Source organism: Mytilus californianus, unplaced genomic scaffold, assembly GCF_021869535.1.
Source record: "Mytilus californianus isolate M0D057914Y unplaced genomic scaffold, xbMytCali1.0.p SCAF_10, whole genome shotgun sequence".
NCBI lineage: Eukaryota > Metazoa > Mollusca > Bivalvia > Mytilida > Mytilidae > Mytilus > Mytilus californianus.
In genome coordinates, this window is record NW_026262582.1 from 8,336,440 (window position 1) to 8,408,528 (window position 72,089).

Here is a 72,089-nt window from a genome sequence, read left to right on the forward strand (position 1 = left end):
ACATTTTGCTTTGTGAATTATCGATTTTACAGTAACGCAGACGGATCGTGGGCAATCTTTAACTCAATAATGGAGCTCTCGACATGTATCAGGGTGTCTCAAAGGGAACTATAGACAAACAGTTGTGGGGTACATGTGACAAAGTCATCCACACAAGAAGTGTTCCTCGTAGATTGTTTAATACTTAGAGCTTCTTTTAAATCATCGCAAAATTCGCCATTATGTGCAAGACGGAGGGTCTACATTTACTAATGGTTCGCCTTTCCTCGTATTTGGTTGCATACGTTTTTTATAAATTGCGGATGAAAACGGAAAGTCCGACCTTTGCTATGCTTTGACAAAATATTGCAATCGTAGTTGTTCTCATTGTCGCAAAATTGAACCGAGTAACAAAAAAGTCTTTGGGTAGGCCATAACATTGATCTTCAATACTCTGTAAGACGAAGTTCGTTGGATCAGGGTCTTGGTAAGTCATTTCGGTAGAGTACAATTAAACGGGTTTGCCATATGGTTGCTTTGAGAAACAAGAAATTGTCTCTTGATGTCTTGTATGCTATTTGATGTAACATACGTATCAAAGTTATTTTGTATATAAGTATTTTGACTGCATTGTAGAAAACAGTGTTGTAATTCAGAATATATCAAGTCTGATTCATTGTTTACACTTTTGTAAAAGTTCTTTTTGAAAAGTCTAAAAACAAATATTAATATTTTACATTTTAATTTCATTATCGCTTTTTTGTTACAGATGTAGTAGTACTTAATCCAGTTTGAAGTGTCACTTTCCGAAACATGAATTAAACTACACCTGGCCCGATACTTCTGCTGATGGAATGTAAGTCCCCAAAGGTTTCACCAGCTCAGTAGCAAGTACCGGTATATTGGTACTGTATAAAAATACGCATATTATTTTCAATTATCGATATTTGCTGTTGGCAATAAATTCAAATTCTTTATTTTCCTAATCACAGGTCTTTTTCGGGCATTACAACATTTTACACGATCATTCACACTTTCATACCAACCTTTCTCACTCCGCTCTCTCTGATTATAAAGCATATAAGGCCAATTCGTTAATAAAGAGAGATAACTCTGATTGATATAAACAACTTTTTTGTTTTAACAAGTAGGTAATCATTATAATTTATTACAAATATGCTGTTATTTTTTAAGCAAAATTAAGCTTTAAAAAGTCACACGATGAAGATAAAAATTTGTTGTCTTCATTTATCATTATCCATATAAGCACGTTATTTGTATCTTCTCTCACGTCTTCCAGTTTCTACCCTTAGATGATGATTACGTATTCTGAATTTAGACTGCATTGACTAATTAGCAATAGTTGTTAGTCATTTTATTTTTTATATTCTCTTCAACGTTTATACTTGATTTTAGATTTTAAAACATTTTGGCTTTGAACATTACAGAAGAGACTTTAATTAATAAAATGAACAGTTATTGCAGTAAAATTGGTATAGTTAATATTACTTCTACTACTTCGTCGATACCTCTGATTTTGGGCTGATGACGGTTTTACCTGCCAAGTAGCAATTACCACGGTACTTGCACGATTAAATTGATATTATTTTTCATCTTACCTCCTATACATTTCTAGGAATATGATTGGTTAAAAGCAATTGTATGGTGTAATGGTGTATGGCATATGGTGCAATGGTAGAAGGTGTATGGTGCTATGGTGTATGGTGTAAGGGGAATGGTGTGATGGTGTAACGTGCAATGCTGCAATATCAACCATTAGATGGTGTATGATTTTCAAAAGCCCAACTTGAAATAGATAAGCTAGTAATTAAAAAAAAAAGTTTTTTTTCGATATTTACAGACTGTAACAAAAATTAAAGCAACGTGTATTTTAATTTTAAAACTTTGATATAAAATTTACAAATTGAGTTTATAAACATTTTATTTCGTGTAGGTCTTATGTTTTTTTTTTTTCTTTTTTTTTTTTTTTTCAACAATAATTTTTTTATTGTTATTATAAGAAGTATACTTGATATTTGAAATATAATACTAAAAATCCGTGGTGCTAAAAACTTTTTACTCAGTATAGTTTAAGACTATTTAATGGAATACATGATGAAAACTGATACTAAAATAAATGCATATATTAATTTCAGATCCAAAGTCTGGATTATCAATATAAACAAGGGGCCTCGGTGGCCGAGTGGTCTAGTAGTTACTACTGTAATCACTAGCCAGTCAACACTGAGGTTGTGAGTTCGAACCCCGCTCGTGCGGGTGCACTCGACTCCAATCTTAATTGACTAGGATTGTCAGTTTTCCTATCGAAGGTCGGTGGTTTTCTCCGGGCGCTCCGGCTTCCTCCACCAATAAAAACTGGCCGCCACGAAATAGCCCAAAAGCGGTGCTTAAAAGTGGCGTTAAAACACCAAAAATCAAATCAAATCAAATCAATATAAACATTATAGTTACATGAACAAATTTTATAATCATTTCAATGATACATGTTAAAAATAAAAACATTAACATAAACTGTCAGTATTGATATTATATATTCTCAGTAGCAAACGATTTATGAAAAACGCATCGTCATCACAATAATAATCATCATCATCATCATTATTCAATTTAGGATTTATGGCTGACAATCCTGTTTAATTCCGACACAGTCTGTCCATGCCTTACCCAAGTCAAGGGCCTGGAATTCAGTGGTTATCCTTGGTTGCATAATAAAACTGAAGCCGGGCTCGCTGATGGAAACAATAAATAAAAGATGGAAAATTACAAATTCATTACAAAAAAAAAATCGATCTACGATTCCGAATAAAAAATTATATAAAACAAATCACAGACGTAAACAAATATTCTGTAATTTGTTTAATATGAATTTTTATTCGAAATTGTAGCTAGATTGTTTAGTAAAGAATTTGTTAGTGAAGAATAATATCATCTATATTTCATGTATGTATTTAAGCGTTATGTTTCACGCTATAAAAATGCTTTAAATATTCTGGTTTCTGTTGAAAGTTCTCCTCATTACTCAAAAACTTTCATTTTCTTTTTCTTTTTAAAAAGTTACGACATGAAGATCGATCAATTATCAACTGCTTAACAGAGCCAATTAGGTAACAAATCAAAATGTAAATTAGAAACAAAATAATATAATGTATGTGGTCGTTGTACTCCATGAGATGACTCATTCTCTAAAAAGTTACCTGTCGTCCTAGTCATAGGTGTAAGCGTCGGTGTCGATTAGTTTTCGAAAATGTATATTAGACGTGTAACAAAACGGTATACTCAACGCTTAGGTTGACATAGTATACTTAAAATGTGGGGACTGTGTCAAACATTGATTATTGATAAACATAATATTTGCAATAACATTCGTATGTATATATACAATATCGTTGTCTGAGCCCAGGTAAAATTTGTTGTCTATAAATTGCTTGAGAGGTACCATTGATTGCCACTAACGCTGAAGGCATTTATTATGCCAGCCACCGCGTCGTTGGCGATTATTTCCTCCGTCGGCTAATAATATTTGGTGCATAGATTTCTTAAATCAAATCTTTTACATGTGTACTCACTACATGGACAGTCACGTCAAGGAGAAATTTGCAGGTCTATGTAGATGATGTCAAACCGGTAAAAATACACAATACAAGGTAACCTTCGAGTAAACATTAAGATTTGAGTTGAAACTTTTTTTTACACAAAAATGTAAGAAAATATACAAACAAATAAATGCCAAAGAAGGTATACCACTTGCTGACAAATTGTTTAAAGGCTTGTCAAACGGATAAAATCATCACTAAAATTACAATGCGAAAAAATGTTCTGAAACTTTTCAGGAATATGTTTAAAATGTCTTTTCCATATATTTTGTATTGCTCAAACCGGCGAAAAAAAATTAAATTGAAATTTTGATTTGCCTTAAAGCTTTTCCTTTCAGAAGAGATAGATTTATAAGCAAACAAAAAGTGTAAATGTCAGGTAATAGCTTATTGGCCTTTAGAACGTTCACTTAAGGATGCTGGATAACATAATTGGGTCAAACGAGTCAGCGGAAAAGGCAGAAAAGCGTATTGTCAGTCAAAAAGAAGAAAATTAAAAGACGAAGACAAACCCGAGACAAAAGAAAAAAACCAAAAGGCATCCCAACACTGAAACAAGAGAAAAATGAGAATTACTGACCCATGAAAACTGCTGCAGACATTCGCAGATCATCTCTGAAACTAAAATATAACATGTTTCAAGTTGAAACAGGATAAAAATATGAATAGTAGCCTTCAAAACCCGGTTTGAAGAAATATATGGATGCTAGCAGAGATATAATTTAAATGTATTTAATTCCTACTTGTTTACCATAACCAACGAAGGAAAAGACAACAACATCGCAGAACTATTCCCGAGTAAGCTTCAAATAGATCAGTATACTTATGGTCCCTTAGAGGCGTCATATTGGATATATGTTCTATTTCTTATATAAAATATGTAAACAATAATCAAAATGAATCTTTAAAGGAGTGCACAATTTCAATGTTAATAAATAGCTTGGAAGCTCTTTGGTAAACAAAAATGTCGGTGGAGTTTATTACTCAAGCATAAATTTCATCATATTGTATAAGTCAATTTTGCATCGTGTGCAACCCATCCACATTTTCAGACTTCGAGTAAACCGCCATTAAAGTAAAATAGAATCCGTCGCTTTTGTTTTTTGAAATCTCAAAAATAATAAAAAAAAAGTATATATATAGCTTGGATTTTAGAAGCTTGTCAGGGTATTTTTTTTTTCTCATCCCCGACTTCTTTTTTTCAGTTTTCCTACTCTCCTTTCTTCTGGGATCACTTCCGTCCTGCAATCTTCTTGCCGCCGGTAGTGTTTCAAATTAAAGAAGTTTTTTTGAATTTATTATATATTACCAACGAAATAAACGTAAATATTCGACCCATAAGAAATATTTATAAAGAAGTTGTTTAAATAATATTTCAAAAAGACATCTGTTAAAGGAAACGAATATACGTTGAAATCAGTAATATGTTTTAACATGATTCAATGAATTTAAAATCACTCTTCTGTTTTAATACGATGCCCCAATTTCAAGTCTTATTTGTCAACCTTAGCATGGAGTATACATTTCGTAACACATCTATTGAAAAAACTAAAATAAGAACAGGTATTTCCATTAGAAATTTTTTAAAATTTGCAGTCACATGACATTTACCTATTAAAGACTTACGTGTATGCCTAGGTACAATGATAATCCTAACAGGTAAGATTATATAATTTATATAGTATTTCAATGTAAATGCTTTGTTGCTACAACAACAAAACATGTAATGATTTATCGCTTTTATACAAATGCTCCATATTTTCAAATTGGTAGCATAATATAATATGACTGATAAGATATACCTGCTACTATGTTAATTGTTGTTTTCATGTTTACATGCTTAGTCTAAAAAAGTCATCACTTGTACATTTCTAGAATGGCCCCCATCAAGTGCACTAGAAAGTAAAAGATGAAGCAGATCGATGAATTATATTAAAGCATAAAACTAAAAGTTTAATCATAGTTCTCAAAGATCAGATTCTCCATGGAGACTTGCAATCAACTTAGTTAATCCAGTATTTTTTGTGAGATGCGTGTCGCTCAATATTTTATTTTAATTGACCTGTTTTTGTAGACTATTGGTAAGTGATAATTTTTTGGAAATAAACATTGAATGGAAAATACATTTTTTTAATGTTCATTACACTTTCTAGAGGAAGTGTTATCGAATCGGAAATGACTGTAAAGAAAATAAGGTTATGGTTATCAAAAGGTTATCTCAAGAAATGTACTTCGATGGCCTAACCTAACGATAATTTTGGATTGATCCTAACAATACACATTTTCAAAAACATCCTTTTACACTACGATTTATCTTTAGCAGATCTTAGGACTAGGTGTAGTCCTAAAACACGCCTGAAAACCGGAGTCCTAATATCTTTGATGAGTTTTTTACTTTTTACAAAAGACAAGATCAAATTAATATCGTATCACAAAATGGTAGCTGGCTTAATGTTCATAATCTGTAGTTTTAACTTATCTCAGTACTCTCAAATTATTTTACACAGCCACCACAAGAAGAGTACAGAAAAGCACTATTGGACAATTTCTTAAACGTTTGAGTCATAATAACATTGACAAAAGATAGATGTAAAGGATTTTTAAAATGACTACCTTTAAATAGTAATGACGTGTTTAATACTTTCTTTAACAACCGTTTAATACGTTCATATAGGCCAAATGGCTTACAAACAATTATGAACAAATAAATTGTAAAAAACATACAAATCAAACAATCATATAAACGCTAGCTTTTTTCAACTAAGTTTTTGATATTACGTTCATTCTGTTGGAAACGGCATTGCGGTTACGTGTATTTTGAACCATCTCAATAGGTGAAGGAAACTTTTTTCAAAATAGAAAAAGAAAAATATTGATTTTGGCATAAAATCAATAATATTTTACATTTAATGGTCTTCACAAGAAATATCACAGTGATCACATTAAAGTTTATACTCTTTTTGTAGAGGTAGAAGTAGTAAAGCCAGTTAGAAGTGTTACCTGGAATAATCTAACACTGGGTCGAAACCTTTGCTGGTGTACCGTTAGTCCCCGAGGTTATCACCGGCCGAGACGCAAGTACTTAGATACTTGCATGAAAATACGTCATGTTACGATTTTCATCATTCGCTGTTAGGGATGATTTTCAAAACAAAAAAAAAACCACTTGAAATAGAAAAATCAACGATATAAAACAATATGTTATTCGATATTTATAGCTCAGGACTATATACTGTTATGCATAATGATGACTGATGATCAGAACATGAATGCATATTTGTATTTTAAAATCCAAAATTTTGATTGTCATTAAAACATAGTGCAAAAACATAAACAAGCTTTATTATTATTTTAATGATACATGTTTTTAATAAAAAAAATAAACAAAATATTTGATATTTATGTCTTTAGGGCATGTTTTTTTTACTGAGTTGTTATTGGCTTTGAACAAGCTCTTAGTAAATGCGATTACTCTCAGATCTGTACTTGGTGTCTTTTTTGTTGTTGTTGGAAAGCCTTTATACCCTGCCACGTCTGTCTGTGTTTTTGTTAGATGTTTTTCTGCTTTGCACCGATCTGATGAGTGGAGACCTTTTCAACTGATTTTTACAGCTTGTTCTTTTATTGCACTGTAACACAACTGTCCCTTGTCTGTGGCTGTCCCAACTCAGGAAACTGACATCAGGCCATTAGTTTTCTCGTTTGAATTGCTTTACATTTGTCATTTCGGGGGCTTTTATAGCTGACTATGCGGCATTGGTTTTGGTCGTTGTTGAAGGCCGTACGGTGACCTAAAGTTGTTAACTTCTATGTCTCTGGTGGATAGTTGTCTTATTAGCAATACTACCATATCTTCTTATTTTAATAAACATTACAAGTCTTCTTTGGATTGAGAAGCTACACCATCCTCATACACTTCAGTGTGAGTTTTTCTCATTGTTGAAGGCCACACAGTGTTATATAGCTACTTAAATAAACGTTATTTTGTCTCTGGTGGGAAGTTGTCTCATAGGCAATAATCATCTCCTATTTTCATATTATATTGTTTTTTTTGTTTTTGCGCAGTCAACACTTATTTTCTCTTTATACCGTTAAATTATTTTATAAGGCTTGTGTATATTTCCTGTTCATTCATATATACAAAATAAGGTATTGTCATCAGACAATACAGCTAGTTCAATTTGTAAGAAGATCTATTAAGGCATGAAATTGGGTCAAATAAGGTTTATCAGATATGTAATTTTGCAAAATGTCTTTTTAGCTAAATATAGTTATAAATGAAACAACTAAAATTAGAACAGGTATTTCCATCCAGAATTTAAAAATCAAATTGCAGGCACATGACTTTTGCCTATTTTAGACTTACTTTTATGCCTAGGTACAAACCAAAATTAAAAAAGGTAAGATTAAAGATATTACATTCTAATAACAATGCATTGTTACTACAACAGCAAAACATGTTATTTTTTATCGTTTGTGTACAAATGTTCCATATTTTCAATTTGGTTGCATAATACAGTATGATTTATAAGATGCATCTGCAATTAAGGTTATTGATGTTTATCATGTTTACATGATCAAACAAAACAAAATGAAATTCTTCAAATACACAAAAAAAATTAAAAGTGGATATATTACATCCAAAAATACGTTTTATTCATTTGCTCGTTTTAACTGAGTGGACGAATTGAATCTTCAACGGCAAGTGAGATGGCAGTTCTACTCGTTTAAAACAGATTGGTATTTTATTATATTTCCAAATAATTTTTTATCGGTGATAATAGATCAAATCTGTTTTGCCATGAATATTCTGAAATTTAACAAGATATATATAATATGTACCATACTTGGTAATTAGCATACAATTGTGAGAATATTTTGCTCTTGAGGCTAACATCTAAACAAGAAAAGTACTGATGACGGTTTTTTTTCTCGTTTTATTTCTATTTCATTTGCCGTCAGGCAGGTTGTAGTTGTATCATTATTTTTTTTATTTCCATGTCTGTAATATATATGGACTCGCATTCTATTCTTGCTGATAAAGTCGCAATCAAAAACAAACATGCCATTATTATATATGTATAGCATACAAGGAAATGCATTGACATAATCGTAGCCAGTACCTATAACATTGTATATCATGTACCTTTCTTGAAAGATTGCTATGAGTATAGATATCTTATTAAAAATCTGCTGATAAAATATCCTATTCCCTGGACGTCGTTGTAGATAACTTAACAAGGCGTCTAGTACTATTTGATCTCTAACAAAATAAAGCGATTTTCAAGATGGAAGCACTTCAAGTCAATTTTAACCATAAATGAAATAAAGCGTACATCACGCTTTCAAATATTTTCTCTAACTGTCTTTAGGTATATTCGGACTTCTAGTATTTTGTTAAGGAATTTTGACATACCTGGATATTGACGTTATTAATACATGCATTATGGACGTTTTTCAATAAGCAAAGTTTTACACCTTAATTATCGAACTATATTTGAATTCAATATGTTTTGGGTTATACTTAATGGAATCCTCTATATGGGTTGCTCAGTATTTTCTTTTTGAATTTATCTTTGTTCATCCCTTTAGTGTGATAAACCTAAATAAGATACAACCAAACGCCGAAAACTGTTTTTTTTTTCAACAAATACAAGACAGAAAACTGTCTTATTAATTAAAACAAATTGTTGGGTAAAGGGGAGATAACCGAAAATTAATTTGTATAAAAAATGAATAAACAATTATCTATTTATTACATAGACAAAATACGTGGTCAAAATTCTTTTTATCTTTATTTTGTAACACATTTCATTTAATTTTCTTATTTTTTCCTTTAAAATAATTTTCAACGTATAATTAAAAACTGATACCTACAAGTTCCGTAAGCAAGCTATGCTTTTTATGATATCTTTGAAAATAACAATATATAAAGAATCAGTTAGACAAATGAAGAAAAAAAAAGCTGCAGTTTTATCTCGCCTGCGAAAATCAGTTTTGTGAAAATACTGAAAGTGGCAACAATCTAATCTAATAACAAAAGAGTATGTCTGATCCACTTTTTTTTTTTTAGTAAGACATGTTTTGAGTCAACTATTTTGTCCTTTTAAACAAATGTGAACACGTAAGAGTGCTATATGACCAAAATGAACTTAACATTAAAACCATATTCTTTTACGTTAAATTTTGCGGCAGTATGTTATAAATCATGTCGGTATCGACGCAATGACTAGAGATTTACGAAAAGTCTTGGAACCGACTGTTGACACCGACTTTGACAGGTACAACGAAATAGGTCGTCTCAAATGTGAAACGTCGCACCTGCTTCATAAGGTATTCTAGTTCAAATAAAAACCATCAACGGAGCATAATACCACTATACCGGCAATAAGCAGCAACATTTAAATCCCGATCTTCATTATTACACCGCACATTTTAATCGGATTTGTCGTCTAACTCATACATATGCAAATGAAGCAAAATAAGTACTTTTGTATGAGTTTTTTTTCCTACAACTACAATGCCATTGGGTACAACTATAAGAAATTTCTTTTTCTGATACTATTCAACAGACACGAAAATAAAGGGATGGTTAGTTAACCTGGTTATCACTTGCTTGGTTCCTTCCTTAAAATATTCAGTATTCCTTCGGAATATACAAATATTAACGGTCGGTATGAGCTAATGATGACTTTGAACTTGTACGTTTTGGTTCCCGGTTTGTCAAACGTCGACTTATGGTTCCAGTTGAAGATGGCGTTCAACGTCTTCAGGTCTTGATGGAAACATGTTTTACACTCATTGATTCTCGATTTAGGAACAGTGGGAAATATGCTTATAAACACGAAGAAAAATATTTGGTGTCGACTGTTTTCCTCATTCCATAATGCAAGAAAAAAACATGTTTTTACAATATCTAATACCAATGCTTTCAAGCTAATATTTCGTTTGATCGTTCATTTGAAGTTATATCCACGTAAAAGGAAATGTACGGGATTATAGGGCGACGGTAATTATAGGATTTGAGGGTAAAACATAAGGTTGTTGTTTCATATAAACGAGGGGATTAGAAAAGGTGTACTCTTTTTCTAAATCGCGGTTCTTTTGAAACGTTTCCCCACTATACTGTTTTTCACCTTTTTTCCCCCAGATGCCTCATTACACTTTTTTCAAACCCTCTCCCCCCTCATCATCCCAAATCCCCCCCACTTTTTATTGACCTCTTTGTCCCACATCCCGAAAGAGTGTTATTGTACCCCACTCTTAAATGGTTGACTGACTTTCAGTGATAAAGGTAAGTATTATTTGAAAATTAACCAAATCTCATTTTGATACTATGCAAGTTTTAATAAAAAAATGTAACTGAAGGTTAGTAAATTTGTAAACATATTTTTTTTTCTAAGTGGCACATTGAGATGATAAAAAATGAGAATGGAAACGGTGAATGTGTCAAAGAGACAACAACCCGACAAAGGGGCTGAAAACAGTCTAAGGCCACCAATGGGTCTTTGTTATTTTATTTTTTTTTTATCTTTATTAAAATCTTCCATCATATTACAAATAAAATCATTAAAATGTATCTAAGATCACAGTTAAGTTACACAATACAACACATTTCTAATAACAAAATACAAATTCCATCTTAATGTTTTCTTAGATAACAAATTATTATTACATATAAATTATGAAGCCTATTCTTGTTTTGAAGCATTTCACCTAGACGCTTATGAAGTAATCTCTCAACTCTCAAATCTTACAATACAGCATATTTTTTTTTTTATTATTCTATTTTATATATGCTTATCAAAAAGTAATCTTGATTCTTTCTCTCTTTTCGTTCACTATCTTAGTTTGAAAAGATATTAAGGTGAAGCTATATCATGATTGTGTTAATGTAGGTTGTTTGTCATTAACTGTTTCTAAATTTGCTCCAATGGCAGAACAATAAATAATTAAGACATTGCTATTTATTTTCTTCTTACTGTTTGACTCACTATGTCCCTAGACTCGCCATGACCAAAAATGGTGGGTCTATTAACTTGACAACAAAGTTCTTAGTGAGAACCGAAAGCTACATGCAATTTTTACTTTTACTACACATTAACCAATATCAATTATTTAATATACATGTTTGGGGACTGGGTTTTAAGCTACTAGATACTTTGGTAGTTGTTACACCCAAATTAAGTCCTGATACTCTTGGCAGTAGAAATACAGCACAAACAAACGCAAGAACACTCAGCTTAAAGTTTTTAAGGCTAAACTACTAAAATGTATAAACAAAGTGCATTTGCTGAAATGTTTTTAATAATATTGAAAAAGATAGATGTAAAAGATTTTTTTAATTGACTACCTAAAAATAGAAATGAAATATTTGATACTTTGTTGAAAAGCCGTTTAATACGTTCATATGGGTCAATGACTTACAAACAATTATGAACAAATACATTTTACAATAAATACAAATCAAACAATTATATAAACGATAGCTTTTTTCAACTATGTTTTTTGTATTGCTTTCATTCAGTTGGAAATGGCATTGCGGTTAGGTGTATGTCAAACCATCTAAATTAGGGAACGTTTTTGTTTCAAAATAGAAAAAGAAAAGTATTGATTTTGGCATAAAATCAACATGATCAATATTATTTTACATTTCAATTCCATGGTCTTCACAAGGAATATCACTGTGATGATATTATTAAATGTTAGAGTTTTATCAAAGAGGCAGAAGTAATAATCCCATCCAGAAGTGTTACCTGGACTAATCCAACACTGGCTCGATACCTTTGCTGGTGTACTGTTAGTCTCTGAGGTTATCACCAGCCCAGTCGCAAGTACTTAGATACTGGCATGAAAATTCGGATATTATTTTATCAATATTTTGCGGTTAGGAAAATGTGTAAATTATTTAAGATTTTTTTTTTTTTATCTTACTCGTGTATAGCTTTGATTCTTTTCTGGGTTTGGCTAAAGAGTAAGAGGAAAATCAGACCACGCCCTGATAAAAAAAAATAGACAAAACCATCATATGCAAATTAATGTTTTGATCTTGAGAACTCAACAGTGTGTCAGCCGTCATGGTACGATTTCCATCATTCGATGTTAGAGATGATTTTCCAAAAAAAAAAAACACTAGAAATTGGAAAACTTATGATATCAGATATATTTATATTCTAAAATCAAAAATTTTGTTTGTCATTAAAGCATAGTGCAAAAACAAGCTTTATTATCATTTCAATGATACACGTTTATAATAAAAAAATTAAGAAAATAATCATATTTTAGTCTAAGGTGCATTTTTTTACTAGTTGTTATGGCTTTGAACTAGCTGTTAGTAACTGCGAGTACTCTCAGATCTGTACTTAGTGTCTTTTTTGTTTATGTTGTTTGGATGCCTAAATACCCTGTCACGTCCAGTCTGTGTTTTTGTTAGATAAGTTTCTGCTTAGCATCGATCTGATGAGTAAAGCCCTATTCAACTGATTTTAACAGTATGTTCTTATGTTGCACTGTAACACAACTGTCCCGGGTCAGTATGTGCCTGTCTTAGGTCAGGGAATTGTAATTCGGTAGTTGTCGTTTTTTGCTGAATATCATTTTTGTTTGTATTCATTGTTTTGTACATACCTCAGGCCGTTAGTTTTCACCTTTGAATTGCTTTACTTTTGTCATTTCGGGCCCTTTTATAGCTGACTATAAGGTATTGGTTTTGCTAATTGTTGAAAGCTGTACGATGACCTAATGCTGTAAACGTCTATGTGTCTAGTTGAGAGTGGTCTCATTGGCATTAATACCACATCTTCTTATTTTTAATAAAAGTATAAAAAATTAAAAGTCATTTATTTTGACTGAGAAGATACACAGTTCATCTCATAAGTTCACAGTAGTAAAGTAAAAGTAAAAATGCATCATCATCATACACTACAGTGTGAGTTTTTCTCATTTTTGAAGGCCACACAGCGTCATTTTACTTCATAAATAAACGTTATTTGGTCTCTGGTGGGGAGTTGTGTCATAGACATTCATTTTCTCCTATTTTGATATGATATTTTTGTTTTGCATCGTCAACACTTGCGAATATTTTTCTCTACATAACGTTATATTGTTTCATAAGGTTTGTATATTTTGCCTGTTCATTTATATATACAAAATAAGGTATTGTCATAAGACAATACAGCTAGTTCATTTTGTGAAAAGATCTACATGAGCATGAAATCGATTCAAATAAAGTTTATCAGATATTTAATTTTGCAAAATTTTTTTTTGCTAAATATAGTTTTTTATGAAACAACTAAAATTAGAACAGGTATTTCCATACAATCTTAAAAAAAACACAAATTGCAGTCACATGACTTTTTCCTATTTAAGACTCACCTTTATGCCTAGGTACAAACCAAAATCTAAACAGGTAAGATTATAGTTATTAAATTTCAATAACAATGCTGTGTTGCTACAATAGCAAAACATGTTATGTGTTATAGCTCGTGTACAAATGTTCTGTATTTTCAATTTGATAGCATAATACAGTAAGATTCATTATATTTATCTGCTACTAAGGTAATTGATGTTTGTCTTGTTTACATGATCAGGCGGAAACAAATGTATCGCATGTAAATTTCTTGAATGCCATTCTTCAAGTGCACTAGAAACTAAAATTGGATATAACACATCCAAAAATAAGTTTTATTCATTTGTTCTTTTTAACTTAGTGGACGAGTTCAATCTTCAACTGCAAGTGAGATGACAATTCAAAAAATTAAAACGGATTGGTATTTTATTATATTTCCAAATAATTTTTTATCGGTGATAATGGATAAAATCTGTTTTGACATTCATGTTCTAAAATTAAAAAAAAGGTATATATAATATGTACCACACTTGGTAATTAACATAATTGTGACAATATTTTGCTTTTAAGGCTAAAATCTAAACAAGAAAAGTACTGGTGAGGGATTATTTTGCATTTTATTCGTAGTTTCATTTGCCGGCTAGCAGGTTTTAGTTGTATCGTTATTTTTTTTGTCCATGTATGTAATATATATGGACTCGCTTGCTATTCTTGCTAATAAAGTCAGAATCAAAAACAAACATGCCATTATTATATTATCATCTTGTTACGCCCGTAACTAATCAGTTTCAACTGGAACTTGAATTCCGGCAATTAAACTAAATGTAGCAATAATGTTTCGTTATTTTTACGTTTTCAACGTAATCGTAGCCAGTACTTATAACATTTTATATCATGTCCCTAACTGGCCATCTTAGCTTGCTGTGACAACTTGTCAGTTTGATGCATTTCAATAAGTTCTGTTACCATAAATTGTTGATTGATGGCCTAACGAGATCAATTAGAAAAATAAAACAACAAATATCTTTCAATGCAATGAATTTATAAAGCACACGGATGTCTGTGAATCCAATTTTTTTTATTTCTTTAGAAATAAAGTACTTAATATATGTTATCAAATAAAACTATATTATATCATTCTTGACTAAAAGTTCTTTGCTTGTAAAGATATTTGAATGTACACGAATATAAAATGGATCCGTATCTTGATCAAACGCACGAAACATCATTTATAACGAGATACTTTTATATTTCATTAAGAATAAATCATAAGCTGATATTTTAAAAAAAATCGCCAACGCTATATTTAATTTTACATGTATGATTTAACGTCAAAAACAGTAGAAAAAAAAAACGTTTACATTATTTGGCAAGATCTAAACGTTATTTAAAAAAATTACACACTATTTAAGTCGGTTAAGGAGCATTTGCGGATACAAAAGTGTATCGTATAAAAGATGTAGGACTCCCAAGTACTATATACCGCCCGCTTTTGTAAAGCGAGTGGAACTATAAATACGGAAAATTAAAATATGATAAGTGTATTTCGTGCATTTAGTTTATGTTTCCCCGTTATGGATGAGGGACAGAGATTAACCATGGCAGCATTACCTGCCCTGATGCAGACTCCACCAGATGTAAGGTACAAATTTAATTCGTCATCTGATTATAACCCTGGTAGTCCTAGCTTGACCACCAACAAACCAATCTTTATACAATCAGGGAAATATTATAGGCCATGATGTATACTTTTGGAATAGGAAAAATGTGTTCACTTGTTTTGGAAGCAAACGGTTTTCCTATTACCGGTGAAACTCCGTCTCTAATGGTCCCTTCATACAGAAAACTGGTCAGGATCATAAGCTTTCCACAGGAAACATATTTCTTCTTTTATATTATGGTTACAATCGTACCCGTCTTATCATATGATTTCTGAAATAGTTGACCTTAGTGTTTCGACTACCAAAGATGAAACACATACATGCATACCTATTTCAAGAAACATATAACTGTCTTATCTATTGGCCTTCTTTAGATTATTGGCAGAACAGTTGGGTGACAACAAATTCCGTTTGCAGAAGAGCTATCGACAGAAAGTTTGTTGCTGATAACGGAACTACAAGAATAGTATTTTCCAGGACACAGACATTGTCACTGCAGTCACACTCAAGTTGTAATATTGAACGAAGACATGATATGTTATGTTGAGTGCGAATTTCTTTGGCATAAGCAATATATGTTGAAATATAGTACAAGACATACCTTTCCCGACTGAGTTGTATTTGCTAGGCGACAAAATATAATCGAACAGCTATCCAGTATTGACACCTTACATGAGACAAACCCCAGAATATGCAGAGGAAGTGTAGAAAATTAAATAGCATATTACATACTTTAGAGTAGAGGTTGGACATGCATTCGGAGAATTAAAAACATGTATGTGTCGTCGAAAAGACTTAATATTTAAATGATAAAAAATATATCATTTCATTTTACTAAGTATCTCAATTGGATTTATTTTTTTTTATTTTTAGAGGACCATTTGTTTTTCGTTAACTGTTATCGTAAGTCTGGATGTAATCCTAGGTAAAGACCTAGTTTCCACAAAACTCTATTAATAGACTTGTTAGATAAATGTTTACAATTGACAATTGAGAGTTGAGAGTCTACAGTTGAGATATTTAAATAAGGGATCATCTCAAAAGTATTAATTTGATTATTGATTAACACGGCACACCAACGGCTTTTCTAACATTGCTTTTAATATCTATAAAAAAAATATGAGTGGACGCCTTTCCACCTTTTATAAAATTATTATTTTAGGTTGGTTAATAAATTTGTTGCATAACATCAAGCGACAAATTCTACGTAAAAATAGGTTTGATGATTTATTGAAATTTTGCATACAATCGATTGATTGGCTTGGTTTGTTTTCTTGATTGAATGATGTATTGCGTGACAGTTTCATTACGTATAGAGACAGATATTTCATATTGATTTATTCACTGATATATTCTTACTGTGACGTCCAACGACAAAAATTTAACGCAAATTCTTTACTCACTGAATGATAGATGCATCGTCCTCCAAATAAAGGGTTTCATAGGAACAAGCGGAACTAAAACGTAGGGCCTAGACCCCCATAAATTACACGTTTTCGTATTCTTGCAACATGTGTTTTTTTGTATTTAAGTCATGTTATTTCTAGCTTGTTGAAAATACATGATTTAACACCTTTCTTCTTCCGTTCCGAAAATATATCCTTACATTTTCCAATATAACTTCAATAGGAACATGCAATGATTATCACCTCCTTAAAACTCTCATTTAATCTTCTTTTATGAATATACTTTTTATTCTAGGGATTATCGGAATGTATGTTTTAAGTATTTGTTGTAAATGCATTTATTACTATAAAATCGGACTTGGATCTCAACTTTTGTTATTTTTTTTTTTTTTTTTTTTTTTTTTTTCACATATCTATGTGAATCTGAAAATTCCCTGGTATGTTTTTTTTTTTTTTGCTTTTAGCCCGTGTATTTAATCGATGAAGTGGTTCCCATCCTGTCTTTTATGTAGCAGGGGTTGGGGAATTTAATACAGAATGAACGTTAAATATTCGGCACTGGACGTCAAACAAACACTCAATCAATGAATTAATAAATATGAAATATGCGTCTCTTTACGTTATGGAAACTTTCAATTGATAAATCATTCTATCAATGAAACATTCAATCAAACAACTAACCAATACACCTACCGCCCAAATAATCCATCGATATGAAAAATTTGTCACCTGAAATTAACAAACAGTTTATCAACCAATAAGCTAAGCTATCAACCAAAAGGAATGTTTAATTTAAAGAAAAGTGAATTACTTTCATTTCCAATTGTTTGCAAAACAGCTATTGGCTAAAACAATAAATACACTTATTAGTAACAATGTTATAAAAGGTATTCATGTACCTAGTAATTCAATAATGAAGTTCATACTTTTGAAATGACCTCCTATTTAAATGTCTCAACTCTATACTCTCGATTGTGAATTGTCAATTGCAATCATTTATCAAACATGTCTCATAGTAATGACATATTTGATACTTTGTTGAAAAGCCGTTTATTATGTTCATAGGGGTTAGTTGGTTACTAACATTTATAAACAATTGTTAAGCAGTTTAGTGCATTATGTATGAAACTGCCCCTTTATTAATAAAAGCAAAACTGGACTATTACAGACTAACAGAGGATTAATACAGAGCCATTATGAAAAAAACAGGGCCATCATGAAAAAAACAGGGTCATTATGAATAAACAGGGCCATTATGAAAAAAACAGGGCCATTCCGAATAAACAGTGATATTATGGATTTTCAGTTGTTATCAATTCAAATACATTTCTGAAGAAAAGAAACATCAAGAAATTGAAAGTTCCCAAGAATCATGACTTATCTTATTTAACCCTGTTGTCAAGTTGATAATTTAATAATATATTCCATGATGTGTATCAATTTATTCAATTCTGAGTTTTAAAATCCAGAATGAAATCTTGTAGTTTTTATGCCATAAATTGCTTTGAATAGGACAACAATTAAACTAAATTTACATTTGCCTGTTATTCCATCACAACAATTTAAAAGTTTCTTTTTAATATTGCATTTAGTATAATTATAAACATTCAATTTCTCCACAAAAAAAATTGATTTGGCTTGGTGAAAGATTACAAATTGACGGTTTGGTTAATACAAGTGTAAAGAAATGGGTGTTTTCAAATTGACCCTGTTATTTGTCCTCGGTCAGTAATAAAGGCCTCGGAGGCTGTAATGTCCCTCGGTGTTGCCCTGTGCCATTCTAGACTATTATAACAGACCTCGGACATATAACAAGGCCATTATGAAAACACCCATTAATTAACACTATAATAAATGATAAAATACATACAAATTAAACAATTATATAAACGATATCTTTTTCAAATATGTTTTCAATATTATGTTCATTCACCCGGAAACAGCACTGCGGGTACGTGTATTTTGAACCATTTCAATAAGTGAAGGAAACAATATTTTTCAAAATAGAAAAAAAAAGTATTGATTTTGGCGTACAATCATTGATATTTTATATTTCAATTCCATGGTCTTCACAAGGAATATCACAGTGATCGTATTAAAGTTTGGACTGTTTTAAAAAGAGGTAGAGGTAGTTAATCTAGTTAGAAGTGTTGCCTGAATTAATCTGACACTGGGATCAACATTTTTCGGTTATAAAATTGTGTAAAAATTTAAAAACGGAAAGTGTCTTACTCGTGCATAGCTGTGATTCTTTTCTGAGTTTGGCTAAGGAAGATCAGACCAAAAAATAGGCAAAACCATATGCAAATTGATGTTTTTACCTTGAGAAATCAACAGTATATCAGTCTTCATGGTGCGATATCCATCATTCGATGTTAGATGGTTTAAAAAAAACACTTAAAATTGGAAAATTCATTATATGAAACAAAATTCTATTCGATATCTATAGCTCAGGACTATTTACTGGTATGCATAACGATGATTGATGATCAGAACATGAATGTTAAATGTTTTAAAATCCAAAGTATATGTAACCTGTTTACCTGTCCAGACAAACATTTACTTTCCCGAAATTTCCCAATAAATATTTAAAGTATTTCAATGTTAGTTTGTATAATTCTTAAAACTGTTTTGTATCACAATATAAATGATGTCTGTGATATTTGTTAATGTGTATAAATAAAAAGAGGTATTGGGTTAACATCAATGAGACAAAAACCGATTGCAATTTTGTATTGTTTTTTAAATGCTAACCAGTTTTACATGTATTAAGTTTTGAAGCCATTGAAGAAATAAAAACAAAATAATTAGATCAATTTTCAAATTGACTTGTAAAACTGTTTCCTTTCAGATGCCAAGCTTTGGGTTTTGCAGAACATTGATGGGCCACCAACGTCTTCCTTTATCTATTAATTTGCAAACAAATAAGCTAGACTTTGATCAGCAAGTTGTGGGTGTTTCTTACAAATTGTGCAAAAATTTAATTTATTTTCAAAAAGCCAGAGGAATTCCGTAAGTCTCGCCTGTCTTTCTCCGCCTGCCTTTTCCATTTTTTTTTACTTGATTCGATATTATTAATTTCATTTTTTTTTGTCTTGATTATTTCGTCTAAGTGTTTTCATCGGGTATTTTTCAATCTCGATAAGACTCAATCATGAAAAATTATAACGACACTTCCGTTAGATTGCGGATTAAACCTAATAGACGATCTCGGGTCAATGGACAAAGATAACATAATGTTTATAAGACCCCGATTCGCATACTGATCTTTATTTAGTTCGGTTGTTTATCTATTCCCGGTTGTACATGATACTTCTCCTCATGAACATTGATGTTTTGACTTAAAATAATACATCTTAATAAGTTTTCAAAATCATTCTATAGTTTTGATATTGCGCAGACTGCTTCGTGGTTGGATTCATTGTTTGTCCAATGATTGTGTTACGTGATTCCTGTGGCATTTCGATGAAGCTGTTTGTATTGCTGAGTTTACCCTCTAAATGCCTGTTGTAAATCTAAAAGTATTGGCTGCAGATGAGTTATCAGCATCACATTTAATATGGTGCCTACTTAACCTTCCAGAGCAACAGAGATCAATATCGAGTACCATCATTTATGTCCTTACAAGAGTGCAATATCATATAAATTCCTTTAACAGAGCGACTTTTTAAAAGGCATGTGCATCCGTGAAACAGTAATGTACCGCGACAAAATATGCAAACAGTATATTTTTGGATTTTCCATGTTTACATCTTACAATCAAATTCGTCTAGACTTCACAATGACAGATTCTATATTTTTTAAATATAATTGATGAAAACGGAACAAATCTAAAAGAAAATGAGCTTCTCAATGCACAGAAACCTTGTCAAAAATCCTGGGAATGAAAAAATAGCAAAACGGGAGACATTCATTATGGTACTTCATCCGTTAAAAAATGGGTTGAAGTGGTTTAAACAGTTGACAATGTAACTATTTTTTAGTATAATTTCAAAGTGAAAGTAATGTTGTTTTTTTTGTGTATTAGATATAAAAAGACAATAAGAAAATGGAAGAAGTACATTCAAATCCTTCAAATGCAGAAACTTCTACAGGTAAGAAATATATCTATATCTACCTACATTCGGGGCATTTAATAGCTTACTACATAGTATGGGTTTCCCAATCCATTACATACCGTATGGTAAACTATATCTATATGTATATTCGATCTGTGTGCTAAAGTGCAACTATTTCTCGACCTCTTACTTTTATATAACTTACATGTATTGTCCTTTTCTGTTTTAATTCTTTCGCCTCTAAGTTTGAAAACGTCATCAAGCAGGACGTTCTTTGCATTTAAACTAACAAAAGTAAAAGATGCAGTTATAGATTTTACAGTTGAAAAAAAATCCTAAACGTCCAAAAGAGAAAAATAGGGATACATGTGATAAATTATAAATATATAAGACTAACAAAGGTCATTTTCGTTTTTTCTTCACAGAAACTGACTTGGACGATGTAAAACAATACTGTGAACCCTGCTCTACGAGAAATATAGAATCTGTTGCGATTCAGTATTGTCAAGATTGCGATGAAAAATTTTGTGACACGTGTACTGCAAGTCACCAAACACAAAAGGCTACAAAAGGGCATACTATTGTTGACATAAAACATGTACAGTTCGATAGTCCAAAGAAGGAATGTGAGCCATGCTCGTACAGTAGTAAATCTACGCCTGCAACCTGTGTATGTCAGAATTGTGAAGAATTTCTTTGTGGGCAATGCAAGACATACCATCTGTCACAGAAACAGAATAAAAACCACAATATGATTTCTATATTAGAAGAGGTGTTGTGCGAGCCTTGCAAAAGTTGTGACAAAAGAGTACAAGCTTCTGGATACTGTCTACATTGTGAATATCCGGAGCCTTTGTGTCATTCCTGTGTAGAACAGCATACAGCAATGAAGTTAACAAGAGATCACGAGTTGTCCTTTGATATAGCCAATTTTATCTTAAGGTAACATTGTAATTATGCATAAAGGCATTGCTTCTACGTATTTACAACAGGGGAATATAATATTTGTTCAGGCGGTTTATTGACTTATTGATATCCCTGTTTGATGATATCAATACCTTCCAATGAATAATGTTAATGAGTAAACTCACTATAGATACAAGGATTACACATTTGTACACCAGACGGGTCTACAGAAGACTTATCAGTGACTCCCGATTCAAAAAGTAAAAAAAAGCAAAATTATATACGGAGTTGAAGAGCACTGAGGACCCCAAATTCCGAAATGTTTTGCCAAATACAGTTAAGGTAATCCATTCCTTGGATAAAACATCCTAAATATGTCGAAAGTTTTGTTAACAGTTAATTTATAAGTATGACAATATAAATGATAACAGTCGACATATTCAACAACTGATAAATATTAACATTATGTTGTTCATCAATTTGGATTTGTTTAAAGATACATTCATTCACTCCGCATTTATAAAATTGTAGATACAAAGGCAAAGAAGAAATGGAAGCAGGTTTGAATTAATGATCTTTTTTACCTGGCCATAACAGCTAGTGACATCATTTGACGTTCGTTGTCGTCGTCAGTCTCTAGATCGTCTCGTTGTCCATCGTCGTCAAAATCTTCTTCATTGTAACCAAAAAACCATGGTCAACTAAAGTTTGACTGCATAAACCTTAGGGTATCTGTATAATGATAGTGATGTTTTGTTCCTACCATTCAACTAATATATCTGTCATGGCTGAAAAATAGAATTTTTTTTAGCAAAATTGACAAAACATGGTATCAATTTTGTGTAATCCACTCTTACTACAGTTTACAACTAAGATCTTTGATACTCCACAAAATGATTGCACATATATTGCAGATGTCTTATTGACATCTTATAGATGTGATATTGTAAATTTGTGAAGTAAATTATTCCTATTTTATTTGGAACAGTAATTTTGCAGCAAAATGTATACTACACTGTTCAAGTTTTGTGTAATCATCTCCTACTACATTTTGTAACACAGATCTTTAAATCTTGACAAAATGATTGCTCATTTATTGCATGTATTCAACTGATATTGAGATTTGTTTTCGAAATTTGTTCTTATTTTCCATACGTAAGAACCTAGTAATTTTAAGCAAATTGTAAAAATGGTACCATGTTTTTGTAATAATAATTTTTTTCTTCTAAAATTTATTCCCAAATCATTGAAATTGCATAGAATCATAGCACACACAATGCAGTTGTGCACCTGCTATTACGACTTCATAAACCATTATCAACTCAGATGATTTTGCGCACCCCGGGCACTTGAGTCCTTGATCAAGAAATAGAAATGTTTCAGTGGTTGCAAACAGAAAAAACTTGAATGAATAACCTCAACAGTAATATAAAGATAATATGATATTATTGCTGACGACGAAACAAGTAGCCAGCAAAGTAAATGCACGTTACTAAAGGTCACCGGATGCCTTTCAACAAACGTACATAGCATAACATAGAACAAACAGAACATTCAGTTGGAAACAACATGAACCAAATTTCTAGAAAAATAACAAAATGTTGTGCTGTTATTCCACTGTTCTAGGTTAGTTTCAAGTTGGGTACGCGCTAACAGTTTTGACCCCGCCACATTCTGTACATACACGTCCCAAGTCAGGAGCCTGTAATTCAGTGCTTATCGTTAAATACATTACTTTTCAAGAAGATGACCGTAATATTGAAATTCCTTGCCAAGAGGAAAGTGCTGTCTACTAGTCTAATGATATCCTATACCCTAAACAGCAGTGGCATGTTTTCCAGAATCATTTACACTCTATAATCAAACATGTAAAAGTTGTAATGTATTTCCTTGCTGATAAAACATTTTATTTAAAGACCAATATCGATTTCAATTTGAATTTAAAATGTCCTTCTATAAACCAACAATTATACAACAGAAAACAGTCGAAATCACACAAAATTGAATGAGGTAGGCTTACGTACATAACCAGCCGGATTATGTCAAGAACAAACGATATAAGTATTAATTTAATGCACCAGAAGCACTTTTGAAAATTAATGTCACTTCAGTGATGCTCGAAGCCAAACTTTTTGAAAATCCAAAACCCAGTTCAGACTTTGAAGAGCTAACCAAAGTTAAAAGAACTTAATTTGTTTTTCGTAAATTGTTCTGTTATAAATTAGACCATTAGTTTTCTCGTTTGACTTTTTTCACACTTTTCATGTCAGAGCCTTTTAAAGCTGACTATACGGTTTGTGTTTTACTCACTGTTGAAGGCCGTGCGATTGCCTATAATTGCTTACATTCACTTCATTTGAACTCTGGTGGATAGTTGTCTCATTAGCAATCATACCACATTTCCTTATTTGTATATGAAGGGGAAGCAAAATCCACAAAAGGATGAAGCATGAAGGATATATAACCGTTTAATTGATGAATGAAACCAACAAAAGTAATGACAACAAAAACATGAATAGCTGTAACATTTGAAGTATTTGTACACAATCTCCTCTATAAGCAATATCTCGTCATTTTCCATTATATATTGATATATATAATTTTAGATCCGGCCTCTTCAAAGAGCCAGCGTACATGTGAGCCTTGCACTTACCGCAATAAAAGCGTTCTTGCAGCACACTACTGCAGAGAATGTGAGGAATTCATGTGTGATTCTTGCATATCCCAACATAGGTCAATGAAGAATTTTTCAAAGCACGATATAATAGACGTTAACAACATTTCAACTTCTGTGGATATGTGCGAGCCATGTAAATATGACAAGAAGGAAACACAGGCGACACATAAATGCGAAGAGTGTGATGAGTATTTATGTGGAGAATGTAAGACGGTTCATCTATCACAGAAAGTGAATAGAAATCATCCTCTTAAACAACTGTCTTCATCCATTTCATGTGACAATTGTTCTGCTAATGGTTGTGATGTCATGGCTATTGTTTACTGCAAGGATTGCGACAGTCCCCTCTGTGATTCCTGTGCTGAATGTCACAGCGCAATGAAAAGAACGAGAGGTCACATGTTATCAAAAGACTTGACTACCGTTATTTTAAGGTAAAACAAAATAACTAGTTTAATCCTTCGCAATATAAATATCCCTATCGCAATTTGGAAATCTCCAAGTAATTTAATTATATCCCAGTGATAATTTCCTCAACAGAATTATCTATTTAATAATATGATATATATATTGTTTATATGTTTACTTGTCAACACTTATAGCATCACCATTTCTAGGCAAATCATTACCTATTCACTTGCTGATTTACAGAAATAACATCACACAATAGAATTAAATTCTTCTGAAAGGAGAGTTTTTAATGAGTCGACCTTTTTCGGTCACCATAATTCGAAAAATCAAAAAATATTATCAATCGGAAAAATAACATGTGATCCAAGAGTCGTAATTTTTTCTAATTGATTTTAAAGTTTTTATGTTATGCTTTTGAACAACTGTCCCAGTTTAGTGGAGGACTGAGAGCTCGCAAACATGTTTAACCCCGCAAAATACTGAATGTTCCTGTACTTCATTGAAAATCGTAGGTTGCTGTGTATCATATTTCGATTTTTGTCTAACATAAATCAGGGCGTAGGCTTCCTCATTTTAATTTTTTTTTCATTCGTTCATATTGGAGTCTTTATAGTTATCTATAAGGTTTTTTGTATTTAAGACCGTACGGTTACATATAGTTGCGAACGTCTACCTCATTTGGTCCTTAGTGTATAGATGCCTCATTACCAATCATACCATATCTTCCTTTTTTATATATTCAGACATAAGACTCTTAATAAACAGTATTGATATTTTTGAATTTTTGAAATTTTGAGTGTCAATTCAGTCGGTCTTCCTCATTCATCTGTTGGATCAGTTTTGTGTAAGTAGTTTACCCCTGTTAACGAAGACCGCATACTCTGTGTGTAAGAAACACACATCCGTGTCAGTAGCACACTTCTGTTAACGAAGTCCGCAAAGTGTGCGATAATTATGTTCAAAGTGGTGCCTGAGGTCGTCTTATGCCTACAATGAGTTGATATTTTTTTGTTAAATGTGAACCTCACTGACTTTTGTTTTAAATTTCTTGAATAAAACTGCTGTTTATTTGTTTTTGTTTTTTAAGCATTATTGCTGTTGTCATACGTTTGGTTTTATTTTAATTTCGTTCGTCCATAGCTCTTTTCTGGGTATAGGTTCCTTAGGAACGCTCAAGCATTTGAAAACGAAAGATGTATAAATACGCTGAAAGGTTGGGACCTCTATGAACTGGATTGACATTTGTTACATATGTAATAGTGGATGAACTATTGTTGCATTCAAAGAATCATAATGGTATAATTTTATGGTAAATACAGATAAATCAACATTTGCCTTTTTTCAATGCTTTTTATACATACAAAAGATTGTAATTCCGGATAACATAAGAAGAACTTTTGTTATTGTCATCAAATATTGTTTTGTAGTTTCAAGCCATGTTTATGATTAGGAGCTATAAAATCAATACAAATATGAAGATTGCTGCTTTTTTAAATAGCTTACAGAACAAAGGAAACAAAGCAAGACCTATCTCTGCGACAAACGAAGCTGACAGTTATACAGGAGCAAGACCAGAGACAGGACCTTATCACTCGGGTAAAGTATTATTTATCAAAAAAAAGACTGAAGTGTCGAACCAGTTACTGTGTGGTACTGAATTGACTGCAAGCGAATTGTCTGAACAATACTGAGTTTATCGCAGAGGAGAAGTCTGAAATTTGACTGATAGTATGCATACATATTTATTGTTCAGACTTTGCAGATGATGCTCAGATCAAAATGACAGTTTCAGAAAAAGATTCATTTGCTTGACCAAGTGTAATATGCTAATGCGATCTTTTTTTTTAAGTCATTTAACTCTCATGTTACTTTCTTCCAATTCATAGGAGGTTTCTATTATATCAGAAAAAAATCAACTTTTTGCCTTTTACCTGCACGAAAATGTTTTAAAGCTTGATGTCAGCGGTCAGTAACTTTCAACATTATAATGTTATATTTTATTCATGTTCTAGAAAATATATTTAACTTAAATGTAAACTTCTGTAATCGCTTAGCTCCCGTTAACTTTTAATAAATTGTTTTCTTCTTAAACTACTTGGCCAATGAGAATTTGAACATGCAACAATTACCTGTGGTTATCTATTTTTAAAAGTGTGTCAGATAATTATGCATGCCAATCAACATAACCATGAAGGTCAAAATAGAAAATATGGATAAAATGAAAGATTTATCTAATATTTTGAAAACCTTTACGGAAAAAGAAAATCTAGCAGATAATAAATGTTCAGAATGTTAAGATATCGTTAATATCTTATTGAAAAAAAATTTCAGACGATTTAATTTTTAGAATTATAGCAATTAAATAAGACTTTTATACATTTTTTTTTCCTGCAATTTCGGCAATTATCTTGAAAACTTTAACAGAGAGAAGCTTAAAACAGCACAGAAAAAAATAATCAAAACAGAACAACAAATAAGAAAAATCGTCAGTCGACTCCATATAGCTATTGCTCCTAAATGATTATTTGTAACCCTCGAGGGTATCTTCCGCTTAGACACCATTTGTTTCTAAACTGGCATGATTTATAACATAAACTTTTCTAAATATATCCATTCATAATGTGAAAAATTACTAAGAAACTAAAAATGGGACTAATCACTCCTTAAAAAATGACCTCACACTAAAAAGTTATTTTGCTGAATTGATTGATTGATAGCGTTTGACTTTGTCTGACTTCCCATTTTTGAATTTGCCTTGGATTTCAGTATTCTTGTTATACTTTTTTGGCTATTCTGTTTATGTCCTTTTTGACATATACATGATATAACTCCTAACATTGCAGCATACTCACGATTCCATGACTTTCATTTTTTAAAAATTGAGTGTTCCGGATGAAAGTAAATTAATAAACGCACGACTTTGTGAAGGGATCTGATCATTTTGGGGTTTTGGACTTAATGTTTAGGTTTGAGCGTTTCTAATGAAGATACATCCAGGAATGTGACTTGCACGAACGAAATTTATTAAGTATTATCTAATTTGCGAGAACTGTGTCGGTTGATTCCACTACTAGTTGACGGTAATTTCAGAGGGTATCATTAGCTCAGTAGCGAGTGATACATTGCTGACATGATATTTTCTAAAATTCTTCATTAATAAGTTAAGAAGGTTTTTAGAAACTACTGCTCCAATACCTTCCGGCAAACTTGACCTGAAATAAATCTAGCTATTTTTTTTATGTCCTTTTAGTCATATATCGTCATCGATTTTACTTATTTATATAAATCCCTGGCTCACAGTACTTGGGTTTGAGGTTTGCTGATGAATGTAAACCCAGAAAAAAACTTTGGACGCACGACATTTATAAGGATATATTTTGTCTAATAAGAGTTATTGTCCTTGTTACTGTTTTTTTTTTATTAATTTGTGTGTTCTTTGCCCCAACTACAAAAATGTATAAAAGATGAGAGAAAAATTCAAACAGCACAAATGAACAACACAACAAAATGTACAAATGAGTTAAATTACCGAAATCGTCAACTTGTCCCTTTTAAGTTCCATTGCCCTTGAATAACGATTTTGTTTGCAGTTTTACAATTATGGCAGAAACCATTATAAAAAGGAAAAGCTTTAAACAGCAGATATATACAGCCATAACAGAAGACAATTAGGTCAGATGGAATAAATCGTCATTATTCTTCTTACATTATATGACGATTTAACCCAAATTGTTCATTATTACAAAACCATTGGTAAAAAATGAGAAACTATTAATGGCAAAATATTGGACAAAATGAGAGCTAGAAATAAGTTACCGTTGAATAAAATTGTCGGTCAACTCTACATATGACTGTTTTCCTTTAAATGATGTTTTATTTTATCAATTTTAGTGTAATTACCTAATATCTCATTGTTGATACAATATACCAGAACTTTGTTATTATAATTTTCCATGATAGAGCGTTGCTGCTTACAAGGCGGCTATTAAACCAAGGCTTCCAATTGGTATCGTTGACGTTATTCCTTGAATCACTTTACAGACGCCGTCACAAGTTGGTTCACCGTTATAAAAATTCTGTTTCACAGATGACGCCGCAGATTTTGCAATTATCTGAACCACTATCCCGTCCTCATTTCCTAGAATATGACATTATGAGAAAGATCACTGCATTTCTACTTACATGATCAACACGAAGAACGACACAAATGAAGCAGGATCTACTTACCCTTTTGGAGACCCTGAGAACATCCCTGATAAATTTTGAGTTTCTGAGTTTTAAGATTTTTATGTTGTGTTTTTTGTAGACTACTGTTTTTCTTTTCTTGATTCTTTTTTTCCAAATGGGGTTGTCTGTTTGACATTTTTTTTCAAAATAGTAACCCATTTTGAACACACTTGAACCAAAGGTTACATGTATGACATACATTGGCGTCCGGAATCAATTTTTCCTATACAAAAATATGTTCCTCTGAGACTACTTAGCCAATTTAAAACCAAACTTGGTCACAGCCATCATGGTGTTTAAAGGTGTGTCTGTTAATTTTGTCTGTCAACCAGCATGGCCAAGATAAAAATAGAAAATAGGTGTTTATTCCTTATTTATAGATAGCACATCTGACAGGAACTGAAATTATTTGATTGCCAAGATCTATTTACTGTCTGTTTTTTTTTTACAAAATTTGACATATAACTCCTTTCAACAATTTATTGCGGCTTACTTGTCTTTTCATTATTGCATATTTTCTTGAAGACTTTAATCGAGAGAAACTTTTAATAGCACAATTGACCAACAAGACAAGAGTTACACGTAAGTCAATATTGCTTAGTCGTCTTTCGACTCCTATTTGTAGTAATAATTGCCCTATTCACCATCTTTGGCGTTTTTGAAAATTATCTTGAAAACCTTATTATATCCATAAAAACTTTAAAAAGCGAAAATGACTAGCAAGGCAAGATTTGCCAATTAGTTACATGACCTAATTCGTCATTCGACTCCTTTATAGACGTTAGTGCACTGTGAAAAGGATTTTTACCATTTTTACGTTTTTGCGTATTATCTTTTAACTTGTTATAGATAGTTAGAAACTTTCAACAGCTAAACCGATCAACAAGACATGATCTACAAATATGTCAACATAGCTAAAATCGTCAGTCAATTCCATTTGGAGTAATTATCCTTTAATGTTTTGCGTTTTGACCTTTCATCTTGAAAAAAAAAATAGTTACGTTATTGTTGACAGATCAAGTGAAACTGTAAATACACATAGGATTAGCTTGACAATTCCTACACATGGGACAATAAAGCCAAAATTTTAAGATCCTTTAAGATGATTTTTACCTACTGTTATGCCCCATCGTGTCGGAGGGGGTCACAAAGTGCTACCCGTGTCTGTCCGTACGTCTGTCCCTCCGTATGTCCGTCCGTCCGTACGTCCCAAACTTATACACAATGCCTATTACCACAAAAAAAACAGATCAAGTTCGAATTTGGGTGGCGTCACTTTTACTATTCTCTAGATATGTCTCTTTATAACAATTTATGCCAGCGGAGGCATCATCTGTGTCCCATGTAGACAATATTCATTTATCAATAATATGTTGGCGACAACGTTGGACGGAAAAAACTGTAACAAGAAAAATGTTCAGCAAGAAAAGATCTACCAATAAGTCAATATAGCCGAAATCGTCAGTCGACGATTTTAACCCTTTTTGCGTTTTCGGTAAAAAAAATTAATGAAGATACTGTTAACAACAAAAACATCGATCAACATGAAAAGACCTACAAATGCGTCAACAAACCGAAAATCTATGTCTTTTTTCTTATAGGAGTTATTGCTCTTCAATAGTGTGTATTTGTTTTATTTGGCAATTTTTTTGGGGGAAATTTTGATTTGCAATGCGCGTCTGGCATGATAAATTAAAATCCTGGTATCTGTGATTAATTTGGGTTTTAATGACAAACACTATAGTAGATACAGAGAAAATGAAAACAAAATGCAACGATAAAATATTTTAGTTATGAATTATCTTCTAGTCTTCAATGTTGGAGTGTGGCCATTGTTGTACATACATCTAAATGAGCGACACAGGCTCTAAAGAGCCTCTAGTTCTCATTTTATATATCCATCCGAAGTCAAAAATATCACTTTGCTGCATATGTGTACTTTCGATTTATTCTATTTTTATTTTTATTTTGCCATGATCTAGACTTGATAGGCTTCTTTTATTTATTTTTTAAATTGCGACTTTCTAACGTGTTCTGAATGAAATTTAAAGTTATTGAGTAACATACTACTTGTACGTTTTCAGTTTCAGTTGTTAATACTCTTTGCATTTGAGATGTAGGCATTCCATATTACTTAAAAAAGTATAAAATTTGTAGAAGGTTAATGTTTTGGTAATTGAGTTCATATATTGAATAAAGAGCCATGCCATGAGCGAATGACACGCCCGTCGCTTTTACTCCTAAAAGTCATATCATAAGTTTATAAAAAAAACTAAGGGGAGGTTATTTTGATAGATATAAACCAGTCTCCAAAGTTTCATGAAAACTGCTTAAAGCACTTTTGAATTATCGTACGAACGGACAGACGGACGGACGGACAGACGGACGGACGGACAGACGGACGGACACTTCATAAGATCGCTCAAAGATTATAGAAAAAGTGTCAATTGTACATATTGAACATTATTTGAATAATTCCTACTCCGAACAATATACTTGTATCAATGACAAACATCGATATTGATTTATTTGATATTCCATTTGCTTACTTTATTTAAGGTGCCCAAAATGCACAAATTAATAAAGACATTCCTGTATGCGAACCCTGTAGCATCGAGGACAGCACAGTAAATGCATTATACTTTTGTGAGGAATGCGATGAAAATTTATGCGAGGAATGTTTCAACTTTCATCAGGCACAAACAGAAAACTATCAACATAAAGTTACTGGCATATCAAGAAACACAGTTTTCTGTAAACCATGCCACTCCCTTAAACGGGAGTCCGAAGCTACATCATTCTGTATTGACTGTCAGGTTCCAGATCCTCTTTGTGAAGCTTGTGCCCAAAAACATACAAAAATGAAGAGAACAAAATCTCACAGGATATCTTCAGATATTTGCCAGCTTCATTCAAGGTCAGTTGATAAAATTTACCTGGAGCAGTATCATTTGTCCTTCTTTCGTAAATAAGTGCATAAGGTTTCGTGAGAAACAATCAATTCCTTATATTGATAACCAGTCTTTTCATCACAATAAGGGGTTATCACTAATAATGTCACCTTGAACAGAATTTACTTAATTTTTATTTTGTAAAAATTAATGATTGCCACTGAACTTTAGATATTGATTGCATCAAAGTGATTCACTTACATAAATAAATCTAATATAATGTCTAAGCTTTAATTTTGTTAATACCGGTAAGAAAATATATAGTTTTCAACATGCCAATACTGATGTCAAATTTAGACATTCCATGCTATTTATAGTAATATACCGGTATCTGCATTCAAAGAAGGTTCAGATGTGTTTTCCATAAACCTGGCGATTGACATTTATATTAATTTTAACCCTATAACTTACATCGATCTATACTTAAAACGTTAGTGACAAATGGTGTTTTATTTCTTCTTCAGATTTCCCAACAATGAATATGCCATGCAGAAGCAAGGCCTTACAGACGAATGTTTGACTCAAGAACTAAAACAACTAAAGGTAGCTATTGAAGTGATGTAGAATATTATCGTATTAGAGTCGTATCAGAAAATCAATAGTTAAGAATGAACACAACCTAAATTTAATATTTTAAATTAAATCTCAGAACATTTCAGTAAAATGTCCACCATCAACATTATAAATTCTAAATAAATATACTATAGTTGGTTTGAGACATAAAACAATCGACAAAAATGTAGGTTAATTTTATCAGAAATATAAATTCAATGTTTTGAAAAGAGAAATACACAACTAATACTGAAACTTTTGATTTTTAAAGGACCCAACAAATGAGGAATTGGGAAAGCCATACTCATCAGAAAGCAAATCAGATAGTACATTGCTACAGTGGCGAGCAGAGCGAGAGCTGACAGAAAACGAGGTTTATCAAATTATTTTTAAGGAGCATCCAAATGGTAAATGGAGGCCATATGTGTCAAAAGAAAGATGTAGCAAGCCAAGATTTCCAATAACTGGGCTCAAGGCAAATACATCGTACATTTTTAAAGTAAAAATAATTGACGATAGTACTGGGAAGGATGGTCAATTCACTGTAGAAAGTGACCCTATTATAACACGGGAGTCGCCAGCACTAGGTGTTTTGCAGAGGGCAGAACAAATTGAAATTGGTCCACCAACAGTTTACCAATTGCCAATAAAAGAAAATATTTCTGCCAGGAACGAGAAGGCAAAGACCAGAAAGTTTTTTCTAGGTAATTGTACAAACAGTAAATATGATTTAACTGTAAGGACGTTACATAAATATATTACACTGTTAAATAAGTGTTTGTACCCAAGGTATAGTCGGCCTTAACCATATTTAAAAAAAAAAATAATTTCAATGTTCTTGCATATTTTAATTGATTTGAAATTTTAACTGTTTTGATTTGAGCGCCGCTGGCCATGGTGAGTCCTGTTTAGGCATAACACACTTCTAGTACACTAAATTATTATTCTCGTTTCTTTGGCGAGTTTTAATGAAAACCAAAAAAAAAAAACAACAAATGTCAGTCAAATTGTTTAATTTTTAATCAATGTGTTATCATTGATATGCATAACTGAAAGAATTTGCATGTTTCTTCATTATTTACATTTCATTATAACTGACCTTTTGTTATGTTCGTAATAGTTATTGGTAATATGCTGAAACTCATCAGTAATCAGGGTGCTTACTTTACATCGTTGATTTTAATCTAAATGTTTACATGGACATCATAAGGTGACATAAAAAATATATTCAAAAATTTATTATATTCAAAAGGTAAAGAAGGTATAGACGCGATAGAACGCACTGTTATGATAGTTGGCGCCACTGGTTCCGGGAAGAGTACCTTAATTAACGGAATGGCTAACTATATAATGGGAGTGACATGGGAAGATCCATTTAGATTCACACTTATTAACTTGGAGGCATGTGAAAAGGCAAGAGAGAATGATCAGGTGAGATGAATGTTTATTTGTTTAGATTAATGTGTATTTGTTTTATTGTACTCATTTTATCAGAATCAGACCAAAATATAATCCACATGTTTAATTGGTTATTGACTTCATTAATCAATAGTTTTATAAAAAGAGAAGAAAATGCACCAAGCAAACACCTAACGTTGGATAAAAGGATAATACCACTTAACATATCCTTGTTCGTACGCACGTTATGTATGTTTGTCCATGAACAGTCTTCGAATGTTTTATTAACGTTATTCGGTTTATATTTTCAGTTTTTAAAAGTCGTCTCAAATTCAGTCTATATACACGTCTACATATGTGATCACTTAAAGACAGACATTTTTCATCAAATAACCTAGGCTTATTCAGGGCTAACACCACAGATAACATGTATTGCATTTGCAGATTTTTTTTTCACTCAATGGGATATGAAGCCATGCTGACTGACATCATTGCAAGACCGATTCCGCCCTTTACCACTCGTCCAACAAGGCCTTATAAAAACATAGCTATCGTTATCATGAATACCGAAGAAATAAAATTTAAGATCAAATCAGTAAATCTTAAAATTAGAATCGATATGAAAACAGCTGTTAAATATGAGCTGAAATTATTTTAAAATAGTAATTGATGAAACCAATTAGAAAGAATGTTGATATCAAAAGAATGCAATGCTAGAAGATACTAGTAAAACCTATTACTATAACGTGTGACATTTCAGGTAATTTGTGACGCTGTAATGTTAACCTAACTTTGATTCGTTTTAGGCACATTCACAGACCGAGTGGGTGACATGTTATACTATTCACAATGATGTATCGGATAGAGTAAACTATACCATCAACTTAATAGACACGCCTGGATTTGGTGACACCAGAGGCTTAGACCAAGATGCAAAAATAGTAGAACAAATTAGAGAATTATTTAATTCCAAAGGAGAACGGGGAGTGGCAACTCTTGATGCTGTTTGTTTTATACTCAAAGCGCCTGATGCACGATTATCAACAACTCAGAAATATATTTTTGAAGCCATCTTGTCGTTATTTGGAAATGATATCAAAGATAATATATGTACCCTTATCACCTTTGCTGATGGCCAACGACCCCCAGTTTTAGCCGGAATACAAGCAATTGAAGGAATTCCCCTTCCATATGATACTTATTTTACTTTTAATAATTCAGCTCTTTTCGTTGATAATACAATGAATACACCAAGCAACCTTTCTCCTTTCTTCTGGGACATGGGAATCAAAAGCTGTCAAACGTTCTTCGGTCATCTAACCACCCTACAAACAAAAAGTCTTTCTCTTACTACTGAGGTATTGAGGAAGAGGCAGAAAGTTGAAAACACGGTAATTCATTTACAACAGGAAATAGAGGTGGGACTATCACAAATCAATGTGCTGGAAAAAGAAGTGGCAATTTTTTCGCAGAACGAGCAAGCAATACTTCAGAATAAAAAATTTGAATACGTAGTTGACGAAGATTTTCAGGAAAAAATTGATTTAACAGGAAAAGGGCAATATACAACCAACTGCCTTACATGTAACTATACATGTCATGAGAAATGTGCGTTCGCAAATGATAGTGAGAAGGTAAAGTGCTGTGCTATGAACAGAGAAGGATCATGCACCCAGTGTCCAAATGGTTGTGACTGGAAGCTGCATCATAACACACCATATATTATCAAATGGTCAAAACGCAAAGTGAAGAAGAGATATGATGATATGAAAAAGAAATATGAAGAGGCCACTCAGAAAACATTAACGCAGGAACAAGTCTTAGAGCAAATGAGCCAAGATATAAGTAGACAAGAGGAAGCAATCCAGGTTATGATGGAAGTCATTTCAAAACTAAACAATAGGCTAAAAGAAATTGCTCTCCGTCCTGATCCTCTCAGCACAGTTCAGTATATAGAATTGATGATTGCCAGTGAAAAAAGAGAAAAGAAGAGTGGATTTGAAGGCAGAATTGATGCTTTGGAGAAATGTAAAAAACGTGCTACTTATGGAAAATCAGTTAAGATATTCCAAGATCGTGTCCGTAATACTAGGCAATCAATGGCAGCCGGTGACGTTGCAGATGAAATACTAAAAGATGAAAAATCGGTTCTTTGTAGAATAAAAGGATTTTTTGGCATTGGTAAAAAATGAATGAAAGCTAACAGAGAACTTTGTTTACCTGATATACTGTAGATTTATTTAAAACACTTTAAATTCCTAGCTGATGAAATCATAAGCTTATCTTTAGCAAGTTTATCTATACAAGATTGAACTTTGATGTTTTACTCTATATGTTTTACAGTGTTTTTCTGTGTTTTATATTGTGAATAATTTATTGTCATATTTTGTCCTAACCATTTAGGAAAAACAGAATATGCGAGTAGGTCTTTAAAGGGTCATATAAAATTTATTGTTATGACGAGGCATTTTTTTTTAATTACAGTTAGGAAATTATAAATAATTCTTGTTGTGTCAGAAAAAAGTATTCAATAGCGGCGCCATGGTTTGTTTTAAATATTTTGTAGTTTTATTTAGAATTGTTTTCTAGTGAGGATAGTTTAGTCTGCTTCAAATATTTTTTAAATTTTTTCCCCAATTTCATTCCCTGTATTTTCAAAAGTTCACTTTGCTTTCCTTCGTATATTTTTAATTTTTCAGATTTACTTTTTTACAAATTTTAAAATTCTACATGGATTTATAATGAAGTGTAAAGATTTAGTTCACGGTAATAAAAAGTTGACGATGTTCAGCTACATTGTTATTTGATCTTCATTCGAAGTATGAATGTCTTTGCTTAAGGCCATTTGCAGAATATCATTTATAAGTTTATTTTATTTTTAGAATTAAAAGACACCGAATGAAGGTCAAATGCGATATAAAAAGTCATTGATAAAATTACATCAAATATTTTTTGTGTAAAATTCTTTACATCTTTTAAAGGTTTCATGGTCAACCAGCTTTGGTTTAATTTGTAGTTGTGTGTACTTGTTTCCAAATTTTATTAATATAAATGAATATTGTGCTTAAAGAGATAGATTTCAAAACGTTTGGTTATTGGACATTAATATGTGTGTTCCTGCTTATGTATTCTTTTTTCATAAAAATAAACCTAAAAATATCTTTGTTTGCTATTTCATCAAAATTTTTTTAGAATAAGGACATTACAGAGACATAATTTAAACAGTCATATTACTTGAATATGAAAATAGGAAGATGTGGTATGATTTCCAACGAACAAACTATCCACCAGAGATAATGACGTAGACGTTCGCACCTATTATTCCTAAAGCCTTCAATAACTATCAAAACCATACCGTATGGTGAGCTATGAAAGGCACTGTCGTGGAAAAATGTTACACGTTCGATGAATAGATGACGAATAAATGCTCGTTTACCATAGTAAAAAGTAAAATAAAATAATTCAAAAACATTCAAAAACAACGCAAAACGTAATCAATTTTGTATGAATGTGAAGTTAGCAGCCTGTTCGTTATTCGATATTCGATATTTAATATCCACTCGGCTCCTAGCAGTCGGTTCGATATTCAAAGGAGTAGGGGCTTTAAGGGTCACTTCAAAAGTAGATGATTTCTCTCTCAAAATATCTTATAGGTGTCTGCTTTCCAAAAATATATATATTTTGTATATATTACTTGAAATCACTTTATATGACGTCGTCAAAGTGTATCCCTTTATTAATACCAAACATGAATGTTTAATCAATTTTGAAACTAGTGCTGTTATTATTGCACGTATTTAAGTTGAAAACTTATAAAAAAGATACCTTCTTATATACAAATATACAAAAGGACGTTCTATGAATCAATGTAAGAGTAATATACTTTCTCTTTTGTGGTCTCTGATCATTTGTATTTACCATAGCAACTGTTACCATGGTTTCAAAAATATATAGATCTTACGTTTTTGTTTTCGAATTTTACGGTGCATGGACATTTTGTTTCAGTCTAAATAATCAAAAGTCTATTTTTGATTGTTATTTCTGAAATAACAAACAATTTGAAACACACTTTTCAAGATGACATTGTTTTATGTTTATTCAACCAAAAATTATCCAATTGCCTAGAAACATTAAGAAACTTTAGATGATGTTTAATATTATTTCATCTACATTTGAAACTTTGTCGGTGTGTATGCATTTGTCATTTTGAACAGGAACAACTGCAAACTGTTTAATCAGAAACTGTTCAACAGAGTTAAAACCACTGGTATTATGTATCTATATAGTAACAGCTACCTAACAACAGCATTGATATGTTGAAATACCTAAAATGCGTATCACAATTACTGATGTCTGGTTTTACGTATGTTTGTTGTAATGAAAAGAATGACTGTACAAAAACACTGTTAAACCAATAAGTACGAATTAATTATCTAATAGAAGTTTTTATTTGAGTGAAATCCTTCAAATGTGATTAAATTCTTTGTTGTGTAAATGAACAGATGGTTTTACAGTAATGCGGACATACTGCATGTATACATTATATTATAAATGTATCTTACAGTAATAAATTTTGTTGAAATATAAATATGTTAATGAAATGCACTAAAATAAAGTCCGATTCAACATTTTTATCGACGATTTCGCCTGTGTAAGATATCATACTCTTGAAATTGTGAAAGGGGTTATACGTGTATAACCTTTTTGTTATTACGACTCTCACCAAAGAAAGATTTAATATGATAGATTGCAAACATCATGAAATAAAATCATATATATTTTTGTGTCATTAATCTTATTAGGTTAAGAACAAAAAGTTGAGATAAGCTATGCAATCATTCCTCAATGCAGTCACTGTCATCACTTTCATCAATAATCTCGGGATCTGGCATGTTACGTGTATCTGTTAGATATTTTGTCCAATCGTCACCAGAACAATAAGGTATGTTCAAACAGCGAGCATACCCTAAATACCAGATAACTGCTGAAACGTGTGCACACATACCAACTATTCTTGCTCCAGCACGACATTTACAGAACCAGCCAAGAACAGTCATTTCATCGTATTGAATACATAACAAATAAGCTCTTGCTGAAACATGTCTACTTTGGATTTTTGCACATATCAAAGTGTTTTCCTGTTTATGTACCAGTACCTCAAAGTCATTGTTTTCATTAACATCTTCAGCAACGTATGACTGACCAATTTTATCTGGTAAACGCCTAAGGTAAGGTTTCTGAGATCTTCTTCAGTAATCGAAGGAAAATCAACAGATGCAGCATCAATCTTGCACCAACTAGAAGATCTAATGCGGTGAAGATTTTCCGACTCAATTTTTTCTTTAAGGAGATCATTTTGCTTAGAAAGATAAATCATTTTACACCCAAGTAATTGGTCTTCTTGAGGATCACCTGAACTATATGGCTTGCAAAACTTGTTGCTTATTAAGCATACAATGCGTAGGTACTCTCCAATATATGGTATCTGGGAGTTTGGCATCACATGGTTGAAAAACACCCATGTCTTAAATCTGCCTTTTGCAGATTCAACTACCCAATGAATCTTTGTTATCAATCTTGAAGTATTACTTTCTTCTGTTGTAAACTGTGACTGGCCTTTTTTTTTTAAGAAAGAAGGCATTTCTGTTTGTATTCCTAATTCCTGCAGAAGATCAATTGAATCACAAAATCCACGGTCAACAATGACAACATCATCTTTCTGCAACCAACTTTTAATCTGCTCATTGTCTGAAGCAATTATATGCTTTAGTATGTTGGCGTCATTATTTTTGCTATCTGCCAGGTATGGACCCATAACGCTGACAAAATAACCTGTAGTGCTTACAAAAACCATGGGTTTAACGAGAGGCCGATGCTTGTGCATGCTGAATGTACGACGTTGAAACTGAAATTGACCGCTTTTCTGTATATATATGTATGTTCCGTCAATTACAAGAATTGCAGGATTGAATTCATTGCCAAATAATGTCTGGGCAAAAGGTCTAGTATGGTTTTCAATCAATTTCTCTCTAGAAATATGATTGAATCATAAGTGCTTTGGTACGAATGTCTGCATAAGATTTTTTCGGACTGTTGCAACTGCTCGACGGATCGAATCCTTTCCTACATTAAAAATAGTAGCCAAAAGTTTGTTGGACATTCCTGACCGCATTTTCGTCAAGAAAATGCCTAAGCATGTTCTGGAACTACGCACCTTTGTATCTCTAATAGAAACAAGATGTGTTGCTAAATCATTGAAAGATGCTATATCAATGCCTGTTAAACTTGTGTACTCTGCATCACTTAATGATGAGTCGTTATCAAAATTTAATCGTTTGTCATCATTTTTTAGCAGTAGCATTCTTATTTTTCGAAGTAGGTCCAAAATGTCACTTCGGTTAAATTCTGTCGAATTTCTTAAGTCTGGTAAACATTAAAGGGCTTGTTCACTGAATGTCTCATCTGAAATATGACAAGGACAGTATCTAGCTCCTCCAGGTATTATAATATTCCTTTGTACAAATGTATTAAGCCTTGTTGAGGCAGAAACAGCAATTAGTTTAGGGCCTCGTTTCCTGCAAACGAAGCAGGTTGAGTGGCTTCCACCTATTGAAGATAAAGACAACGTAATAATTTTAAGGGGACGCAAGTGTCTATTGTGATGTGTTTGCAGTTGGTAGTACTTCAGGTTTAGCATTGGCAATGGATTTTTCATCAGATTGTCTGTAATATTTACGTCTACATGTTCGACGTATTACATCAGAACTAGCAACATTTAGGAAATTTTTTTTGTACAAGTATTTACGTAGTCCTTTGTTATTTTCTCCACCAAGAAACCATTTATCATGATGTTTTGTCCTCTTAGTACAGAGAACACATGTAAATCGTGTAACTTTAGACATATCCTGCAAAATGAAATAGCATATGATTGAATTAACAAAGAAATTCAATTTCAATTACAAGTAAAATATTAGTTTTTTTTTCTATTTTGAAACTGTGCGTGTGGTTTCTTTGTCTATTCAGCTTAGAATTAAACCCGACTAAAATATGAAGAAATCGTCGAGTAGACGGCAACCCAAAAACACACTTCAACTAAACGGGACAATGAATTACGAATTGTTTTCATTTAAGTTATAAAAGAAAATGTGAATGTTTAACTTAGTTTCCGTACTTAATCATTTTTTTCTTTTTATTTTGTGCTGTGATCTATGTACTTTAAATACTCGTAGAGCTCTATTCTGTGTTATTATTTGGTAATCGTTACTTTATGACGGTTTACGTTCTTTCTTCTCAAGCATTTGATAGCCACAAAATTAGAAGAATGCGATTTAAAAAAAAGTTAAAACGAAAAGAGAACCATAAATCATTATTATTATTTATACACTAGACGAATGCGAAGCTGTGTGAATTGTGCTATCCTATATATATATATATAATTTAATTTTGGATGTAACGCGTCTTCCGATTGGCTGACGTTGTTTTGTTTATCAGCTCATAGACATAATTTTGTCTTGTGACCTTGACGTCATCAACGTTTTTTCATGATTTACTCCGGAATAAAATGGAATTAAGAATTAAATTATAAGAAATGACTGCATTACAAAGATTCATTATACCACATGTATCATTGGTGCAAGCTTTATACATTATACATCAGTGCATACTGGTTGTACTTACAATGTTGCATCTCATAGCTATTTAAGGAATGACTGTAATATTTTTTTCTGTCTATTCGAAATAACATAAAAAATGTGGTGCACACTTTAAAATAACCCACTAAGCGGGTTATTCGGTGTGCACCACATTTTTGATGTTATTTCTTCATAGACAGAAAAAAATATTACAGTCATTCCTTAAATAGCTATGAGATGCAACATTGTAAGTACAACCAGTATGCACTGATGTATAATGTATAAAGCTTGCACCAATGATACATGTGGTATAATGAATCTTTGTAATGCAGTATTATATATAGGTGTATTATCACACATATCTTGTCTATTGATATTGGTAGATTAACACGTGATATTTTCTTGTATCTTCTTCATCCAAAAAAAGTCTGAAACAAAATTTATAAGTTTTTTTAACTGTACTATAAAGACAATCTTTTTACAAATATGCTGTTAGTTTTCGCTCTGATACTAGCGTATGACAACATCGGATTTTATTGACATATATATATATATAGATATATAGACTATAAAGAGTTCATCAAAGTGAAAATCATAGAATTCATAAAAAAAAGCGTTATCCTTAATTTGTTTAATTTAAAGTTGTAATGAAATATGTATTATAAAACTCGGCTTCTCTATATTTAAAGAAAAAAAAGAAAAAAGAAAAACATAACAAATTATGAGATTCGATCCTGGAACTCTACCGTCATACGCAACGGCCATACGATCGCGGCTGTCAATACTATCATGTTGATGTATGGTACACAGGTATCGCGTTACAAACTTAACGTCTGCAGACACGTATACATTTTTGTTTTATATTGTTTAAACTACATATTCGATTTTTATTATGCATTTCTTTAAAATTATATTTGTTAAAAAATGATATCGTTTAACATTTATTGCAAAAACCTTCGTCTGTTAGTGTTACAAACGGATAAGAAAAAAAAATCTTTGTTTTCCAGTTGTTGCTTGTTATTTGTTTGTTTGTTTGCTTTGATTTTGTAGAGATAAAATGCTTGTTGTGTTTCGAATGAAGTTTTAGACTGAAATATAAAAAATATATCTTTGTGTTCATTTTTTTTTTTTATTCATGTACGCATCATTGATCGGGTCTAGTGACTTCAACTAACTATTTCTAACGATTAAAAAAACTAAATTCCTCATAGGCCTATTTACCTGCAATTTAAGCCAAACTACACCATATTCTTCATCTCTCTGCACATAATAAATGTATATCGCCGTATGTTTTGTTCTAATTTATAGATATTTCAGATTTACAGTCTTTGGAAATGTCACCACTTTGCAGATCCTCATAATAATGATCGAACAACAAGTGCGGAAAATTTTTCCGGAATTCCGAAACCATTAGAATTAAAATAATATCCGACTTGAATGGCTGTACTTTAGTACTACATATTGTCATCAAGATTGATACAGTAACCCCAAAATATAAGCAAGATTTTTTTCGCAAAATCAGCTGTTTTCTTTAAGCAATCGTCCGGGACAATCGTATACCCCGTTCACACTATGCATTTTTAAACCGGGTTCGACCCGAATTAATTAATCCGGATTAAATTCCAATAGTGTGAACACGTTAAACTGGGGCGAACCCGGATTAGAATTACCCCTCATCTGAGGTGGAGTTAATGTGGGGCGAACCCGGATTAGCTACCCCACATTCTAGTGTGAACGCAAAGTGGAGTTAATGTGGGGTTATTGTCATAGCGTTACGTGACGTTTTCTGTCGTCTGTCATTGCCAATATCAGGATAGCCATGGATGCCGAACAATATAATTCTTCAAAAAAGCGAGGTCTATCCTGGAGTGACCAGGAGACGAAGGCTTTACTTTCAACGTGGGGAGAAGGAAGAATTCAGTCAGAATTGGACAATTCAACAAGAAACACCCATGTATTTTCTTCAATTATAAGAACAATGGGCGGCTTGAGGAATCTTCGGACGGCACCGGAATGTAGACAGAGAATTAAAACTCTTAAAAGAAACTGCTTTAAATAATGCAAAAAACAGCAACAAATTGAGTGGAAATGGCAGAACAACTTGTAGTTATTATGATGAACTTGAGGAAATTTTAGGAGGGCGCCCGGCAGTAACTCCACCAAAAGTTAGAGACTCCTCTGAAAACCATAGCCCGAGAAAAAATTCTTCTGTTGAAAGATGCAGTGAGCCGGAAGATGAAGATGGTGATATGGACAGTATTTTTCAACAGCCATCCACTAGCTGTTCTTCTGCATGTTCTGTGACCATGGTACCAGCAACCGTTAAACCGATTGCAGACGTAAGTATAAAACAATACGGTTGTACATGTAGTATATTCCACTGATATTTTATTCCCATTAATCTGCATGTAACACACCGAAATTTCATTAGGGAAGCGTACAGTATTAGTGCGATTGTTCAGAACAAATATAGCGAATAAATAAGTTTAGCTTAGTCACAAAATTGTTTATGAAATATGCTCAGTATAATAGATCAGTATAATGGAATACACTATCCGCATCTAATTCGAATTTGTTCCTTTCATCACCGATTTCATTCCTACTTTTACATGTTAAATTTCCTCTACCATTTTCTACATCCGATTTTAGTTTTTTAACATCTTTTAGTATTTAGTATTGTACAAGTACACCAATCAAATATGTCCATAGACATCTTTATGTTTAATATGGACCAGAAACACGAATCAACACACCACATTTTGGCTATGATTTTTGCATTTTTCTTTACATTAATCTACATCAGTACATGCATGTACATGCATGCTAGCTTAATAAACGTATTTACACTTTTGGTATTTAGCTATATTTTGCCTCCGAATGACCTTAGATCTACTCCGAATCACCTTTTGACGTCAGACAACAATCACTTTTTAATTGTGACATCAAATGTTTTGAATTATGATGTCAAAGTTTACGGGAACCTGTGTGATTTTACGTAATGGCGGACAAATTTGCATACAAGTGTATATACGTCTATTTTTAATGATTCAGCTGTATAGCTTTAAGGACATATCATCATGAACATAAAGGTTTAGGTCAAGAAATGTTCAGAGATATTTAAAACATTCAGTGTGGCTGATTTGAAATGTTTGACACTTTTTGTCTAAATGTCAGCCAAATTTGTCCAAAATGTCTGATAATTTCATAAAAATTTGTTAAAATTTATGCTTATAGAAGTGTGTTTTGACTGACCAGATTTGAAAATATAGTGACAGTCCAAATGTCAAGTACAAAAAGTCTTTTCAAGAACTCTGAATTGTTTATGGCTGAACTGGTTTACAAAATAAGATGGGTGTCTCTAATCATTTAAATACACAGGCATATGAATATGGAATGACCATTGGACAGGTCAACACTAGCATAAAAAGCTACAACATACATTTTTATGCTAATGTTGTCAATAAATGAAAATGAATAAAGGTTTGCATAAATTCACTCAATATTTATCAGTATAATATGCAAATCATATAAAAATTATGATGCTATAAACATGATAAAACTTCTCATGGTTAATGAATAACATTTATTTATATTTGTAGTCCCAGATTGAGAAAGACACATGTTTACCACAGATGACTCACATATCAAGAGCAGAAAGAAAGGTATATTAATCTTGTTAATTGATTTAGTAATACTTGATCTAAATTTCATGCTTAACAAGACCCCCTATTTCCTTCTAAAAAAATCTCCAAAACTAATGAATTGTTAAAAAAACCTATTCAATGAAAGTTTCACTTTTATTACATACATGTAAAATTGAGAATGGAAATGGGGAATGTGTCAAAGAGACAACAACCCGACCATAGAACAGACAACAGCAGAAGGTCACCAACAGGTCTTCAATGCAGCGAGAAATTCCCGCACCCGGAGGCGTCCTTCATGTAATATACTTGAGCAATGATGGAAAATTCTATAATCATATATTCATGCTTAACAAACGACAAAGTGATCAAGGAGTAACTGTCCCCCATGATTTCTTTCTCAATAATTTATGATATATGTATTTCTGTCTTTTTCAAGTGAACTGAATTGTATATGTATATAATAGATATCATATGCAAGTATGAAAATGTCAACATCACAAAAAAATAATAAAATCATGAACAAATATTGAATATTTCAGATAACCAATAACTAATTTGTTCATGATTTTGCTATTTTTTGGTGGTGATGTACACTTTTACATGTTTTAATCCTGCATATTATATTTTGTATTGTACTGAATCATAATTATATGATCCATCACCTTGTATGATCATTTAGCATTGGCTATAATCATGATTTTTTTTAAACATTGTACATATTAATATACATGTATGTATTAAAAAAATGTGGTAAGATTGCCAGTTAAACAACTATCAATCCAAGACTCAATGTTGTTGATGATAGCAATTTTGGGTGATGGTACAGTAGTCAATGTAGAGTATAACTTCACACTGGATAATAAGCTTTAAAGGGTTATGAAATGACCAGTGTACAGCAATTTAGACCAGAAAACAAATGATCATTTCTACAAACCAATTAATAAAAAAACAAATTTTAAATATATAGTAACAAGAGACATCCAATAAAAAACAGTTGACCTACAAGTAGATTGAATGGTTACTTTTTATTTCAGAAAACAGATGAACGAAAGAGAAAAGACTAGAATGACCCTGAATGTAGAAAAAAACAGGGAAGTAAGTATTAAGCAAACAGGCCCTTTCTTCTACTATTACATACAATGTATGTATGCTTAGTCCATGTAGTTGTACCATTGATAATACCATTAGTTGAAAACAAGAAATGAAAAGACTCATATTTAGACTCAGAAACAGGTTCCAGTACACAAAAAATGTATTTTTTTTAAGAAAATAAGAAAATGTGGTATGATTTATAACATAAACATAACCTCAGTGCTACTGGAGATGTGCAAATTATATCTCATCATTAAAATTCAAAATCTGATACAAGTGTTATTTTAAAAGCTGAATAAACACAACATAGCAAGCTAATGACCTTGACATCATTTTCATGGTTCATTGGCTAAATATTATTCCTTGAATTTTATGTTGATTTTTTTTATTAATTAAAGAATTAAAAATACTGAAAAAATATTAAATTTGTGAAAGAAAAACACACATGTTAGCAGTTGAATGTTGTTTTGGTCACATAAAGAAAATTTTCAATATGCTATTAAATTCATGGATTAGTTCTAAAATATGAAATTTTCAATTTGATTTTTAATAGTAACTTTTATAATTTTATAGCCTCTGGGAAAATCAGAAAAAGTGATGAGAGCCTTATGGCTATGTTAAAAGAACAGCAAAAAGAGTTTTTATCAAATGAATCAAAGAGATGGGAGGAAGAAAAGGCTCGAGAGGAGAAAATGAGAAAAGAGGACAAGGAACATGAGCTGAATCTATTTTCTATGTTTGCTACAATTCTTAAAGGACAGCCATCATCCCAAATTACATCATGTCATGCATCATCAGTATCGTCATTCCCTTCTTCATCATTCCAGGATTCAACATTCCAGGCTTCACCATTACATTCTACATCAACATCATCAACATAACACAGACCAACCTCAAATGTTAATAATGCTTCTTTCCTTCCAGAAGCATCATGCAGTAATATGAGCTTCTTGAGAATGCTAAATAATGATGACTGTTTTTAGCTGTTAATTTCAATTTATACCAAGTTAGTGTTTTTTTTTCAATCCATATATTTTAATTTTAACTTTAAATTTTAAGATCTAGATGAAAGAACATTTATTTATGTTTGTGAAAAGAAATATTGTTCCTCTAAATTTCTTTGTAAAAATTGTAAAAATTGGAATAGAAGGATATGTCCTAATAAAAACTTATCGTTTTTTTTCTCTTTATTAATGCTGTCTCCCCTGCAACAGAGGTTGCAGAAAGTGAGACTTAGATGACAGGGTTATTTGCACTGGACCTTAGATCTTAATATTTCAAAAGGTAAAAGGCCTTGATGCTTTATACTTTGTATATAGATATCTTATGTTATGACTTTTCCGTTGGTCATATGACTATTGTCCTTGACCTAATTTTCATGGTTCACCGATTTCTTTAAAAGAAAGTTAAGATTCTTTGTTATAATATTAATTTCTCTTTTTCTTTAACATATAGGATAACTATATTTGGTATGTGCAGTTTTATCTCAGATACAATAAGCAGCTGTCAATTATATTTGGTGTTTGGAAATACCCGGAATTGTTGTTCTAAGGTGTACATGAATCATCTGACCTTAACCTCATTTTCATGGTTCGTTTGTCAATGTTCATTTTTTCTTGTTCAGTCTCTTTTTTAGATACATTACTATAATGAATAGGTATTCTATATTTGGTCTATGAAATGATTTTAAGATGTACAGGTCTATCTTGTGTCATCTTACCTTAAAATAATTTTTCTTTGTTCATTTGTAAAAGTTAGATTTTCAGTATGAGGTTTGCTTCATAAGTGTTAAATGTGAATACAGAAACAATGCCGTCATCTCTTTAGACTGAACAAAAAAAAAAGAATCTGTCTTTCTCACTTCATTGACAGAATGCAGAAAAATGGGGATGTTTATCCTATAAATCTTAATATTTTAAAATTGATAACAATATTATCATATCTTGTATATGGATGAACTATTGTAGCTTAATTTGAAGCTTCAGTATAGCATATAGTTTTTATTAGTCCCCTACCAAGGAAATTGAAGGGAACTTTAGGTTTGCACTCTGTCTGTTGGTCTGTCATGTAAATCAGCTTTCCACACTTTTTTTTGTCATGCTTCAAGATATTGGTTTGATATTTGGTATATAGTTTAACCATGACAAGTTACAGATCAAGTTCTACTTTTGTTCCGGTCTGATGAATTTTTGCAGAGTTATGGCCCTTGGATTTAGAAAAATCACATATAAAGTGATAAGTTTTTAGCACTTTTTTCGTCATGCTTGAAGATAATGACTTCATATTTGGCAGATAGTTTAACCATGACACGTTATAGATCAAGTTAGAATTTTGTTCCGGTCTGATAATTTTTTGAACTTAGAAAATCCACTCAAATAGTTGGTTTTCCACATTTTTTTGTTAATGCTTAAAGATATTGACTTGAAATTTGGCTGATAGTTAAAACATGACAAATTACATGTGTGAATTGTGTTCTGGTCTGATGATTATTTTCAGAGATGGTCCTTGGACTTGTTGAAATTTTTTTTTTCCAGGAAAGCCGGCAATAAATTTTAGCATATTCAATTATGCTAAAAATATATATAAAAATAGGAAAATTTTGTATGATTACCAATGAAACAACTCTCCATTTAAGACCAAACGTCATTGATGTCAGCAAAAAGTAAAATAACAAAAATACCAAACTCCAGGGGAAATTCTAAAGGAAAGTCTTTAATCAAATGGCTTATCGATAAGCTCAATCACATATAATGAATGGAAAATAACTGTCATATTCCTGAATTGTTACAGGCATTTTCTTAGTTAAAAAAATTGTGCATTAGACCTGGTTTTAAAGCTAGCTAAATCTCTCACTTGACAGTCGCCTAGCAATTTAAGGTTACTACATCCTTGAATGCAGAATCTTGGCTTTCACTACATAGTAAGCTAATTGACCAATTTAAAGCATTTCAGAGGATAAACTGCTTACAGTGCAAGATTTTCTCATTGTTGAAGTTCATATATTGAGCTGTAGTTGTTTACATTGTTCATCTTAGTTAATGGCATACTCAGTCAGTCTCATTAGCAATCATACTTTACTGATATGTTTTAATAACAAGAAGGATGTCATCACAACTAAGAATTTAACTAATAGTAATATTTTAATACTGAAGATCATTTTATATTTGAACTACTGTTCCCTTTCTTGTAAAAGGTAGTTAATTATTGTATCCCTGACCTGCTTTCCAGTTTGTGTTGCTGCCTGATAATCATTTGGGGCATTATTCATTTCCTCTTGTTCTAGCCATTCTTCAGGGAATTCATTCAAAAAAGTTTCACATATATTATGCAATGTACAACAGCACTCTGCAACATCAGGTACAAAAAGTGTAGATAAATCATTTCTTTTCATTAAACATCTCCATCTTCCTTTCAATCTGCCAAATGCATTTTCCACCACCATCCTTGCCCTTGACAACATATAATTAAAATATCTCTTTTCTGCACTTGAGGCTCCATTGTCCCTGAAAGGTTTTATCAACCATGGCATTAATGGGTATGCTGCATCCCCAATAATAAACGGAGTAATTGTTGTGTTATTGAATCTTTTGTCTAGTTCATTTCCAACAACATTGCCTCTCTGAAATTGTGCATATATGGATGAATTTGCAAAAACTCGTGCGTCATGAACCCGACCTGCCCAGCCAACATTTATATTCCAAAACTTATATGAGGAGTCAACGACTGCCTGTAAAATAATGGAATAAAAGCCCTTTCTGTTGTGATAGTCAGCTGGTACTTCTTTAGAAGAGGGACGAAAGATACCAGAGGGACAGTCAAACTCATAGATCGAAAACAAACTGACAACGTCATGGCCAAAAATAAAAAGACAAACAGACAAATAATAGTACAGATGACACAACATAGAAAACTAAAGACTAAGCAACACGAACCCCACCAAAAACTGGGAAGCCAGAATTGGAATGTGTGTGCCATCTATGGCCCCTGAAATAAAAAAAGGACAAACTTAATTAATCAGATTTTCTGAATTAGACTTTACACAAAGTGTAATCTCATTTTTTCAGAAATGTGTGTTTCTTTGTTAGAGAATTTCTGTATATTTTTTTGCGCTGTCTCATATTTTCTTTTATATCAGGGCTCTTGAAAAAGTATATCTGTTGTCGAGAACTGATCAGTGTGTGGTAAGGAGAATATGCAATGTTAGGCTGGTCACAAAAGTCTTTGCAAATGTCAATGTAAAACTTGGTTATATCAGGGATCTAATAATACATATTATTAGGTCCCTGGTTACATACTATAAATAAAGAAATATGTATCTCCATCTTGTAAAGCTCTCACTGGTAAAAATGTGTAAAGAAGTATAAAGACAATATATATACTGTGCTTTTTTCATCAAGAAACCTTGACATATATTACAGTCCGCAGGAAGACATGTCACCTTACCCGGACACATTATTCTGACTCCGAGCCGACCAGTCTTTGCTCTTACTCCTTAATGTGGCGTGCTTAGCGGAGCAGCAGAAATATTCCAATTTTAAAGTCTTTGGTTTAACCCGGTCGGGGTTCGAACCCAGGACCTCCCACATTCACTACCACGAGACCACCGAAGCGGTTTTTTAAATGAGAATTTATATCTTATTAAGTCTAAATGTATTTATTTAAATTCTTTCTTTTCTTTATTAAATTTTAAGATACCAATATAACGTGGAAAAGAAGGAAAATTAAGTGAAAACAGGACCGGTACCAGTCCCTTGAGCAATTCTAGAAGTCTGTAATGCATTTCTTGTTTCTGTCCCCCTTTTCCATCCACTGTTGAGAAAACAAATATTGCAGATGTTTGCCCCCTCCAACACTTTTCGGTTCATCCCTACACCTCTTCTCATATCTCCTTTTATTTATGCTTATAACAAAAATATGAAACATTATGAATGAAGGTTTTAAAGTAACGGGAGAAAATGCTCAACCTTTAGCAATTTAAAATTTGAAAAATCAAATTGAAATGAAAAAAAAAAACTCAATATTTCTATCGATATAAGTTTCTAAAGGTAATGAAATCCCAACAGTACCCGATTTTTTTTTTTTTTTACATGAATCATTTTAAAATACCGTTGAACGATCATATTTATCAAACCAGTTCATGTTGTACCCTGCCCAAATCGACGAAGATTCTAGCCGACGCAATGCATATCAAATGCCAACTCTTATCCATTGACTAAACGAGTTAGAATTGGTCATACATATTGCCATGTAATATGTCGTGGTTAAATAAATAAGATATTTCACTGACAATTTATCAAAGGCTCTTTCAAAAAAACCAAGAGTTTAATGTTATTATGGTAATCATGTGAAACATGTGCGACAAAACGTCAACGTCGTCGAAGATTATACCTATATTGTGACGTCGAAATATTGTTACGTTTCTAACGTCTTGGCAATTTTGAATTTTGGTCTTGGCACTTTCAATGTCCATAAAATTCGATGACCCTTTAGACAATGTATATATACAGATGGTATCAAAAGGCTTTACCAGAATATTATCATCTTCGATATCTACGGAGGGCTTAAATTGTCACTTTTCAGCAAAAAAATCGTCGAAAATTCAGGCCAAAGGGCACAGGGCAATGTCTCAACCCCCCGATCTCTCCATCTTCCTAATATTATGCAGATAGTTAGTTAATATAAAGATACAATCGAGACCAAAAGGAATTTGGGTAAACTTCTTGTCTTCTATGTTTACGGAGGGCTCAAAGTGCCAGTTTGATATTCAAAATGTATAGTGAAAACCTACCGGAGACCGCTTGAATGACGGCGAGCCCCCCTGGTTTTTCAATGTCCATAAAATTCAATTTTAGACTATGTATATATACAGATGGTTTCAAAAAACTTTCCCAGAATATTGTCATTTTCGATATCTACGGTGGGCTTAAATTGTCACTTTTCAGCTAAAAATCGTCGAAAATAAATTCAGGTCAAAGGGCGCAGGGCGATGTCTAGACCCCCCTGATCTCTCCATCTTCCAAATGTTATGAATACAGTTAGTTAATATAATGAGACCAAAAGGAATTTGGGTTAATTCCTTGTCTTCGATGTTTACGGAGGGCTCAAAGTGCCAGTTTGATATTCAAAATATATAGTGAAAACCTACCGGAGACCGCTTAAATGACGGCGAGACCCCCCTGGTCTTTCAATGTCCATAATATTCGATGACCTTTTAGACTATGTATATATACAGATGGTATCAAAAGGCTTTCCCAGAATAATGTCATCTTCGATATCTACGGAGGGCTTAAATTGTCACCTTTCAGCTAAAAATCGTCGAAAATTCAGGTCAAAGGGCACAGGGCGATGTTTAGACCCCCCCCCCCCCCCCCCCCCCTTCCTCCCCCTGACCTCTCCATCTTCCTAATATTATGCAGTTAGTTAGATAATTACAGATAATTTCTGGGAAATCCTTCTTAAAGCATATGTCGTTTCTTTTTGTTGCTTGAAATATCATCTTTTAAATGTTCATTCTTGATTATATTCTATTGATTAAAATCTATAGATTATAAAGAGAAATATTCGATTTACATAAGGGTTTATATTTGAGGACAATGAGAATTTACGGTAACTTGAATTTGTCACAAAAAAATTTTCCTATATCTCTTAATTTTTACAACTATTACACTGTAACTAATACATGTAACTATCATGCTTTAAATGTTATTTAATGTTCATTTTTTTATTATATTCAACTTAGAAAATTTTGATATCGAATAACGAATAACGAACCGGCTGCTAACTTCACATACAATCAGGGAAGATAAAACAAGACTGAGACAGTAAACAAACACTGAAAAGTAAGAATAAAAACATGAAATACATGTAGCAGGATCAATCTCAAACAATTATAAACATTTAACCAAAATAACCTTTTGAATAAGATTTTTATCAACTCGATATAATAGAATTTTATATTTTAACTATCTTGTCTGGATAAATATTGTTGTCAAAAGGGTAAAAGAGGATAATCTGATACTCTATTGACTTGATGGAAAATGACGAGTACATTTTCAGTTTGTGACGGGACATTACAAAAGACAAATTTGATCATTGCTATTTTTATCAAAAAGATAAACGGATACAAAATCAAATCAAGCATAATACGAAACATTTGAATAAAAGACAGAGGCTGCAGAATAACTTTACATTTTACGCTTGAGGCATTTGTCACCAAAATTTTAGAAGTACATCAAAATTTCAAAGCACAAAACTTAAAAAAGGGACTATACATCGGTTGTTACTTCAGTTTAACTAAAGGTATGTAACTCTCACAAAAAATATAAATCCACTGGATCTATAGGAGACATCAAAACCATGAAATTTTTGCAAGTACAGTGAGATTTTTTTTTATCGACAGTTACTGTACAAAAGAGTTGACGTCGTAGCAATTTGCATATTTCGGTTGAAATGATTTAACTAGATGTTGAGTTTTTATTGAATATCTGACAAATGTTTCATCTGAATTGTCCAAGGGGGGATTAAATACTGAAAAATTAAGCTGCATATGGTTATGATCGATAAATGTTCGAGTTTCAAAATTAGTCTGATATCCATTTTTAAACTATAATTCTATTACATTTGGGACTTATTTTTCCTATTGTCTTTTTTAATTTTTTTTTTTTGAAAAATTGGTGTTGGTAGCAGATTTTTGAAAGTTCCTGTTTATAAAATGTACAATTATTTAAAGCTATTAGAGCTTGTTGATTTGTATGGAAGACGGTCTATTGATGGAGAATATGTTTACAAGTTTTCTCATACAAAAAAACGATAAAATTATCTGAGACGTCAATCCTACTTTAATCTTGTTTACAAAATGTAGAATATGGTGGAAATTTGAAAATTATTAATCAAATAGAAGTGTAATTATTATAAAAGCCATCCCGAAGCAACAAAAGCGTATGGTAATAATCAAACTCTATTTATTTCAAGAATGATTTAGGCAGGGACATGCCCTAATCTAAAGGTTATCTTAAGTTTGTGTGTTTGTTTGTGCAAGTATAACAGCGGTTCTTCGCAGATATATAGTCTTAAACTAAGCTGATGTAAAATAACTGAAAACTATAAAGATTCCTGGTATAAAATTACTTAACTTCTTATTTGAAATTAAACTGTGCATTGTAATCAAGTCGGATTTCATACAGAATTGTTTAAAACTTCATTTATTGATATGGCACACTAGGAAATAAAAAGTAAAAAAATATAACATTTATACTATAAGTATTATAGAAGCGCGTGCGGTCTACAAAGGAATTATCAGTGGCACTCGAATCAAAGCCAATGAAAGGTCAACTACTTTTTACGCAGTTAAAGAGCATTTAAACATGAGAAATCTATAAAGGTTGCATGTGCCAAATTAGACAAAGAGCATCTATATCTGGGATAAGAATGCGACAATCTCGTTAATAAATTTTCAAAGACACTTAAGTCATATCTTAACAACGTGTCGCGTCTTTGACCATCTTAATAGTTAATATGTTTTCTATTATTTTTTTTTTATTTTTTACTGTTCATTGATAATACGCCGGAGTACCGCCTTGATTCCGGAATTATTTGTACTAAATTTTGTTTTGAACAGCGAAATCAGGACCAAGTATAGCAAAGTAGAATTAAACAGCATGAACAATAAGCACATTTCTATAGAAGTATCTGTTATCCTCGTGTTTAGTTTTTATCAGTATTCGGTCGACGTTTGGTATCTTTCGTCCCTCTTTTATAACCACTGGGTCGATGTCTCTGCTGGTGGACATTTTGTCCCCGAGGACATCATCCGCCCAGTAGCAAAATTGCATGAATTTACGAAGATCTAACAGGATACTGGCTCGGACGTCGCCCAGTATAAAAAGGTCAGAAACAGACGTCACCATGGACACGGTGTCGTCTGATAAGGCAGGTGTCCCCTCATCACCAGACATGACAAATATCCCAAACATGACTCATTCAGATCATCATACTAGAGAAAATAGCAATAGTACACATACACAGCCATGTTCAGTTCTCCTTAAAGACATTTTGGATTTTGATGACTCTGAACAACACTGTCTCATTTCGAAATGTGGAACTAATGGCTGCAAAACTTGTGAAATTTTAATAACAGACCCTCAATTCACTAGCAATTTAACTAAACAGTCTTACTTCACTAGAAGTTACGATGATCTGAATTGTAAATCTATAAATGTCGTCTACGGATTAGAGTGTAACCTTTGTGGATTGGTTTACGTCGGTGAAACGAAAGGAAGGCTAAACAAACGTATGTGCGGCCATAGATCAGATATCAACCTCAATGCAAACGACATTCTGTACCAGCATTTTAATCAGCCTGATCATTCCATCGTTTCTATGACAGTTCGTATAATCGAAAAAATATACCACAAGACTAACAATCCTCAACTTGCTACGCCTCTCCGTAGACAAAAAGAGGACTACTGGATTCGACAATTGGGAACTGCGACACCATATGGTTGCAATAACAAAATTAATGGTATAGGTATTCTATCTAGTCCTTCCTGTAGCTCGATGAATGTGATGAATATTTTCAACTCTACTCCTCGACGTAGACGCAGTCATGGTCATCGTCATTATACATCACCTACTTTGCATGATGTCTCTATTAATGACTTGCTACCATTTATACAAAAGCCGTTAGGTATTCATCACATTCGCACGAAACTGTATTCATTACCCCTTTCAAAACTTCATTCTCTGTTCAATTTATGTTTGGATACCACTGTTACAAACCCTCATTCAAACCAATACAAACTTACAGCTATCATTTCGGATATTGCAAGTCACAGACTTTTCAAACCAGTTCGCATTGGAAAAGATGAAAAAGAGAAAAGATCTTTTCTGAAACTTTCCTTTGCCAACAAAGGTCTCGATGGCGTCAACTTAGGCAATATCCTTCATCATAAATTAGTTCAGTCGAAATACCTCCTTATTTTAAAGATCAGTCTGTACCAATAATTTCTTATACCTATACCAAACCAATTGCAACTAAAATTTTCAATTACAAACACGTTTTGCAGGATCTCAACATTGACGACTTCAAGTCTAAACCTCCTTATTGCACCTGTGCTAGTTCCCAATTCACATATAATCCGGCTGGCCACGTTATTACCGGAGACCTCAACATTGTCAATAACACTTCCCTGCGAAATTTGTTATCCAAAGGTCCGAAATATCGTGAGCCTAAATCCATCAATTGGAAATACAACTTCAAAATACTGATGGATTCAGTCGAGGATTATGCCAGGCAATGGGCTAAACGCGAGAAAGAAGACGTAGATACTCTTTCCGAATGGATTAAGGCTGTGAGGTCGTTGATACAAATCCGAATTAAAAAACTAAATGGGCATATCAATACCCACGCTATATCAATTTTTAAAGACCCAAATGTTGCAAAACACTTGTCCTACCTCCATGACAAATATGTTGTTGTCCCCGCAGATAAAGCCCCAAACAACATCGTTTTTGTGTGTAAATATCATTACATAAACTGCTTGATAAATGAATTAGGTATTGACAATTCACTTGGAAACTCAACATATACCCTCACGACACTTACCAAAGAGGAAATGCTGGATAATCATAGGTCTGTTCTATGTTCCTTTGGAATTTCAACCAAAGATGAAGAACTGGATCTTCCATCACTGTATTGGATACCTAAACTACATAAGTGTCCTTACAAACAACGGTATATTGCTGGGTCTTCCAAGTGCTCCACGAAACCTCTTTCTAAATTATTAACATCTATTTTATCAGCAATCAAAGCCGGGCTCCAAAGTTATTGTGAAACTGCCTATTCTAGAGGTGGCGTGAATCAGATGTGGATACTAAAAAATTCCAAATATCTTTTAGAGTACATACAATCTAAGACTCTCTCATCTTGCAATAGTATTAAAACATTTGACTATTCTACACTTTACACAAGTATTTCCCATTCCAAACTAAAAGACAAATTGAAAGAGTTGGTATTACTTTGTTTCATTAAAAAGAATGGCGAACGTAGATATCTTGTCTTGGGGAGGGATAAATCCTACTTTGTAAAGAATCACTCTGATTCAAACAAAAGTTTCTCTGAAACTGACATTATCAAGATGCTTGATTTCTTGATTGACAACATATTTGTTACGTTTGGAGGACGTTTTTTCAACAGACTGTCGGAATTCCAATGGGAACCAATTGTGCCCCTCTTCTTGCCGACTTGTTTCTTTATCATTATGAGGCTGACTTCATACAGGAACTTCTTAGGAAGAAAGATAAGAAGTTAGCAATATCCTTTAACTCTACGTTCCGCTATATAGATGATGTTCTCTCACTAAATAATACAAAATTTGGTGACTATGTTGAACGAATCAATCCCATCGAACTAGAGATAAAGGATACTACAGATACAGTTAAGTCTGTCTCATATCTTGACTTACATCTAGAAATTGACAATGAGGGTCGGTTGAAAACAAAACTTTACGACAAAAGAGATGATTTCAGCTTCACAATTGTGAACTTTCCATTTCTATGTAGCAACATTCCAGCAGCGCCTGCATACGGAGTATATATCTCCTAATTGATACGATATTCCCAGGCTTGTGTTTCCTATCATGATTTCCTTGATAGAGGATTGCTGCTCACAAGGAAGCTATTAAGCCAAGAGTTCCAAATGGTGAAGTTGAAATCATCTCTTCGTAAATTTTACGGACGCCATCACGAGTTGGTTGACCGTTATGGAATAACCGTTTCACAGATGATATCGGATATGTTCCTTATGTCGTTACTACAATACCATTCCCTTTTCACGAATGTGACTTACCGAATAAGACTATTTACCGGATTTGTAATAACATAAGCAACACGACGGGTGCCACATGTTGAGCAGGATATGCTTACCCTTCCGGAGCACCTGAGATCACCCCCATTTTTTAGTGGGGTTCGTGTTGTTTAGTCTTTAGTTTTCTATGTTGTGTCATCTGTACTATTATTTGTCTGTTTGTCTTTTTATTTTTGGCCATGGCGTTGTCAGTTTGTTTTCGATCTATGAGTTTGACTGTCCCTCTGGTATCTTTCGTCCCTCTTGAATTCTATTTATATACGATATTCCTATCCAATGGTTTACATGTGCTAAAAAAGATTATTTGTTATAGCATTGCTGTCATCCTTTACAAAATAGCAAACCGGATACAAGATTCAATTACATTTACATATACATAGGGTCTTTGCATCGGAATTAAACATATTTATTCTAAAACCAGTTGTTGGCATGACACGGGTTATGTTCTTCTCATATATTTTATGATGGTATAATACTAAACCCCTAACAGGAGGGATTGTGCCTGATATTCATATGATGAAGACATAATCTTTCAATCAGTTTAATTGAGGTCTGGAGCTGGCATGTCAATAACTGCTAGTAGTCTGTTGTTATTTATGTATTATTGTCATTTTGTTTATTTTCTTTTGTTTCCTATTCTGACTTCTCTTAAACTGAGTTTTACTGTGCGTACTGTTGTACGTTTGTTTTTTTACTACATTGGCTAGAGGTATAGGGGGAGGGTTGAGATCTCAAAAAACATGTTTAACCCCGCCGCATTTTTGCGCCTGTCCCAAGTCAGGAGCCTCTGGCCTTTGTTAGTCTTGTATCATTTTTAATTTTAGTTTCTTGTGTATAATTTGGAGTTTAGTATGACGTCCATTATCACTGAACTAGTATACATATTTGTTTAGGGGCCAGCTGAAGGACGCCTCCGGGTGCGGGAGTTTCTCGCTGCATTGAAGACCCATTGGTGGCCTTCGGCTGTTGTCTGCTCTATGGTCGGGTTGTTGTCTCTTTGACACATTCCCCATTTCCATTCTCAATTTTATATATCCAGAAAAGGCATTTGAAAGACCAAATGCCACACAACATCGAATGAATGAAAGATGCATATTCTCATCTAGAAGATATATTGTTGGTGACCGTATCCATCCATCATCATTGCCAAATAAAGGCAACAGTAGTATACCGCTGTTCGAAACTCATAAATCGATAGAGATAAAAACAAATCCGGATTACAAACTAAAACTGAGGGAAACGCATCAAATATAAGAGGAGAACAACGACACAACAAAAACACAACATTAAAAATGTAACACACAGAGAAACAAACTATAATATAACAATGGCCATTTTCCTGACTTGGTACAGGACATTTTAAGAAAAAATGGTGGGTTGAACCTGGTTTCGTGGCATGCCAAACCTCCCGCTTTAATGGCAACGTCAAACACAACACCAAAACGACAACATCACATGACAGGACCACAATACAAATAAATGGGAGAACATATAGGACAAAGAAACACACGAATAATAGCTAACAAAAAGTACTAGGCTTAAAATTCAATACGCCAGACGTGCGTCTCGTCCACACTGCACTACTCTCTTGTCTATCAGAGAATGCAATCTGATAACTACTCTTTTTGCCTCTCAGAGCAGAGAATGCAATCTGATTACTACTCATCTTGCCTCTCAGAGCAGAGATGCAATCTGATTACTACTCATCTTGCCTCTCAGAGCAGAGAATGCAAACTGATTACTACTCATCTTGCCTCTCAGAGGATGCAATCTGATCACTACTCCTTTTGCCTCTCATAGAATGCGATCTGATCACGACTCCCCTTGCCTTTCCGAGAATGCGATCTGATCACTAGCAATCTTGCCTCCCCGGGAATGCAATCTAACCGATTGTACTCTTGTGTCTCCGAGAATGCAATCTAATCACTACTCCTCCTGCTCTGATAATACATTTTGATTACTACTCATCTTGCCTCTCAAAGAATGTAATCTGATCACTACTCCTCTTGTCTCTCAATGAATACAATCTGATCACTTATTCTCTTGCTTCTCCCAGAATGTAATCTGATCACTACTCCTCTGGCCCATCCGGGAATGCAATCTGATCACTACTATTCATGCCTATCAGATAATGCCATCTCATTACTACTCATCTTGCCTATCCGAGAATGCAATCTAATCACTACTGGTCATGCCTCTCAGAGAATGCCATCTCATCACTACTCCATTGCCTCTCCGAGAATGCAATATGATCACTACTCTTCATGCCTCACAGAGAATGCAATCTCATCACTTCTCTTGCCTCTCAGGGAATGCAATCTGATCACCTCTCCTCTTGCCTCTCCGAGAATGCAATCTTATCACTACTCCCTTGCCTCTCTGAGAATGCAATATTATCATTACTCTTCTTATCTCTCAGATAATACAATCTGATCACTACTCCTTTGCTACTTATAGTGGAATGGAAACAAAACTGCATTATTTAGTATTTTATTTGGAAAAGTCGTACGCCAGCACTTTTCATCGGTTGTCTTTAGTGTACTTTTGAAGTATGTGTAAATCAATTTGGCATTTACCAGAAATAAAATTGTTATCAAATAGTCCGTTTCTATGTATGCTGGCGTTTGTTTTTGTTTTTGTTGCAGTTCAGTGTTTCTGTTGTTCCGTTGTTTTCCTCTTATAGTGATGCGGTTTAAGTTTGTAACCCGGATTTGTTTTCGCTTAATCGATTTATGACTATTGAACAGCGGTATACTACTGTTGCCTTTAAATCAGCTGGCAAACTAACCCCATACAAAGAAAGTAAGAACTTTATGGATTGCGGAGAGCAGATTTACTCCCAATAATATGATAGTGAAAACCATTCAGGAGAACTTTGTTCAGATATATCTCTTAAAAAGGTTAATCAAATATACCAAGCTTATAATTTCCAAATCCAAGCGCGCGTTTCTTCTACAAAAGTTTCATCAGTGACGCTCGAATAATAAAAAGTTAAGGCCAAAAAAATTACAAAGTTGAAGAGCATTCAGGACCAAAAATCCGAAAGGTTTTGCCAAATACAGCTAAGGTAATCTATAATTCCTAGGGTAGAAAATCCTTACTATTCGAACAATTCAAAGTTTTGTAAACAGTATGTCAAGTCATGAACCAGTTCAGGATACATAACACACTTTGGCCGAATTTTACATGTTGAAAATATAGTCTCGAGAGCCGGGACTAAAATCAAAATGGTTTAGCATATCCGTTACTTAAAACGTCCTCTTTTTTCACCGAAACATACATGCATGAATATTAGTGTGTCTTTTCCAAAACTCGTTTTTCCGTCCATCTGTTTTTTTTTCTTTCTTTCTTTTCATATTAGTTTGTTAATAAAAGACAATTTTCGTTTCTGTAATGATGTTAAACTTAATATAATGATTAGCGCAAAAATTTTTCACAACTTTGTATTTCCTATCATGATTTCCTTGATAGAGGGTTGCTGCTCACTAAAAAGCTATTAAACCAAGAGTTCCAAGTGGTGAAGTCGAAATCATTCCTTCGTAAATTTTACGGACGCCATCACGAGTTGGTCAACCTTTAAGGAATATCCGTTTCACAGATGATAGTGGATATGTTCCAATCGTCGTAACTACAATCCCGTCCCCCTTTCCTTGAATGTGCCCTACCTAATTAGACTTATTACCGGGTTTGTACTAACATGAGCAACACGACGGTTGCAACGTGTGGAGCAAGGTAAGCTTACCCTTCTGGAGCACCTGAGATCACCCCCAGTTTTTGTTGGGGTTCAGAAAACAGTGTACGTGCTATCAAAATTTTGAATTAGAATTTCTGTAAAAAATGTACTGTGCTTTCATGATCTGTGTAACACTTAACAATTCAAAATTTAAAAATAGTTTTCAAATTTTGGTTTTTTGGATTTTTTGGTCAAAGTTTTAAAATATTAATATTCTAAATTTTAGAAATTTTTTGAATTTTTGAAAATTTCCCCAAATAATTAAAATTGTAAAATTTTAAAGTTAGTTTTGAAATTTAATAGTTTAGATATTTATTCAAACTTTGAAAATACTAAACATAACGTGCTATCAACTTTCAGCAAAGTACAAGTACACAGTTACGTCAAGTCAGAATGGGGCGTGTAGAGAGAGTGCCACACTCTCTGCACCTTAAGAACCATTGCAACAACTCCTTGAGGGGTTCGTTGGTTGCCTGTTGCAAAGCAACATTTCTGTCCCTATCCAATAAACCCTCATTTTCCAGTGGCAGTCTAAATTTCCCGACCTTCATCTCGAACGGACTCTATTACAGCTAGGACCTACTTATTGTATTTATTGTTAATTTGTTCTCATCCTGAACATGCATGAAATATTTGCCACAATCATCTATCATTGGCCGTTTATTAATTTGAAAATTATAAAGAAACTAAGGTTTCAACTCTTTCAGGCAAAGTTGACCTTAGATGGATTTTGCTATTTTTTTTTTTTTTAAATTGTTTAGTACGTTGTTATCCTTGGCTTGCAAGTATTCAGCTTTGAGAGTTCCGGATGTAGGTAAATACAGAAAAGCGCTTCGGACGCATGCAATCAAGTATTGTTTTCATTTTTTATTGGATATTCCATTCAATTCAAATGTTATTGTCAATGGGAAATAGTACATGGGCGCATTACGGTTTTTGCTATTGTTATTTCATATTTTGCAGGGAGGCTCTTTTAGTAGAATATTTGTGTTTATATTGAATGTTTCTGATTTTTCTGATTTTTCCTCTGCTATTCCTTAGTTTTTTTTTTGCCCCTTTTGTTTAAACTCAGGAGTTCGCCACTGTAATATATATCAATCATGAAATATTATTGACTGTAAAAACAAAGGTAGCATGAAATGAAATTGAAAAGAGTATGCGTCCCCTGTACTCTGTTCTAAAGACCGTTTTAAAAAGCACCCGGTGCATTCTTATATATCGTGATACTGCAAGGTTATTGTAAAATGTTTTCAGTACAGAAAGTTAACATTAAATCGAAAAAGGTTTAATTTGATCAATATTGAAATATGTTTTGTGACTTTTAAGATAGGAATATATAATATTGTTTATCACTAAATAAGAGTTATAATCAAGAAAAAAATCAGTTTTAATGGAAAGAATACCTTCTTTCTTATTCACATTTTCTTAAAAAAAAACGGCCTATTTGTTAAAAGACCCTAAGTTTTAAATGTTGCTCTCGAAAAAAACCCTGACACTTTAAAACGCTGAATTTTAAGTGAAATTCAAGGAAATTGTGCGTAGTTAGTGCCGAAAATATGTATAGTATTCAGAATAAATGAATAAAACCATTTATTTATACTTGCGAAATAGCCGTAAATTGATCTGATGGCTTTTGGTATCACTCGAACAAACACGATCTCAGATTGACACTATGCCTATCTTGTTACATGACATGATAAAATGAGACAATTAACGACCTAAATTATGCTAAAACAATAACCGAAAAGTAAATATGACAAAAAGCAACCAAATTAGTTTACCATTAAGATTGGTCACTTCAACTTTCTAATATGCTTATTGGTGGTGTGGACTTTTAAAACATTGTATCAATTGAATTACGGTTTAATTGGTTTAACAATGTGTTTTTCTTTTTCAAAAAATATTAAATTGGATTGGGCAACAGGTTAAACATCTGCAAGCCCAAAAAGGGAGAAAAATGGATGGATACCCCATATCCTTTGTTTTTCTATTATGGCAAACACAAACTTATGACAACACAAAAACATATTTATTATCAACACTACCTTACAACTGAATCGTTAAATAATTAACAAGGTGTTGCTCATTTAATTACAACTGATGGCATGCATTAATCAAAATGCCCACAGCTACATATGGATAGAAGGGCGCTTAATGTACAGCGGCAACTATTACATGTACATTCAGGCTGAAAAAAAATGTTTTATGTGATATGTTTATGTAGTATGAATGTATTTATCTTTCACAAGATAATCACGCTGAGTTGGATATTAATGGTCTACCTCTTAATATTATCATGGCTCCAAGCTAAACTACTTATATTTTGTCTAACTCTTAAAGGCAGCGTGTATAGCGGATAAGCAGTGTAAAGCAGATACTATAAATAAAAAAAAAATTTGATCCGACTGCAATCCAATCCACAACCTCCCAGATTCGATTGCGACACCGCTGATTCAGTATTTCACCTACCGTACCAATACTTGGACTTGAAATTAATAAATAAAGGCAATTTATGACCGTCATGCAATCGACAAAAGACTAAAGATGATCGTTCAAAATGTACGTTCAATGATTTTATCAGCCGACATGGATGCAGATAGTAAAAAGCCGAAATTTTTTTTAATAAATCTGAATTCAGATTTGAGGGAATACTCGTGGATTGAACCGTTTTAGTTGATACAGTAATGCTTAACGTACAGTAGCACATATTTACATACTCAAACCGTTCAAAGGGTATCTTCACGTCTCAATCTTCAAAATCGCTTATATAAAAATACTACAATCGCTAACATTTTTAATAATATAGTCATGCAAAAAAATGACTTACATGTCCCCGTCTTTCCGCCAACAATAGGTAAGGTCCACGTTTAATGGTCGCACATTTTCCTTAAATTTTTAAACTGATATAAATTGAAAAACTAACAGTATTATCTATTTACTCACACGAAACAAACCGCGATGCGGTATTCAGTAGGTGAAACCGGACGCTATTTATCTAAACGCACGCAAGAACACCTTTATCGTTTTAGAAGACCCCATAGATTTAAAAGTAGCATTTATCAACACCTTAAGAAGCACAATCATCCTATTAAATATTTAATAGTTCAACCTTTAGAAGAAGTAAATAAACAGCCTGGGGAATCTCATTCAAAGTTTGTATGATCACGGAAAATAATTGAATTAAATTGGATTAAAAATTACAGACAGTCTAATATCATCTCGGTCTTAATGATAATATCATGGGAATTGGTAATATATCAAGAACCGATTCTGTTAAAATTTTAGATATAGTTTCTAAAATTGTTCGTAAAAACCGTTCTCATGGGCTTAGAATAAATCGCAATCAGAGAAAATTTCGTACCAACAATACAAATATTTCGGACCTAATTACTATTTCAAAAAATAATGGCAGACATTATCTGTTAACCAAGCTCTGTTCTTTACCTGTTAATATATTACATCACATTTTAGAGGATTGCAACACAATTCCATATTGCACTCCTAAAAATGAAATTGTTCAAATTATAATTGCATAATGTTATTCTAAACTGTTTCCCAAAATTGATGGCACTGAAGATCATAAAAAACATTTTGTTAAAATGAAATATGTCAATAAAGGTTTTAATTTTGTAAATTTTGCCGGTATTTTTAATGATCATTCCGTTAAAGAACACATTCCTGGCTATTTTGATAATACTGAGCTCGCTCTTATTTGTTATGTTTACAAAAAATCTACCCGGAAATATGTGATTAATTATAGCAAAGTGTGTAAAGATGTTAAAATCAGTGACAATACACCTACGTCATGAAATTGCAGTAATTCCGAATACATGTATGGCCCCAGTTCCCATGTTATAACAGGAGACCTTAACATCGTCCATGACCGAGAGTTGAAATCATTCCTCAGTAAAGGACCTAGATATCGTCCCCCGTCAATTATTAATTGGAATGAGTGTCGTAACATCATCCACGACTCACTCCGTACTCACTGCACGAAATAGATAAAACGAGAAAAAGCTGACAAAAAATACTTAGATTATTTTTCTAATTTAGTAATGAACATAGCTGATATTCGTATTTTAAAGAACATTTTACTCCTAACAACAACCATAATAGCCCTATTTCTCGTATCAAACATAGGCTAAAAGAACTCGCTAAGTAATTGTGTTTGTCCCGGCTGATAAGGTTGCCAATAATACCATTATTGTTTGACGTAAATTTTACATTGCGGTTCTGCAAAAGGAAATCACGAATTTGACGAAAATTTTACATTGAAGTTCTGCAAAATGAAATCACGAATTCACCAACATTTCAACTGATTCCATTTTCGGAAAATGACATCTGTAACAAACATAAACTTTTAGCTACGTCTTTACAAGCAGAACCAAATACAATGAAAGTTTCAACTACAAATGTATGTACTGGCTTCCGAAGCTGCACAAAACACCTTACAAATATAGATTTATTTCGTCTTCTAGCCATTGTTCCACTACTACAATATCTATTCTACTTACTAGTACACTTAGTACAATCAAAAATCTGTTAATAAATTTTTCAAATAAGGCCTTTGAAAATAGTGGAATTAATTACTTTTAGAGTGTCAAAAATTCGTTGGAAGTACTTGATAAATTGCATGCTTATATTGGTGATTTCGAATCTATTCAAAGTTTTGATTTTTCTACCCTATATACCACTTTCCCTCATAATCTCATTAAGAAAAAATTCACACACCTAATAAAATGGACAATTAAAAAGTCAGAATGCGAATATATATGTTCAAACTCCTTTAGGTCATTTTTTAGTAACAACAAACAAAAGAACTATGTCAATTGGACCTGCTTTGATGCCATAACTGCACTTGAATTTTTACTAGATAACATTTTTGTTCGCTATGGAGATTCCGTATATCGTAAAGTTATCGGAATTCCAATGAGGACTAACTGTGCACCACTTATTGCGAGCCTGTTTCTGTATTGCTATGAGTTACAATTTATGACTAAAATCAGCAAAGGCCCATCGAAACAACATCTGATACAAAAATTTAATAACACTTTTAGATATTTGGATAATATATTGGCTCTCAATAATGACGACTTCAGTATGTACACTAAAGAGATTTATCCTGCCGAACTGACTTTAATTAAAGCTAATACTAACACTGCCCTTTTCTGGATCTTGATATCTATATCTTCAACGGGAAGCTTAATACCAAAATTTACGATAAAAGAGATGATTTTTCATTTCCTATTGTTAATGATCCATTTTTATATGGTGACGTTCCCTTGTCACTATCTTATGGTGTTTATATATCTCAACTTGTTCGAATCGCTCGTATATGTATCAACGTATTTGTTTTTAACGAAAGGAATATCTGTATTACTGAAAAAAATATTACACCAGGGTTTTCGATATCACAAACTAGTCAAAACATTCACTTTATTTTATCATCGGTACAAGGACATCATTCGTAAATATAAATCAACATTATAAAAGTATATAATAACGATGCTTCATGCTAATTTTCATGCTTGCATCATGATTTGCACAATTCTCTCGATTTTGCTTGCTAATATCTTCCACTATTAACAGGTACCCCAAACGCGATGATGATGAAATATTTGATCCGACTGCAATCCAATCCACAACCTCCCAGATTCGATTGCGACACCACTGATTCAGTATTTCACCTACCGTACCAATACTTGGACTTGAAATTAATAAATAAAGGCAATATATGACCGTCATGCAATCGACAAAAGACTAAAGATGATCGTTCAAAATGTACGTTCAATGATTTTATTAGCCGACATGGATGCAGATAGTAAAAAGCCGAAAAATTTTTTAATAAATCTGAATTCAGATTTGAGGGAATACTCGTGGATTGAACCGTTTTAGTTGATACAGTAATGCTTAACGTACAGTAGCACATATTTACATACTCAAACCGTTCAAAGGGTATCTTCACGTCTCAATCTTCAAAATCGCTTATATAAAAATACTACAATCGCTAACATTTTTAATAATATAGTCATGCAAAAAAATGACTTACATGTCCCCGTCTTTCCGCCAACAATAGGTAAGGTCCACGTTTAATGGTCGCACATTTTCCTTAAATCTTTAAACTGATATAAATTGAAAAACTAATAGTATTATCTATTTACTCACACGAAACAAACCGCGATGCGGTATTCAGTAGGTGAAACCGGACGCTATTTATCTAAACGCACGCAAGAACACCTTTATCGTTTTAGAAGACCCCATAGATTTAAAAGTAGCATTTATCAACACCTTAAGAAGCACAATCATCCTATTAAATATTTAATAGTTCAACCTTTAGAAGAAGTAAATAAACAGCCTGGGGAATCTCATTCAAAGTTTGTATGATCACGGAAAATAATTGAATTAAATTGGATTAAAAATTACAGACAGTCTAATATCATCTCGGTCTTAATGATAATATCATGGGAATTGGTAATATATCAAGAACCGATTCTATTACAATTTTGGATATAATTTCTAAAATTGTTCGTAAAAACCGTTCTCATGGGCTTAGAATAAATCGCAATCAGAGAAAATTTCGTACCAACAATACAAATATTTCGGACCTAATTACTATTTCAAAAAATAATGGCAGACATTATCTGTTAACCAAGCTCTGTTCTTTACCTGTTAATATATTACATCACATTTTAGAGGATTGCAACACAATTCCATATTGCACTCCTAAGTATGAAATTGTCCAAATTATAATTGCATATTGTTATTCTAAACTGTTTCCCAAAATTGATCGCACTGAAGATCATAAAAAACATTTTGTTAAAATGAAATATGTCAATAAAGGTTTTAATTTTGTAAATTTTGCCGGTATTTTTAATGATCATTCCGTTAAAGAACACATTCCTGGCTATTTTGATAATACTGAGCTCGCTCTTATTTGTTATGTTTACAAAAAATCTACCCGGAAATATGTGATTAATTATAGCAAAGTGTGTAAAGATGTTAAAATCAGTGACAATACACCTACGTCATGAAATTGCAGTAATTCCGAATACATTTATGGCCCCAGTTCCCATGTTATAACAGGAGACCTTAACATCGTCCATGACCGAGAGTTGAAATCATTCCTCAGTAAAGGACCTAGATATCGTCCCCCGTCAATTATTAATTGGAATGAGTGTCGTAACATCATCCACGACTCACTCCGTACTCACTGCACGAAATAGATAAAACGAGAAAAAGCTGACAAAAAATACTTAGATTATTTTTCTAATTTAGTAATGAACATAGCTGATATTCGTATTTTAAAGAACATTTTACTCCTAACAACAACCATAATAGCCCTATTTCTCGTATCAAACATAGGCTAAAAGAACTCGCTAAGTAATTGTGTTTGTCCCGGCTGATAAGGTTGCCAATAATACCATTATTGTTTGACGTAAATTTTACATTGAGGTTCTGCAAAAGGAAATCACGAATTTGACGAAAATTTTACATTGAAGTTCTGCAAAATGAAATCACGAATTCACCAACATTTCAACTGATTCCATTTTCGGAAAATGACATCTGTAACAAACATAAACTTTTAGCTACGTCTTTACAAGCAGAACCAAATACAATGAAAGTTTCAACTACAAATGTATGTACTTGCTTCCGAAGCTGCACAAAAACACCTTACAAATATAGATTTATTTCGTCTTCAAGTCATTGATCCACTACTACAATGTCTATTCTACTTACTAGTACACTTAGTACAATCAAAAATCTGTTAACAAATTTTTCAAATAAGGCCTTTGAAAATAGTGGAATTAATTACTTTTAGAGTGTCAAAAATTCGTTGGAAGTACTTGATAAATTGCATGCTTATATTGGTGATTTCGAATCTATTCAAAGTTTTGATTTTTCTACCCTATATACCACTTTCCCTCATAATCTCATTAAGAAAAAATTCACACACCTAATAAAATGGACAATTAAAAAGTCAGAATGCGAATATATATGTTCAAACTCCTTTAGGTCATTTTTTAGTAACAACAAACAAAAAAACTATGTCAATTGGACCTGCTTTGATGTGATAACTGCACTTGAATTTTTACTAGATAACATTTTTGTTCGCTATGGAGATTCCGTATATCGTCGAGTTATCGGAATTCCAATGAGGACTAACTGTGCACCACTTATTGCGAGCCTGTTTCTGTATTGCTATGAGTTACAATTTATGACTAAAATCAGCAAAGGCCCATCGAAACAACATCTGATACAAAAATTTAATAACACTTTTAGATATTTGGATAATATATTGGCTCTCAATAATGACGACTTCAGTATGTACACTAAAGAGATTTATCCTGCCAAACTGACTTTAATTAAAGCTAATACTAACACTGCCCTTTTCTGGATCTTGATATCTATATCTTCAACGGGAAGCTTAATACCAAAATTTACGATAAAAGAGATGATTTTTCATTTCCTATTGTTAATGATCCATTTTTAGATGGTGACGTTCCCTTGTCACTATCTTATGGTGTTTATATATCTCAACTTGTTCGAATCGCTCGTATATGTATCAACGTATTTGATTTTAACGAAAGGAATATCTGTATTACTGAAAAAAATATTACACCAGGGTTTTCGATATCACAAACTAGTCAAAACATTCACTTTATTTTATCATCGGTACAAGGACATCATTCGTAAATATAAATCAACATTATAAAAGTATATAATAACGATGCTTCATGCTAATTTTCATGCTTGCATCATGATTTGCACAATTCTCTCGATTTTGCTTGCTAATATCTTCCACTATTAACAGGTACCCCAAACGCGATAATGATACATATGTTCTCTTTTTGTCCGTTTTTAAACAGTAAAACTTTCAAAAAGCGAAATGATCAAAACTGCACGTTAAGGTTAGTATTTTAAAAGTTTGGTTAAGTATCTAAACTATTAATTTTAAAAAGCGGATTTTAGAATTTTAGAATTTTAATTATTTGGTGAAATTTTCAAAATTTCAAAAATTTGAAAGGTTGATATTTTAAGACTTTGATCAAAAATCCAAAAATCTAAAATTTGACAACTTTATAGCATTTTGAATTGTTAAATGTTACACGGATCTTCATTTTATTGAAGTAAATCAATGATAAAAGAAAATTTAATTGTCTGATGAGAAATATAAAAAAAAAAGAAGATGTGGTATAATTGTCAATGAGACAACTATCCACCAGAGACATAATGAGGTAGATGTCAGCATTTATAGGTCACCAAACGGCCTTTAACAAAGAGCAAAACCTATACCGTCTTGTCTGTTCACACATTGCTTTCATGATCAAAATAACGCGTTGCCTGATCTTTCACGGTTAATTTTGATTAAAAATCAATTCAATCCTTCTCTTAAAAAATAATCTTTACCTTTTGAAGGTAAACATCACTTCCATTTTACGATACTATCCGAAAAACAAAAAAGATTCAACTTCAAATATATCATGATTAATTGGAAAGTGACCATTGTAGAAATTAAAACGCGGTTTTTCTTTAATGATTCGTATAAGGCAGTGTGTCGCCTTTTTGGTTTTCATTAAAATACTGCATTTTTCTTTACCTTAGTGCACAGTATTATCAAGTAAGTTAAACCCTTTTGACAGAAATATTTCTTTTATCTGTTTTTGTTTTCGTTTGTTGAGAATACAATAGATATTTTCACAGATTTTTCAGTTGAATTGTATTTAATTGCTTTCACGGTCCGATACAAGATCTTTCACGATTCGATCGCGATGCTTGACCACCGTTACTTATTGTTTCACTGTCATTTTCCTCGATATACCGAATGATAGCAGTGAAATTGTGAATGCCAAAAAATTGAGTTCATAATCTGATTTATAATATGTGGATATAAATGCATGCTATGTCATACACAAGTGTGATACTGCTTCCAATAAGTT

The 72,089-nt window shown here is 32.6% G+C and overlaps 1 protein-coding gene and 1 long non-coding RNA gene across 2 annotated transcripts; both read left to right on the top strand.

Annotated features, from left to right (window-relative positions):
* The first annotated feature begins 21,043 nt into the window (after nt 1-21,043).
* Nucleotides 21,044-37,328, top strand: LOC127717553 (uncharacterized). The gene is made up of 10 exons (XM_052223236.1): nt 21,044-21,102; nt 21,492-22,008; nt 22,504-22,532; nt 24,579-25,083; nt 26,559-26,656; nt 31,847-32,204; nt 32,703-32,781; nt 33,062-33,494; nt 34,043-34,221; nt 34,995-37,328. Exons 1-10 carry the CDS (start codon nt 21,057-21,059, stop codon nt 36,378-36,380), a joined length of 3,630 nt encoding a protein of 1,209 aa, XP_052079196.1. The 5' UTR covers nt 21,044-21,056; the 3' UTR covers nt 36,381-37,328.
* A 7,987-nt stretch (nt 37,329-45,315) lies between these two features.
* Nucleotides 45,316-47,452, top strand: LOC127719038 (uncharacterized). Its single transcript, XR_007990127.1, has 3 exons — nt 45,316-45,481; nt 46,498-46,558; nt 47,129-47,452. It is a non-coding gene; the product is annotated as an uncharacterized LOC127719038 (long non-coding RNA).
* Nucleotides 47,453-72,089: the final 24,637 nt, after the last annotated feature.

Excerpts from the sequence above, each read along its gene's own strand:
- LOC127717553 (XM_052223236.1), top strand. The coding sequence starts at position 21,057 with ATGGAAGAAGTACATTCAAATCCTTCAAATGCAGAAACTTCTACAG. Across the intron at positions 21,103-21,491 it reads AAATGCAGAAACTTCTACAG|AAACTGACTTGGACGATGTA; the intron begins GTAAGAAATATA and ends TTTTCTTCACAG. Across the intron at positions 33,495-34,042 it reads GACCAGAAAGTTTTTTCTAG|GTAAAGAAGGTATAGACGCG; the intron begins GTAATTGTACAA and ends TATATTCAAAAG.